The sequence below is a fragment of the Nicotiana tabacum genome, chromosome 12, assembly GCF_000715075.1.
Source record: "Nicotiana tabacum cultivar K326 chromosome 12, ASM71507v2, whole genome shotgun sequence".
In the NCBI taxonomy this organism is placed as follows: Eukaryota; Viridiplantae; Streptophyta; class Magnoliopsida; order Solanales; family Solanaceae; genus Nicotiana; species Nicotiana tabacum.
The window spans coordinates 96,435,057-96,507,145 of record NC_134091.1 but is presented as its reverse complement, the minus strand read 5'-3'; the positions used below and the strand labels follow the sequence as shown (position 1 = coordinate 96,507,145).

The window sequence follows — 72,089 nt, the reverse complement described above, 5'->3', positions numbered from 1 at the left end:
AGTAATGACTCAAAGATAAGGGATTTCATGAATTGCAGAGGATTAGAATACCCCCAATAAGATGAATCACGTTGAGATGCTATGAAATGCGGTTATTGAAGTATAGTATCGTCCCTAGGTGGATCAGGCAAATAACTTCAGATGTTCCCCGATGAGACATGACAATGTATTACGTAAGAGGTTTCAAGTTATCAGTGGTAGATTATAGATCAATATTATGGTGAATCAACAATAGATGGATAAAAGTCCCAAAATATGAGATGAGATTAGACTATCATTCTTAAGATGAACAATAATGAGAAAACATTAAAGGACTTAGATTTATACATATAGGATAAATATAAGCTGCGACAGAGTAACTTGGAGTTGGGTAGAAGACCTTTATAATAATAAATCGAAGTAATTGTTATGGTATAATATGACCTACCTAGATGCAGTAAAGATAACCAAGGCTATGAAACAAAATGTGCCAATAGTCATAAGTTTGACAAAGTACCAAGCGAAGAACTTCAGTACACTTATAGTCGCCTAGAGTTCTGTATATTTTCACAAAGTGAGAGAAAAGAGGAGAAAAGAGTCGCATATGTGAACGTACAAGGACATAATCGTACATGTTGCATGATAGAAGGTAGGAACAATTACGAGAATGAAAGAATTTCGACCCAAGGTTGTGGTGTGAGAAAGAGTCTTAAAAGGGAGGAGTGCCATAGCCTTTGGATTTATTCGCAGAACAATTGCCTAGATGTAAAGGACAGTATAAAAGTATTTGTAAGAGTTGTAGGTTTTAAGCCTGATAAGCACATCAGTCAACATTAGGACGAATGTTCAAAAGGGGGGAATGATGTTACACCCCATATTTTTTGTACGTAAAAGTAAGTCGTAATTCAGTTGATATATGCTTGGAAAATAGATCATGTTTGAAAGTATATAAAGTAAGTTAATCATGTTACCTTGGAGGTAACAAATATTTAAGATCATGAACTGCAAACACCAAAAGGATTGGAAGGTTTAGAAGCTAAACAAATCGAAGAAAATAAGTTTCGGCGAAAGTCGACAAGTTGGGAATGTTATAACCCATACTTTTGGGGTTATACTAGGGTACTTAACATGATAAGGAGGTGATGTTATGAGGTATTTTATTCATATTATAGTCGGGTTTTAAGTTTTGAAGTCAAATGAGTTATGAAACAAAAGTCGACAAAAGTTGTCACAAGTTACGTTCATAACTTTATTAAAACTTAGGTGTAATGTTACTGAGCTTTTCACTCAATGTAATTGGATTTATGGTGTGATCCATCCATTAAATGGAAGATCTATGAGTATAGTTTTCACTTCATTAAACCATTCATCAATACGACATCAGAGTGGAGAGATATTTGCATTTTTGCGAGACTGCGCAAGAAGCGTCCTTTGGGACCCACAAGGTCAGTTGAGGATTATCTTGATATATAAAGTTGCAGCCTTCGTATCTAAAGCTCATTTCGACCCAAATCAGACCTAAAAAGTCTCTCTAGACATCCTAAATACATCCTTAGTGTTTTGAAGCAATTCCACCATCAGCAACTCAAAATCAAGACCCGAACACATCAACGCGATCCTTACAACATAGGTAAGACTTTGTCGTCCTCCTTTCTCCTTATAACTCATGTTTTGGAAAGATATTCGTGGCTAAGGAAGCTTTTAAACTCTTTATTTTAGTTATACAAGAATAGTTAAGGGTGTCGATCAAACTGAACGAGGTTTGGAAGCAAGAACACACGAGGTATGTAGGGTTTTCATTTCGTTTTTGGCATGATTTGGTTTAGCTATGTTCTAGCCTTTCTTCTTGATCTTTTAGGAGTTGTTCAAGGGAAATATCAGAATGTATTGTATCCTTGTATATTATTCAATTCCATATGTGAATAAAGGAAGAAAATAGTTTTGGTTGGAACTTCAAAACACAACAAAAACAAAAGGGAAAATCGCCAATTTGGCCTATGCCATTCCGACTTCCGTTTGTTCCGTTCCTTTGATATTTTTATGTATAACTAACCCCCATATGATTCTAAAGATTAATTTAATATAAAATAAGCTTAATTATCATGTGTTAAGTTTAGATTATTCCTAAATCATATTTAGACTTTCATGTTACAAGTTAGCCACTATGAGTTGACATTATATTTACAATTCCGTTTTGTCGATCGTTTGACACTATTGTGGATAACTGGATCTCCTTTAGTTTTATGTTATTATCTTGGCTGGGTATCCATCCCGTTGTATATTGTGGTGCTTGCTGTTTTTTTTGAGGATCATCCAGCTTTAGAGGAAACTCTGCCGATATTATCAAAAATTCGAAGAGTTGGACAAATCTTGAGCTACTTGGTTCTAAATTGATTATAAAGGGATCCTAATGAGTTAATTAACCTTAGTATCTCATGTACATACTCATTTTATCCCTAAAATGGGGATAGGCTCTTCCATCCAACTTATGGACGACAAGCGTCAGATTACGTTTGTGGTTCCGTTTATGGTTTCCTTCATGATCTCTTGAGTCCATATGATGTTGCCATATATGTTATACCTCATACATGCTTACATTGATTATACTGGGGGATATATCCCATAATACCAGTGAGGCCTATTGAATTATATGATGGGGGAGATAGCCCATAACACCAGCGAGGCCTATTGATAGGTCTAATGTTACTGAGCTTTTATCTCAATGTACTTGGAATTACGGTGTGATCCACCCATCAAACGGAAGATCGACGAGTCTAGTTTTTAATTCATTAAACTGTTCATCTATACAATATTAGAGTGGAGAGATATTTGCATTTTCGTGAGACTACGTAAGCAGCTCCCTTTGGGACCCACAAGGTCAGTTGAGGATTATCTTGATATACAATGTTGTAGCCTTCGTCTCTAAGGCTCATTTAAACCCAAATCGTACCTAAAAAATCTCTCTATATATCCTAAATAGATCCTTAGGGTTTTGAAGCAATTCCTCCATCTGCAACTCAAAATCAAGACGCGAACACATCAATGCGATCCTTACCACATAGGTAAGACTTTGTCGTCCTCTTTTCTCCTTATAACTCATGTTTTGGAAAGATCTTTGTGGCTAAGGAAGCTTGTCACCTCTGTATTTTAGTTATACAATAATAATTAAGGGTGTGGATCAAAGGGAACGATGTTTGGAAGTAAGAACACGGGAGGTATGTAGGGTTTTCGTTTCATTTTCGGCATGATTTAGTTTAGCTATGTTCTAGCCTTTCTTCTTGATCTTTTAAGGACTTTTCAAGGAAAATAACAGCATGTATTGTACAATTTTATATTTTTCAATTTCATATGTGAATTATGGAAGACAATAGTGTAGGTTGGAACTTCAAAACACAATAAAAACAAAAAGGAAAATCGCCAATTTGGCCTATGCCATCCGAACTTCCGTTTGTTCCGTTCCTTTGATGTTTTTATGTATACCTAACCCACATATGATCCAAATAGATTAATTTAAGATTTAATTAGCTTAATTATCATGTGTTTATGCTTATATTATTCTTAAAGTATATTTAGACTTTCATGTCACAAGTTGCCACTATGAGTCAACATTACATTCACAATTTCGTGTTGTCGATCGTTTGACACTATTGTGTATAACTAGATCTCTATTAGTTTGATGTTATCATATTGGCCAGGTATCCATTCCCATTGTATATTGTGGTGCTTGCTATTAATTTTGGGGGATCATCAAGTTTTAGGGGAAACTCTGCCAAATTGTTTTGAAATTCGAAGAGTTGGACAAATCTTGAGTTCCTTATTTAAAAATTGATTATATAGGGATCCTAATGAGTTAATTAACTTTAGAATTTCATGTACATATTCAGTTTCTCCCTAAAATGCGGATAGGCTCTTCCCCCCAACTTATGGACGACAAGCGTCAGATTACGTTTGTGATTTCGTTTATGGTTTCCTTCATGATCTCTTGAGTCCATATGATATTGCCGCATGTGTTATACCTCATACATGCTTACATTGATTATGCTGGGGGATATAGCCCAAAATACCAGTGAGGCCTATTGATTATATGATGGGGGAAATTGCCCATAACACCAGCGAGGCCTATTGATTATATGCTGGGGGAGATAGCCCATAACACCAGCTGGGCCTGTTGATTATATATTTATCTGCTGGGGGGATATAGCCCATAACACCAGTCAAACATATTATGTACACGTATATAACTACAGTTTACACTGCATGACTATACACGAGGCTAGTTCAATTTTACAGTTACCTGATTTGGGAGGTATAGCCCATAACACCAGACATGTACCAGTTCAGATAGTTGTTCAGTTTCAGCACAATTTCACCTTAAACTTCGGTTCAGTTCTAGATCAGTTGCTAGTTCAGACTCTTGTTTAGCTTTCAACTTATATTCAGATTACCATCTTACAGTCATACTTTAGTATGTTTTACATATGCTTTCCACCCTACATACCTTTTACATATCGTACTCACTCCCTTTCAGGGCGCTGCATTTCATGTCACGCGGGTACAGTTAGATCAGTGTTTGAGCCACATCAGTAGGACATCCACCAGCTATTGGAGTCACTCCGCTTAATCCTGCAGTTACTTATTTTTTGGTATGTGTACAGTCAGCTAGTTTGGGTATGACGGGGCCGTGTTCCGTCCAGTACTTTTTCAATTCACCACTCCTAGAGGACTGCAGATATGCATCTATGTAGTTAGTATGTTTTTATATGTCAGCTTGTGTAAGCCTTGTCACCTTTCCAGATTGTACAGTTCTTATCAGATATGCCTATACTTGTTCAGTTTATCCGATTATATTTATAATTAGTAAATTATCATCAAGTTTAGTGATGATCGGTACTTAGTGTCGATTATCCATCGCAGCCATAGGCTGGGTCGTGACATTAGGCTTCCGTCTAGGAAATGGAAACTCAGTGAAGCTGGTGACTTCCTCAATGGTCGGCATCAGCTTGTAGTCAACAAACTTGAAAACCGCCTTGGCCGGGCCCTAGAACTCTATCAATAACCTGGTGAGTACCCTATCAACTCGAATGTTCATTAGTGCAGTCAATGCTCCTATATGTATCTTGATTTTATCTCCGTGCTCTCATCGGATATTCCTCCTCCATTGTTTTAGCTTGTGTTACGACCCCTATTTCCCTCCTTAGGATGTCGTGATGGCACCTAGTCTTTAAGACTAGGTAAGCCTAACATTTAATAAGAATTTAACAGAAATGATGAAATAGAGATACTAAAGTAAAATAGTTAAACTCATATAAACCTCCAAAATAGGATCTCAACAACATATTTCCAAAAACCAGTGGAACTAAGTTATAAGATCTATAGGATAATCTAGAATGTCTATTACAACAGTATCCAAATAAGAGAACAAAAAAATGGAAATATAATGGAAGGTGACTCCGAAGCCTGCGGACGCTGAGCAGTATACCTTGAAGTCTCCTGAAGACAGCACGTGAAGACGTACCTAGATCTGCACAAAAAGATGTGTAGAAGTGTAGTATGAATACACCACAACGGTACCCAATAAGTATCAATCCTAACCTCGGTAGAGTAGTGACGAGGCCAGGTCAAGACACCTACTAGGACATAATAAATAGAAAAAAATATAATAACGAGAAGTAATGGAAAGCGAGGAAATAAATGACAATAAGGCAGTATAATAACGTTAACTAATTACAGAATCGTAGGCAGAAAGACAACAATAAGGAAGCAACCAAGGAGAATCTCAAATAATCAAATAGAACAAAATTGGTAAGACAAGGAAGAAATAAAGCAACAAGAACTGTTCAACCAATAACTCGTTTCAATATGGAATGCACAATAAGAATCACACCCGAGGTACCATCTCGTATTCACTTTTCACAATTTAAATTACAATATTTCCTTATATCACCGCGGGAGCCTTATATTTAATTTTCAAAATCATGTTTTCCGAAATAGATACCCGCATTTTAGCCCACCTTAACACACAACGTGGCTTCAAGTAGTTCCCCTACTAGCAACGCGCGTATCAAGCCCACCTTATCTCACCTCATGCATATCAACCCCTAGCCTTATACCACCGCATGCGTATCAATATCACAACATAATCACAACTCGCACCACAAGTGCCCATATGCCACAACTTGCCAAAAAAATTAACAATACAAATGTTTCCACAACAAACGGCCTATGGCTCAACCACAATATGCACAAGAATCTCAACAATCACAAAATGAAAGTGAGTTGCTAAACAAAAAGCATATCTCAACAATTAACAACTTTACCTCAATGTGATAACGACTTTCTCAACTTCAACACCAATAACTCAACAATAAGATATTTCACTAAATAACAACTTCAATTACAAACAATTCAACAAATTAAAGATGTAACAAACAATAAGGAATGAAATAACTTCAACTAAGGCATATAAGAGCAAATTAGCAAGTAAGAGGTGAAACATGTTTTAACAACGTCAAGTAAGGCATGTAAGAGTCTAAATAGCCTAAATCAGTCAAACACCAAATATAGCCCGTGTACCCACTCGTCATCTTACATACACGGCTTTCACATAACAAAATTAGCACAAACAAACCAATTCCTAAGGGGAGTCCCCCCCCTCCCCCCCACAAAGTTAGGCAAGATACTTATCTCAACTAGGCCAACTGAACCCTGGGAAATAGATTTTCCCCTGAATTTCACCTCACGCGGCTCATATCTAACCAAAATTGATTTAATATCATTAAACAATGCAAGATAAAACAATTATGATATCAGAGCAATTGCGACATCAGAGCACCAGCACACCAGATTTTCTGTGATAAGTTCAAAACACTCTGAAACACGTCTGAAACTCATCCGAGCCCTCGGGGCTCCAAACCAAACATCCACATAAGTCTTAAAATATCATACAAACTCGCTAGCATGATCAAAACATAAAAATAACATCTATAACTACGAATCGGATACCAAAACGCATAAATTTCAAAGTAAAGTTCAACAACCTCTAGAATTACAACTAAGCGTCCGAATCCTATCAAATCAACTCCAAATGACACCAAATTTTGCAGACAAGTTAAAAATAGCATAGTGGACCTATTCAAGTCCCAAAATCCAATTCCAAGCCCGATAGCCAAAAGTCAACCTACGGTCAAACTTTTAAATCCCAAATTACTAATTTTTGACAAAACAACACAAATCAACCTACGGACTTCCAAATTCGATTCCGGGCATACGTCCAAGTTCTAATTTACAATACAAAGCTATCGAAGCCATCAAAATACCAATCCGATATCTTTTTCACAAAAGTCAAATATTCTCATAAATAACTTAGGCTTCTAAGCCAAGGATCAAATGGTCTAAATTATCCTGAAGTCTTCCTGGAATGAAATCAATCAATCCCGCAAGTCATAAAGAATACGTTACACATGTGTGATGCATCAAAAGGGGAAACAGGTCCCAAATATACAAAATAACTGGTCGGATCATTACAGCTTGTGAGGTGCTCCCATGACCATGCTAATTTCCAGGTCATTGCGGTTGATTTCCATCTAAAAGGGTGAATGGTTTAGTAAGTATTTTGCTCCAAATCCTTGGTGTCTTATCTGGATTGATTTGTTGTTCCATGGAAGACATGTCGTTAGGTGTATGACCCATTGACATTATGATGGCTTTCCTAATTATGAGTCAATACCAAGGACCGAACCACCTAAGGTTTATGCAGTATGACTTGTGATTCCTAAGAATAGAGTGTTTCTTAAATTTAGAGTTGGACTGAATAACTGCGAGACGATATGTCAGTTGTCCTGACAAGGTCATTCTTTGAAACTAGAAAGTTTTGAAAAGAAGGTTCAGAGGGGTAAAAAGACAACCCTCGCGTTACATTGTGTGTGATTGTGTACAACCAAGACTCGATAGGAAAAATGTGATGACAATGTATAAGGTAGTAATACGTTATTGAGGAGACATAGTGATAATATTAAGAATAAACAGATAAACACATATTAGCAGGTTATAAAGTCATGTAAAGTGTAAGCAAGTAAGATAAAATGAGTAAACACATATTTGCAGGTTAAATACACAATTAAAGTAGAATATAAACAAACATCCCCAAATTCAAGTCTAGCCTAAGTCTGCTAAGGTCAGAACCAAAGTATACATCCCCAGCGGAGTCGCCATGTTGTTGCATCCTAATTTGCTTAAGTCAAAATAAAATACAACTAGTAGGTCTTCTGAATTTGATAAAAATAGTCGCCACCTAATATTTAAGGTATACTAGGGTACCTATAAGTTTGTAAAAATATTATCCTAGTGGTCTGCTAACCAGTGAAATTGGTGTAAGGGTTTTAGTTATTCTAAGGAGAAGGTATTAGACATCTCTTAAAATCTACCTGAGGTATATCCTGAAACTTAGGCTAGGTTCGGGGAAAAAGTATCTATATCGTAGTTGATTTTGGTTGAAGTTGTTCAATGAGGCTCTGTGAAAGTTTTGAATATTGTTTGAAAACTCATCTTTGAGAAAAGGTTGTGTATCTCCTTTAGAGGGGTAATACTTATTTGTGAGTCTTTATAAATTGTAGAATGAGAGATTGCTTCAAAATACGCTATTTATTGAAAGCATATATACCTTGTTTGTTTTAGAAAAAAACTGCTCTAGTAGAAGGCCTTGCGTTTTCAAAAGCATTGGTATTATTCTTTGCAAACCCACTGTATATGATTACCTTTTATTTTTGAAACAGTTCGTGTCTTCTACGTGATCCATTTGAAGATTTTTCAAAGAGGATTTATTTTCATCCTTTGGATCTGCGAAAGCCTAAGATCACTGAAAACTCATTAGTGGCAAAATATAAATAGAGAAAAGTTGTTTGTTTATTAAATGATTAGTCTTAAAATATTGAGGTTCAAAACTTCAAAGTAGTTGAAACAGGTGAACCTTATGATCAAAGATACCTTTTATCTATAAGTCTTGTTTTACCTAATTTTTCTAAATAATCAAGATGCCAAAAGAATATCCAATAATAAGGTTCGTTCTTCAAAGATATATACATAGAAACAACAAATAATAACAGCAATAATTTTAAGTAAAAGAAAAGAAGGCTGGACTCTTGATATCGGGTTGGCAAGTAGCCAGGCCCAGCAGAATTCAAATCAGCAGCGGACTCAATAGGTAGCAAGGAAGGGACCCAATTTCTTGAACTCGGGCCTGAGTTTCCAAATGAACTCAGTAGGCCCAATCGATCATGCATAAAAGAAAGTGAAAATAAATAGTATACGTCAACATAAAGATGAAGTAATATAAAATTATAATAAATAATAAATATCTAAAGAGCACGATAAAGTTAATTTTCATTTGTTTTAAACCTTTGAAGATTGTTAAGATCAATGATTAAGGGCTTAGGGTGAACCATGTTTATTTATGAAGTCCCCCTATGGACCCCTGACACTTCAGAGTTCATACAGGTCTCATGGACCTCGAGCAGTGCTTGTGTCAGAGAGGGCTGCCTCAAACACAAAGCCAGGCTCACACCCAAATACTTTGGAACATTGACCATTAATCTTCCTCAAAAGTTTGAGCACAAGCTAATGTTAACTCAACAGCTCAACCAACCTAGAACATGAAAGGGGCAAGTACAAAAGGTTCATCATAAAACCTTTCAAAGGTTCATCCACACAGAAACACCAATTTGAAAACAAACAACCATTTTAAGAATTACGGCCATCATTAGAGTGCCAAACCATATGCAGCTAAGGACTTAACAATATTGACCTTGAAACATTCTCAATAGAACACAAAATATAAGAACATGTCACTACAAGTGGATCATTAAAGTTTTGATGGTGATAAAAGGCCCTGATGTTGATTCTAAGTATCACAACATGTACAGAACACTTATGAGTATCACTACTAGGATACAACCAAGCAGAAGTATGAAAGCAAAGAAAACTGATTATATGCTGCCAGTAGATAGGTTCCATTTCTTACAACTACAAGTTCAGGATGTCTTATTGAGTAGTCTAAAGCATCGGTAAGTGACAAAGATGGGCATGTGCACTTGTTCTATTAATTCCACTAAAGGTTCAATACTTCAGAACTTCCTTAAGTGGGTTTAGGCCACTAGAACAAGTCTCAAACATCATAACAGTTTCAGCATAGCTTTCCAAGCAAGTAGGCATATAGCTAAGACTTCCATATATTGAATAATTATGCTAGTAGCATTACTCAGAGTTTCCAAAGGGCATACCAATCAACTAGATTAACAGGGACACTAACATGAGTAAGAAGCCTAATTTAAGTCTTTATTTAATCCTAATAGGCATGATATCTAATCATGTCAAAGTACAATCCATCAGACCTTCAGATGACCATAACCAAACCATATTCATATTTATAAGTGAGGATTATCCAAACAATGCTATCGGATAGTCATGAGATAGCAAGTAAAGACACCCATTTTATGGCTGATCTAGGTAAGACAAGCAGAATACAATAAATAGGCAGGTTCAGCGATAAGTCTGCCAACAAGTTTATCACATGATTCCATTTATTTTATTATCACGATAGACTCACATGAATCATTCTATCTTAAATATTTAGTACAACATAGCATCATGAACAAGACTGCCAACTAACCCATTCTGGCAAACAGATCAACATGAGAATATGAGCAGTGCTGAACATCATTCATTGAGCTAAAACAATACAATACAATTTCATAGGCATAAAGATCAAGATAGCTTATGGCATCAAGTATAAAATCTTAACAGGACATCAGGAGAAGTTCAAGAACATAGTTCAGTCAACATGATAATATATATATGGCTATTATTCAACTAACAAGGATGGAACACACATATAATTATTAACATAGAATTTAGTTCATGAAAGCTCAACATGATTGCTTATAAGGACTACAATAGTGTAAAATCATTTCTACTAGCTAAGTCATGAGAAATAGAGTTCAACAACAACATAGAGATAACATAACTATCAGGAAATATTATTAACTCAAAATTGAGCATAACACAAAAAGCAGAACATAGCAAGAATAGTCACAATGTTACTGATGTATACCATGAACAAAAGGTGATTAACAGGAAAAACATCAAATAAAGAGTTACATAATTAGTTGAAAGATAAAAAAGGGAGGTCGTGATGCACTGACCTTCTTCGGAGCAGTAAACCAAGTAAGGATAATTTGTAGCCTTTTAAGAACTCAATCTCACAATCAACTCACTGTGGTCAAACTCTAGCAAAAGTGAAAGAAAAGAAAAAAAAATTAGAGAAGAGATTCAAAGTATATAAACAGATAGATTTACTTTGGTTTTTAAGGTATTTCATCTTGTTAGGTAAGAGCATTAGAGCATTAGGGTTCATCTGAATTCGAAAGGATAGTGAAAGATGACGATTGAGTTACGGATAAGAGCAAAAAAAAAAAGGAAAGATGGGAAGAGAGGGGGAAAATCTGAAAGAAGTTTACCTTGGTATGAAATGGTGAAGAAAATTGGCTGTTAGAGCCAAATAGACCATCAGTCAAAACCGATGTCCAGAGGTCACTGTGTTTGATCTCTGGATCAAGAATCATCATAATATAGTCAAGATTCTCATGAATCTATAGTTGCATGTAGTTATTTGAACGAGTAGAAGGTGAAATGATTATATTAGTTCTTTTTTCTTTGGTCTAGGATTTTAGGGTTTGGGATTCAAATTGATTGACAAAAAAGGAAATCTCAGTGGCATTCGTGGTTGGAAGAGAGACAACATAAATATTTCAGTACGATGGGGTTTGATGGAGATGAGAGAAAAGAGAGAGGAAGGGGAAGAAAGGGTGGCCGGTCAAGGATATAATGATTAGGGTTTGACGTCTTTGGCTAGTTAAAATGCATGATCAAATGGGAGCCGTTGGATCATTGCGGTCAATGGATTCGTAGTTTTAGAGATAAAATAGGGGGAAAATATTTAATGCAGACAAAATGGGAGCCGTTGGATCACTTGGATCCAACCGTTGAGATAAAATACTGGGAATTTCAAAAATAAAGGAGAAATTGAAATTAACTATGGACCGTTGATGATTTGGATCAACATTCCAGATGCGTTGTGTTTCTTCTGTGACTGTTTGGGATGTGTGATGTGGCATTTTGAGATTGGTTGAGGGCGAGTGACATGGATAGCCAAATAGAATGAAGAATGGTACTGCCGAACCAGGTTGTAGGTATTCGGCAAATGTTATGGGCCAGATTCTTTGGATAGCAGGCTAAAAACATATTTAAAACGTGGCCAATTGAGTTAAACTAATCATTTGCAATTGTAGCCCATTTTACGTTTTGACCCCTTTTAAAATTAAATTAATTAGACTTAATTAATCCTAATAAATATAATAAAATATAATAAAATATAATTAACAAATGTATTATTAGTTACTGCAAGTAGTTAGTTTTAAATAATAAAAATTATAGCACTCATCTATTAAATTATGAAAATTAATTGTTTGGTTAACTAAAGTAATGGAGGTAATATAATTATAAATTTTAAGACTAAATTATTAAAAGAATCATAATACTTATTTATAAAATCATGAAGATTAGTTTAATTAATTAATGTACTAGAAGTAGTATAATATATAAATATTTAAGACTAAATTACTATTGATTATTGAATTGATTTTACTAACCATTATTATACTTATTATATCATTTATATTTTGAGAAAATAGGTATTATTAATTTTAAAAATACTCTGCTACATTTATTGCTGATTAATAAGTGTAAAAAAATTAATTTAAAAGTGGAGGGTCAAATTGGTCGTCAAAAACTATTATTCACGCACTGAAGATTTTGAGGCACTATCTATACATCGTCCAATGTGAGGTCTATATCGACCATCAGAGTCTCCAGCACTTGTTCAAGCAGAAGGGCCTTAATTGCGCCAGTGGAGATGGTTAGAGTTATTGAAAGACTATAATATTACCATATTATTCATCTAGGGAAGGCCAATGTAGTGGCCGATGCATTGAGTAGGAAGGCTGAGAGCATGGGCAGTTTGGCATATTTACCGGTAGTGGAGAGGCCACTAGCCATGGATGTTCAGGCCTTGGTGAATCAGTTCGTGAAGTTGGATGTTTCGGAGACTGGGCATGTTCTTGCTTGCGTTGTGGGACAATAATCATTGTTAGAGCATATCAAGGCTCGCCAGTTTGATGATCCTCACTTCTTGGTGATGAAAGACATGGTGCAGGAGAATAGTGCTAAGGATGTTGTGATTGGAGATGATGGGGTTATGCGGCTTCAAGGACGGATTTGTGTCCCAAATATTGACGGGTTTAGGGAGATGATCCTTAAGGAGGCTCATAGTTCCCATTATTCATTCACCCAAGTGTCAGGAAGATGTACCGTGACTTGAAATAACACTATTGGTGGCGGAAGATGAAGAAAGATATAGTCAGTCATGTCTCTCGATGTTTGAATTGTCAACATGTGAAGTACGAGCATCAGAAATCGGGTGGCTTGACTCAGAGATTGGAGATACCAGAGTGGAAGTGAGAGCGCATCACTATGGATGTAACGACCCGGCCGGTTATTTTTCTTTTTAGATCCACGTCCCTCTAATTAAGACTCCCCGTATATACTTTTATTGTTTTATGACTTGCAGGGATAGTTGGATTGGGTTTGGAAGGGTTCGGGTTGGAATCGGAACACTTAGTTCCTTAATAGTGGCCTATGATGGCCAAGTTTGACTTGTAATAATATTTTGAGTAAATGGCCTCGGAACCTAGATTAGATGCTTCCAATAGGTTCATATGATTATTTTTTACTTGGGCGTGTGTTCGAATCGATTTTTGGGAGATCCGACAGCGTTTCAACGCTTAATGTTGAAAGTTGGCACATTGAAGGTTTTTAAGTTCTTTAAATTTATTTTAAAGTAGACTTTAGTGTTATTGAGGTCCGTTTGGGATTTTGAGCCTGTGAATAGGTCCATATAATGATTTATGACTTGTACGCAAAATTTGGTGTCATTCCAAATAGTCTAAGTATGATTCGATACGTTTAGAGCTAGTTCAAGAGTTTGAAATTTATAAGTTGATTCAATTTGGTTGTGGGATGCGATTCTTGATTTTTATATTGTTTTATGCATTCTGAGGTTTTGAGAAGGTCCGTATTAGGTCTATGGACTTGTTGGTGCTGTTAGATGGGGTCCTGGTAGCTCGAGTGTGTTTCGGACCTTCCAGAACTAAGTCCAAAACTACTAGGTTGCTGGTTCTGGTTTATTTCTTCGCGAACGCGGAGAATCCCTCACGTTCGCGATAAAGGAATGAGGATGGGCGAGGTTTTGTGATATGCATTCGTGATCATGATGCTCTGGGCCGCAGGTCATCGTGTTCACGTAGTTGTGCTCGCAATCGCGTAGAGGAAATTGGGTCTGGGTGTCAGTTGGCCTATTGCCCTTCGCATTCACGAAGGTGGGGCCGTATTCACGAAGCTTTAGTTAGGCAAGCCTTCGCAATCATGTGGACTTCTTTGCATTCGCGAAGTATATTTTCTGGGGGGGGGTTGAGTAGCTTGCCTTCGCGATCGTGAGGCCCTTTTCGCGATTGCGAAGAAGGGTCAACTAGGAAGAATCTTTTTTTAAATCGGGACTTAGGTTCATGTTCTCTCATTTCACTTTGGGTTAGCTGATTTTGGAGCTCTTGGATAGGGATGTTTTACCTAGCATTGTAAGGTAAGTAATTACTACATAATGTGAGTATAATACATGGATTATGGGTAGATTTTAACACGTAAATTATGAAAATTATAGGATTTTGTTGAAAAACCTAGGTTTTGATAAAAATGGGATTAGACCACGAAAATGATTATGGACTTGGGTAGAAATTATATATTTGTATTCGTGAGTTTATGTGTAACATTTATTTATAAAAATTTCTAAAATCTGGGCACATGGGCCCGGGAGTGAATTTTAGGAATCATTCAAATTGGGTTGGGCAATTACTCTAATAGTTAAATTACAAACTTTTGAGCATATATTGATTAGTTTGTACAACCTTTGGCTAGTTTCGAATTGTTCGACACCGATTTTGGCCTATTAGTGTGAATTATGGAACGGTCAAAGGGCTTGGAAATGAGATAAGTCTCTCACCTAACCTTGTACGAGAAAATTATCCCCATAGGTATTTTAAATAATTATTTGCTAATAACTGTGGGTGCTATATAGGCGAGATGTGACGAGAGTCCGTACGTAGCTAAAATTTATGCTTATGTCCGGGTAGACTTAGAGCTTTACCATGCATTACTTGTGTTATTTGCACTCAACTTGTTAGTTTAATTACTTGGATTCATAATAGGATTTTAAATGACTAAGCTTCATTACTTTGAGTTTTGGCGGAATACTTGACTGTTAGTGAAAATTATGCCTTCTTTGAGTATTATTCCTATGCAGTACTCGTTGATCAGATTTTGTAGAGTTTCCTTTATTCTTATAGATCGGGCTGAACGCCTCGGCAGTATAATAAATGCATCTACGGTTCGTGATGGTCGACCCTCGGTAGTATGCATATTATTCTAGATCGGGTCGTACGACCTTGGCATAATTCGTGCATGATATTGCTCGGAGCCCGATTATAATTGATATTTCTTCTTGATCTGAGACTTGAAAATTACATGGTGGCTCTTATGTGTTAAATACTTGGCCTGTGATAGTTGGAGACTTTAAATTGATATTATGTTTAAGAATTATAAGTTACAATTTCTTATCTCACTATTATTGTTTTATTTCATGCCTACTTATGATTTCTACACTTTAATTATTGACCTCTAGTAAGTGTCGATGTAGACCTCTTGTCCCTACTTCTTTGAGGTTAGACTAGATTTACCTAGAAAGGGTGCTCCGTTCCGATGGTCCGATGATTGTGAGGCAATCTTTCAGAAGCTCAAGACCGCATTGACTACAACACCAGTGTTTATGTTGCCCTCTAGTTCGGGGATGAATACTGTGCATTGTGACGATTCACAAGTTGGCCTGGGTTGTGTATTAATGTAGGAGGGGTGAGTTATTGTATATGCTTCACGTCAGCTAAAGCCCCACGAGAAAAATTACCTCGTGCATGATTTGGATTTGGGCACGATAATTCATGCACTCAAAATCTAGAGGCATTATCTTTATGGGGTGTCCTGCGAGGTTTACACCGATCATCGTAGCTTGTAGCATTTGTTTAAGGAAAGATATCTTAATTTGAGGCAGCGCATATGGCTTGAGTTACTGAAGGATTATGATATTACTATCCTATATCATCCGGGCAAGGCGAATGGGGTTGCAGATGCCTTGAGAAGAAAAGGCCGAGAGTATGGGTAGTTTGGCATTCATTTCACCAGAGGGGAGGCAACTGGCTTTGGACATTCAATCCTTGGCTAACAGATATGTGAGGTTGGATATTTCAGAGCCTAGTCGAGTTTTTGCATGTGTTGTGGCTTAGTCTTCGTTATTTGAGTAGATCAAGCCTTGTCAGTACGATGATCTGCACTTGCTGGTTCTTAGAGAAATGGTACTACAGGGTGGTGCCAAGGAGGTCACTATTGGTAAGGATGGTGTTCTGTGACTGTAGGGTCACCTATGTGTTCCTAATGTTGATGGCTTGAGGTAGAAGATTCTAGAGGAGGCACACAGTTCTCAGTATTCTATTCATCCAAGTGCTACAAAGATGTATCGTGACCTGAGGAAACATTATTGGTGGCGATCGATGAAGAAGGACATATTTGAGTATGTACCGAGATGCATAAATTGCCAACAGGTTAAGTATGATAATAAGAGGCCAGGTGTCCTATTTCAGCAGATGGTTATACCGGAGTGGAAATGGGAGTGCATCTCTATAGACTTTGTAGTTGGGTTGTCGCGGACGTTGAGGAAGTTTGATGCCATTTGGGTCATTATTAACAGGTTGACCAAGTCGGTATGCTTTATTCTGGTTGTGACTACGTACTCTTCCGAGAGATTGGCCAAGATTCACATTCAGGAGATTGTCTGGTTGCATGGTGTGCTTGTTTCCATCATTTCAGATAGAGGCCCTTAGTTCACTTTGCATTTCTGGAGAGCAGTATAGAGCAGGTTGGGTACCTGGGTAGAGCTCGGCACAACCTTTCATCCCCAGACCGATGGGCAGTCGGAGTGGACAGTTAAGATTCAGGAGGATATGCTTAGAGCATGTGTGATAGACTTCGGAGGGCAGTGGGATCGGTTCTTGCCTTTGGCCGAGTTTGCGTATAACAACATTTATCATTCCAGCATCAAGATGGCTCTATTTGAGGTTTTATATGGTCGGCGATGTCGTTCGCACATCGGATGGTTTGAGCTCGATGAGGCTAGGTTATATGGCACTGATTTAGTGAAGGATTCCTTGGAGAAGGTAAAGTTGATTCAGGAGCGACTTCGTACAACACGGTCTAGACAAAAGAGTTACGTGGATCAAAAGGCGCGTGATTTATCATTTATGGTTAGCGAGAAGGTTCTCTAGAAAGTCTCCCTGATGAAGGGTATCATGATGTTCGGGAATAAAGGCAAGTTGATCCCAAGGTTTATTGGCCTATTTGAGGTGTTGAGGCGAGTTAGGGAGGTTTCTTATGAGCTTGCTTTGCCTCCCAGTCTATCGGCAGTTCATACGGTTTTCCATTTGTCTATGCTCCGGATGTACCATGCCGATAGGTCGCATGTGTTAGATTACAACACAGTTCAGTTATATGAGAGATTGGGCTATGAGGAGGAGCCAATTGCCATTGTTGACAGGTAAGTTCGCCAGTTGAGGTCTAAGAAGATTTCTGCGGTAAAGTTCTAGTGGACGGGTCAACCAGTCGAGGAAGCGAATTGGGAGACCGAGAAGGACAGGCATAATAGATATCCTAACTTAATCAGCACTCCAGGTTTGATTCTAGACCCGTTCGATGATGAATATTTGTTTAAGAGGTGGAGAATGTAACAACCACACCGGTAGTGTTGCTTTCTAGATTATCGTTCCCTTAATTAAGACTCTTCGTATGTGCTTTTACTGTTTTATGACTGGCGGGGATGGTTGGGTACGGTTTGGAAGAGTTCGGGTTGGAATCAGAACACTTAGTTCCTTAATAGTGGCCTAAGATGGCCAGGTTTGACTTGAGTCAACATTTTGAGTAAATGACCTCAGAACCGAGATTTGATGGTTCCAAAATGTTTGTATGATGATTTTGGACTTGGACGTGTGTTCAGATCGATTTTAGCCTATTGCCCTTCGCGTTCGCGAAGGTGGCGCTGCGTTCGCGAAGCTTTTGTTAGGCAAGCCTTCGCTATCGCATGGCCTTCTTTGCATTCGTGAAGTACATTTTCTGGAGGGGGGCGGGGGGGCTTTACAGCTTGCCTTCGAGATCGAGAGGCCCTTTTGGCGATCGTGAAAAAGGGTCAACTGGGCAGAATCTTGTTTTAAATCGAGACTTAGGCTCATTTTCTCTCACTTCACTTTGGGTTAGCCGATTTTGGAGCTCTTGGAGAGGGACTTTTCACCTAGCATTGTAAGGTAAGTAATTACTACTTAATGTGAGTATAATACACGGATTATGGATAGATTTTAACAACTAATTATGCAAATTATAGGATTTTTTGAAAAACCTAGGTTTTGATAAAAATTAATATGGAATTGGGTAAAAATTATATATTTGTGTTCGTGAGGTTATGGGTAACATTTATTTATGAAAATTTTCAGAATTTGGGCACGTGGGCCCAGGAGTGAATTTTAGGAATCTTCCAAATTGGGTTGGGTAATTACTCTAATTGTTAAATTATAAACTTTTGGGCATATATTAATTAATTTGTACAACCTTTGGCTAGTTTCGGATTTCTCGGCACCGATTTAGGGCTATTAGTGTGAATTGTGGATCGGGAAGAGGACTTGGAAATGAGGTAAGTCTCTCACCTAACCTTGTAAGAGGGTATTATCCCCGTAGGTATTTTAAATAATTATTTTCTAATAATTGTGGAGTCTATGTACACGCAATGTAACGAGAGTCTGTTCGTAGCTAAAATTCATGCGTATGTCCCGGTAGACTTAGGACTTTACCATGTATAACTTGTATTATTTGCACCCAACTTGTTAGTTTAATTACTTGGATTCATAATCGAAATTGGATAAAGGATTTTAAAGTACTGAGCTTCATTACTTTGAGTTTTGGCAGAATACTTGACTGTTAGTAGAAATAATGCCTTCTTTGAGTATTATTCCTATGCAATAGTCGTTGATCGGACTTTGTAGAGTTTCCTTTATTCTTGTGGATTGGGGAGAATGCCTCGGCAGTATAATAGATGCATCTATGATTTGTGCCGGTTGACTCTCAGCAGTGTACACATTATTCTAGATCAGGTCGTACGACCTCGGCATAAATCGTGCGTGCTATTGCTCGGAGTCCGATTATAGTTGATATTTCTTCTTGATCTGAGACTTGAAAATTACCTGGTGGCTCTTATGTGTTAGATACTTGGCCTGTGATAGTTGGAGACTTTAAATTGATATTATGTTTAAGAATTATAAGTTATTGTTTCTTATCTCCCTATTATTATTGTATTTCATGCCTACTTATGATTTCAACACTTTATTTATTGACCTCTAGTGAGTGTCGATGTCGACCCCTCGTCACTACATCTTTGAGGTTAGACTAGATACTTACTGGATACATGTTGTTTATGTACTCACGCTACACTTCTGCACTAATTGTGCAGGATCTGGTGAAGGTGCATCTGGTGGCCAGTAAGGCGCGTACCCCCGCTACTCGGAGACTTAGTGGTGAGCTTGCTCCCTTTGCTCTGTTCTGAAGCACCCAGAGTCTCTTCTTTATTGTATTTATTTTCTGTCTATATTTCTCCAAACAATAGTATATGGGGTTTTGTATATTCTACTAGTTTGCTCGTGCACTTGTGACATCGGGTTTTTGGGGAATTCTAGTAGATATTCATGGTTTTTTATTATAAAATTCACTACTTCACTCTTATGTTTAGTTTATGGTTTATATTACTATGATCACCTACTATTTGTTTTTTATTAAATAAAATTAATGATTTTAAATATATTAAAATAAATAATTAAATGGATAGTTCACTATTGACTTGCCTAGCGACGACGTTAGGCACTATCACGGCCTATAATGGGAATTGGGTTGTGACAATGAATTTTGTGGTAGGCTTACCATGGACCTTGAGGAAATATGATGCAGTCTAGGTTATTATGGATCATTTGACTAAGTCTGCACACTTCATTCCTGTGATGGCTTCTTATTCTTCAGAGTGTTTGGCTCAAATTTACATCCGGGAGATTAACCTCCTACACGGTGTGCCTATTTCCATCATATTTGACCGGGGCACGCAGTTCACATCGCATTTTTAGAGCTGCACAGTGTGAGTTGGGCATGTGGGTCGATCTGAGTACCGCATTTCATCCTCAGATGGATGGACAATTTTAGCGCATTATTCAAATTTTGGAGGACATATTGCGAGCATGCTATATGGATTTCGGGCGTCAGTGGGACCAGTTTTTACCTCTAGCGGAGTTTGCCTATAATTACACCTATCAGTCCAGTATCTAGATGGCTCCATACGAAGCCTTATATGGGACGCAATGTTAAGGTGATTCAGGAGCGACTTCATACAGACCAGTCCAGGCAAAAGAGTTACACGAACTGGAAGGTTCGAGATATGGCTTACATGGTAGGTGAGAAGGTTCTTCTCCGAGTGTCGCCTATGAAGGGCGTAATGCGGTTTGGGAAGAATGGAAAGTTGAGCTCGAGATTTATTGGCCCGTTTGAGATTTTGGAGAGAGTTGGGAGGTTACTTATAGGTTTGCATTGCCTCCTAACCTGGCAGGGGTACATAGGGTATTCCATATTTCTATGCTTTGGAAGTACCATGAGGATAGGTCACACGTTTTATACTTCAGCATGGTAGAGTTTGATGAGAATTTGACCAATAAGGAAGAGTCGGTGGCTATTCTAGAGCGGCATGTTTGTAAGTTGAGTTCTAAGATTTTCCATCTGTGAAAGTACAATGGAGAGGTCAGCCAATTAAGGAGGCTATGTAGGAGTTCGAGTCCAATATGAGGAGTAGATGCCCGCACCTTTTTACCAGTCCAAGTACATTTCTATGTCAATTCGAGGATGAACGTTTCTTATAGAGGTGGAGAATGTGACGACCCGATAGGTCGTTTTGAGTAATAACTCATTTTTCTGTATTCTGAGACCTTTCGTTGCTTTATTTGATGATTTATGACTTTCCTGCGTAGTCCATGTCGATTTTCGGATAGGTTATATGTGAAAATTCAAAGAAAATGTAGTTTATGACTTAAAATGAGTTATGAATTGACCACGGTCAACATTTTTGGTAAACGAACTCGGATTGGCATTTTAACGATTTTGGTAGCTTCGTATGATATTTTTGGACTTGTACGCATGTTTGGCTGGGGTTCCGAGTGACCCGAGGGAATTTCAACGCATTATGTGAAAGATTGGAAATTTTGGTTTTAAACTTGAAATCCTTGAGTTTTGATGATCGATTCTTCATATTTGATATTTTTTTGATGGTTTGAGTGAGCGAGCGAGATATATGATATTATTACACCAGTGAGCATGTTAGGATTGGAACCCGAGGGGCTCGGGTGAGTTTTGGATGTGTTCCGGTCAATGAACCTCATTTGCGAGGACACGTTTGGCTTTGCGGAGGTTGGACCTTTGCATTTGCTAGCCTCTTGGTCGCATTTGCGACCCCTGCGTGTTTAGGACAGCTTCGCAATTGCGAAACTAGGATCGCATTTGCGCACATAAGGGTTGTCGCAAATGCCCTTTTGTCACATTTATGACTTTTGAGGGACTGTGGCACTGTTCGCATTTTCTGGCATCGCAATTGCAAACAAGAGTTCGCTATTGCGATACCTATAGCAAGGTAAAAGTGAAAAAGATCGGGACTTAGCTTATTTTACACTATTTTTCAACTCTATACTCTCTAGAGGCAATTTTTAAAGAGGATTTTCTTCCCAAATTCATTGGTAAGCAACTTTAAATAATTTTCAATCAATTTTAATTGGTTTTACATGAATTTAATCATTAAATCTATCAATTTCAAGGTAGAAAATAGGGATATTGGGTAGAAGTTTTGAATTTTGTAGAATTGAGATTTAGATCTCGAATTGAGGTCATTTTGAAACAAGTCACATAACCGGGATCGGGGTGAATGAGTAATCGGGATTTGGTCCGAATCTCATATTTTGACCAAGCGGGACCGGGGTTGACTTTTGTTGACTTTTTCAATTTAGTTAAAGATTGAACCTTTTTCTTTCGTGGGCAGTTTCTAAAGCTTATTTTAGCTTGTTTGATTGATAATTGGCTAGATTCGATTGGTTTGGAGACTTGTTTCAAAGGAAAATCTGTGGTTGATTGTTGATTTGATTCCGAAAAGAGGTAAGTATCGTGGTTAACTTTGACTTGAGGTAATTAGGACTTATTTGGTCTATTTGCTACGTGAATTATGTGTGGGCATGTCGCATATGCATGATGTATAGTGTGTATGCGCTGTCATAGGTTCAAGCATGCGGGGTGTGCCATTTATCATCATGTTATTATTTATTTACGGAGTATATGCAAGGTATAGAGTGTATATGCGCTGTCATAGGTTAGGCTCGACACTTACGGAGTACATCGGATCGGTTATACTCATACTATACTTCTGTACTTCTTGTGTAGATCCCGGAGTTGGTCCTAGCGGCGCATAGAAGAGATTTCTCGGACCAGATCTAACCCGGAGACTTGAGGTAGAGCTGCACGGCGTTCGCAGTCCTTGAAGTTCCCTTCTTATCCTGTTTTACTATTTATCTTATTTCGGATATGTCACAACCCAATATTCACTAAAGGCCATGATGGCACCCAACGTCGTCGTTAGGCAAGCCAATGGTGATGTATCCAATTAATTACTCATTTTATTACTTTTGAAATCATGAATGTTATTCAATAAAGAAATTAAGTATGGAAGCCATGGTTATGTAAAGCATAAATTGTCACAACCCCAAATTCCCATCTTAGCATGTCGTGTTGGCACCTAGTCCCTATGACTAGGTAAGCCTAACACATGATGAGTTATTAACATAATTGAACTATTTAATCATTGAATCATAAAGCAGTAAATAACACGCATAGCTGCAAACGACCAATAGTTATACATTTTCCAACACCGGTAGTACGGAGTCATAAACTCTACTGAAATACACTAGAATTTCTAAATAAAATACTGCTTTGAATTACAATTTAACAGTAGCATAATAAAGTAAGATGGTGACTTCAAGGCCTACGAATGTCAAGCAGGTGTACCTTGATGTCTCCCGTCGCACAGACGCAACTCTCAACATCACGATTAGAAATACCTGGATCTGCACAAAAATGTGCAGAAGCGTAGCATGAGTACACCAACAGTATCCAGTAAGTATCAAGCTTAACCGCGATAGAATAGTGATGAGGTCAGGTTAAGATACCTACTCGACATAGAAGCCTATTCAAGATATACATAAAGCTAACAATGGAAAGAACATCAATGTTAGGCTAACGGCAGAAAGATTATTAATTTACAACCAACAATGAAATAATAAAAACACAAATGGAAGCAAGTAGTAAACAGGTAATAAGGAAGAAACATAATCAGTACACCGATGAGATATGAATAAACTCAAATAAGGAAAAACAAATGACAACTCAAATAATCAAATTGTTTCTAACGCATGGACTTACAAGAAAAATTTTCCCGAGGCACCACACCTCGTAAATCACAAATAATGAATCGCAATTTCTATATCTTACACGTATGGCACCTCATGCCCACAATAACAATCACTTTTGCATGGAAACGCCCACGTGCTACCATGTACATATCAACCGTGACAAATATCAATTAAAAATGATCAAGAGATGTATTTAAAAACCATAAAATATAATAAAAATCTTGAATAGAATAAGGCGTCAAATGAAATAATGAGTTTACTTTAGAAATCGAATAAAGTAAAGTAAGATACAATTTATACAAAATAGAGTATCGGATGGGTTTAATTTAGAAATCATTAAAAATGGAGTAAAAATATCATATTTTAACAAAACAAAATATTAATTAAATTAACGAATTAAATATAGAATTTGTTAAAGAAAAACATGATAACAATTTTAAGTAAGGTAAACATCAAACATGGTGATGAGATAATTTGATACCCAAATACAGTGAAAGTGGATAATCATTTACAATAAGAAGGCACCGAGTGAGATAACGAGTTTTATCTTAAGAGGCACATACAAATAAGCATGTTAATAATTCTTTTATTTAAACCATTATGTTACCAACAATTCAACAGAATATGATATAGTGGAACAATTCAACAGAATATGATATAGTGACTCCACGTAATTAAATTCACATTGACAATCAATTTACCAAGTTATAACGGAGGCACATATTGGCATGGTAAAGCAATACAACAAATCGCGTAGAATACATGACTCGCACAAGAAATGCGGATGAATGATTGAAGGAAGAACAATGACCGTTCAAATCAACAAGTTGTACTAACTTGAAATGTACGGTAAGAATCACAACCGAGGTACAGCCTCGAAATCACGTTTCACAAGTCATAATCACAATCTTTCCTTATATCACCGCGTGAGCCTTGCATTTAGTTTTGAAAATGATTTTTCCAAAATAGCTACAAGCATTTTAGCCTACCTTATCTCATCGTGTGACTTCAAGTAATTATCTTACTAGAAACACGCGTATCAAGTCCACCTTATCTCACCACAGGCGTATCAACCCCTGTTCTTATACCACCGCATGCGTATCAATATCACAACACAATAACAAATCGCACCATAAGTGCCCATATACCACAACTTGCCAAAATTAATAATACAAATGTTTCTACAACAAATAGACCATGGCTCAACCCCAATGTGTACGAGAATCTCAATAATGACATAATGAATGAGAAATACTCAACAAGGGAAAATATATCAAAAATTAACAACATCAACCTCAATGTGATAATAGCTTTCACAACTTTAACGTCAATAACCCAACAAGAAAATAATTCCCACGGAATAACAACTTCAATTAAGAGTAATGCAACAATAAAGAGGTAACAAGACAATAAGGGAGGTGACAACTTCAACTAAAGCATATGAGAGAAAATATAACAAGTAAGAGATATGACAAGTGCTAACAACATAGAATAAAGCATGTAAGAGTAGATTAATACATGTAAGAGTATATTAACAATTCAAGATATAACATGATTCGACAATCTAATAAAAGACATGTAAAGAGTCTAAATAACCTAAACCAGTCAAATACTATATGTAGCCCGTATACACACTCGTCACCTCGCGTACGCGTCTTCCACATAACAAAAATAGCACAATCAGCCCAATTCCAAAGCGGTAGCCCCTCCCCCCCCCACAAAGTTAGGCAAGATACTTACCTCAACTAAGCCAAATCAACCCTTAAAATTAGCTTTTACCCTAAAATTCACCTCCACGCGGCTCAAATTGAATCAACCAAAAATGACTTAATAATATCAAACAATGCAAGAGAAATCAATTACAATAGATAAAGTTATCGCAACTGCGACATTAGATATCGCAATTGCGAATCTACCAAATTTTGCCTAACCTCGCAAATGCGAACCAGGTGTCTCATTTGAGATATCTGAGCCTCCCATGTCATGTTCACAATTGCGATGTTGGTACTCGCAATTGCGATAACTACAACACCATCAACCTATTTTCAGTTCAAACCATTCCGAGACGCATCTGAAACTCACCTGAGCCCTCGGTGCTCCACACCAAACATCAACCCAAGTCTAAAAACTTAACACGAACTCGCTTGCGTGATCAAACCATCAAAATAACATCCGAAACTATGATTCGGACCTCCAAATCACATGAAATTTACATGAAACTAGAGAACATCTAAAAACGCAACCGTGCATCCGATTCCTATCAAATCAATTCAGAATGACGCCAAACTTTGCAGACAAGTTCAAAATAAAAAAACATACATATTCCAAGTCCCAAAACCAAAATCCAAATCCGATAGCCATGAATTCAACCTACGGTCAAACTTATCAAAATTATAAACCTTTAAATTGCCAACTTCCGTCATAACAAGTCAAATCAACCTAGGGAGCTCCGCTGGGCATACACCCAATTCCAAAATCACGTTATGAACCTATCTGAGTCATCCAAACACCGATCCATGATCACATATGCAAAGACATACTTGGCCAACTCGTCCAATCTTTAAGCTTCTGAAATGAGAATCACTCTTCCAAATCAATCCCGCACCGCTTAAAAATCAAACCAACAATACACGCAAATCATAATACACTATATGAAGCTATTCGAGACCTTAAACCACCGAATTGCATTACCGTTCGGGTCATTATAGAATTAAAACTTGAAAGTTAAATGGTTGTAATATTAGTCAAAAACAATAAGCATCTACTAGAACTTCTTAAAACCCGATGTCACAAGTGCACGAGCAACCTAGTAGAATATACATACCACTACAACTACTATTTGAAACGAAAAAGACAGAAATATAAAAGGCAACAGGAAGGAGACTCCGGGTGCTGTAGATCGGAGCATGGAGGAGCAGCTCACCACTAAGTATCTGTGTAATGTGGATGCACGCCTGAGCATACACCAGATGTACCTACATAGTACCTGCACAATTTGTGCAGAAGTGTAGCATGAGTACATATATCAACATGTACCTAGTAAGTATCTAGTCTAACCTCGAAGAAGTAGTGATGAGGGGATGACATCGACACTTACTAGTGGTCAGTAAATAAAGTGCAAGAATTATAAATAGGCATGAAATACAACAGTAACAATGGAATAAGAATCAATAAATAAATGATTCTTTAACAAAATATAAATTTAAAATCTTCAAATACCTCATGCCAACTTCAACAAATAAGAGACTTCAAGTAATTGTCAATTTTGTAGTCATGAAGGAAATATCAAGTATAACCGGTCTTCTAGCGATATTACAAACGAGTTATGCCGAGGTCGTACGGCCCGATCCATGGATGCATCTCATTATATATATATATATATATATATATATATATATATATATATATATATATATATATATATATATATATATATATATATATGTGTGTGTGTGTGTGTGTGTGTGTGTGTGTGTGTGTGTGTGTGTGTGTGTGTGTGTGTGTGTGTGTGTGTGTGTGTGTGTGTGTGTGTGTGTGTGTGTGTGTGTGTGTGTGTGTGAGTGTGTGACATACATTTACAACACCATGATAGGCACATAATATAGCACAATTTTCTATCAACAGTCGAATATTCCGCCAAAACTCAAGTAACGAAGCTCGGTCTAACATAATTCCTAATCGAATTTCAACTATAAATTAAAGTAGTTAAACTAATAAGTTGGGTTCAATAATACAAATATTGTATAATAAAGTCCTAAGTCTATCCGGACATAAATATGATTTTTAGCTACATGCGGACTCTCATCACTTAGTGCATACATAGCACCCATAATTATTAACAAATAATAATTTAAACACCTACGGGGTTAATTCCCTCTTACAAGGTTAGGCAAGAGACTTACCTCGCTTCCAAATTCACTACTCGACTCCTCAACCACATTAATTGCCTCAAATTGATGCCGAGCAATCCGAAACTAGCCAATGGTCGTACAAACCAATCAATATTTGCTCAAGAATTCAAAATTTAACTATTAGAATAATTACCCAACACAATTTGGAAAATTCCTAAAAGTAACCCTGGGGGCCCACATGTCCGGATTCCAAAACTATTTGTAGATAGATGTTACTCATGACTTTATGAACTCAAATATATAATTTATACCCAATTCTAACATCAATTTTGTTGTCAAATCACATTTTTACTAAAACCCTAGGCTTTTCGAACAAAGTCCCATAATTTCTATAATTTCTAGGTTAAAATCTACCCATAATCGATGTATTAAACTCACATTATGTAGAAATTACTTACCTTAAGATGCTAGGTGAACCTCTCCAAAAAGCTCCAAATCGGCCAAAGAAAGTGTAAGAATGAGAAAATTAAGCTTAATCTCGATATTTTAAAAGTTTCTGCCCAGTGTCCCAGTCTTCGCGATCGCGAAAAGGCCCCCACTATCGCGAAGGAAAAATTTCCAAGGCCTAGAAAAATGTTATTCACGAATGCGACAATAGCGTCGGGAACGCGAAGGCTTACCCAGCCAAAGTTTCGCGAACACGAAGGGCAATGACCAGCTGACCCCTCCCCTAGCCCCAATCCCTTCTACGCAAATGCGGGACTACCATCGCGAACGTGGAGGCCACTGGTCCCGGGCCTTCACAAATGCGAAGCACAAGTCACCCAACCCCCAGTCCTTCATCGCGAACGCAGGGAAACCTCCGCGTTTGCGAAGAAGGAAACTAGAACCAGATATTTTTGCTTTTTTGGACTTAACTCCGGGTTGTCCGACACACACCCGAGAAACCCGAGACTCTATCCAAATACACCAAAAATTTCATAAACATGATACGGACCTGCTTGAAGCCATGGAACATGTAAAGCAACATCAAAACTAGGAATCGCACCTTAAAACCAAATTAATCAACTTATGAATTTTAAACTTCTTCAACTAGCTCCAAACGCGGCGAATCATACTTAGACAACTCGGAATGACGCCAAATTTTACGCCCAAGTCACAAATTCCATACAAAACTGTTTCTAGGCTCAGAATCCTAAACAGACATCAAAAACACTAAAGTCTATTTCAAACCAAATATATGAAACTCTAAAACCTTCAAAGGGAAAATTTTCAACATTAGGCGCCAAAAATGTTCCCGGATCACTGAAACTCGATCTGAACACACGCCCAAGTCCAAAATATCATACGACCCTATTGAAACCATCAAATCCCTGTTCTGAGGTCGTTTACTCAAAATGTTGACTAAAGTCAAACTTGGCCACCTTACGCCACTATTATGGAACTAAGCGTTCTGAATTTAATCAGAACCCCTCCAAAACCAAACCACCCATCCCCGTAAGTCATAAAAAAAAAAAAGCAAATTGGGAAGTCTTAAATAGGGGAACGGGGATCTAGAAAGAAAAACTACCAGTCGGGTCGTTATATTCTCCACCTCTTAAATAAATGTTCGTCCTCGAATGGATCTAGAATCATACCTAGAGTGCTGAATAAGTGTGAATATCTGCTCCACATGTCTTCCTCGGTCTTCCAAGTCACCTCTTCGACTAGTGGACTCCTCCATTAGACCTTTACCGCAGAAATTTTCTTAGACCTCAACTAGCAGACATGCCTGTAAACAATGGCAAGTGGATTCTCATTATAACCAACGCTCTCATATAGCTGAATTGTACTATAATCTAACACATGTGACCTGTCAGCATGGTACTTCCAGACCATAGACATGTGGAACACTGGATGAACTCTCGATAGACTGGGAGGCAAATCAGGGATGTAAGTAACCTCCCTAAATCGCTCCTGCACCTCAAATGGACCAATAAACCTCGGACTCAACTTGCCCTTCTTTCCGAACCTCATGATACCCTTCATCGGCGAGACTTTCAAGAGAGTTTTTTCGCCCACCATAAATAACAAATCACGCGCGTTCTGATCCGCGTAACTCTTCTGTCTAGACTGAGCCGTGCAAAGTTTCTCCTAAATCAACTTTACCTTATCCAAGGAATCCTTTACCAAATCAGTATTGTATAACCTATCGCCGGGCTCAAACCAACCGATAGGAAAATGACACCACCGACCATACAAGGCCTCAAATGGGGCCAACTCGATGCTGGACAAATAACTATTGTTATAAGCATACTCAGCCAATGGTAAGAATCGATCCCATTGTCCTACAAAGTCAATCACACATGCTCTAAGCATATCCTACAGAATTGGAACTGTCCGTTCTGATTGCCCGTCGGTCTGAGGATGAAAGGCTGTGCTGAGCTCTACCCGAGTACCCAACCCACTATATACTGCTCTCTAGAAATGTGAAGTGAACTAAGGGCCTCTATCTAAAATGATGGAGATAGGCACACCATGAAATAGAAAAATCTCCTAAATATAAATCTTGGACAACCTCTCCAAAGAGTATGTAGTCGCTACCGGAATAAAGTGTGCCGATTTGGTCAACCTGTCGACAATGACCCAAACAACATCAAATTTCCCCAACGCCCGCGTCAACCTAACTAAGAAGTTCACTGATGCACTCCCACTTCCACTCTAATATAACCATCTACTGAAGTAAGCCACCTGGTCTTTGGTGCTCACACTTAACCTGCTGACAATTTAGACATCTAGCCAAATACGCAACTATGTCCTTCTTCATCTGCCGCCACCAGTAATGCTACCTTAGGTCATGATACATCCCCGTAGCACCTGGATGATTAAAATACTACAGATTGTGTGCCTCCTCTAGAATCGTATCCCTCAGGCCATCAACATTAGGAGCACATAGGCGACCCTGAAGTCGCAGAACACCATCATCACCGATAGTAACCTCTTTTGCACCACCCAGTTGCACCGTCTCTTTAAGAACCAGCAAGTGCAGATTATCTTCCTGACGATCCATGATCTGCGCAAATAAAGAATACTGAGCCACAACACATGCAAGATCTCGACCAGGCTCTGAAATATCCAACCTCACAAATCTGTTAGCTAAGGACTGAATGTCCCAAGCCAAAGGCCTCTCCTATGTTGAACTGAATGCTAAAATACCCATAATCTCAGCCTTTGTGCTCAAGGCATCCGCGGCCACATTCTCCTTAATCGGATGATAGAGGATAGTAATATCAGAATCTTTCAGTAACTCAAGCCACTTTTGCTGCCTCAGATTAAGGTCCCTCTGCTTAAACAAATGCTTCAAACTACAGTGTTCGATAAAGATAATGCCTCCAAATCTTGAGAGCATGAACTATCACGGACAACTCCAAATCATGTACAGGGTAATTCTTCTCATAGGGCTTCAGCTGACATGAAGCATATGCAATAACTTGCACCTCCTGCATCAATAGAAAACCCAAGCCAACGCATGAAGCATCGCAATACATAATATACATCCCTGAACTAGAGGGAAATACTAACACCGGTGCTGTAATTAATGTGGTGTTGAGCTTCTGGAAGCTCGCCTCGCAATTATCGGACCATCTGAACGGAGCACCCTTCCGGGTCAATTTAGTCAAAGGAGCTATAATAGACGAGAAGCCCAACACAAACTGACGCTAATAACCTGCTAACCTTAAGAAGCTCATGATCTCGATCGTTGTGGTAGGACGAAGCCAACTCTAAACTGCCTTTATATTCCTAGGATCTACCTTAATACCCTCACCTAATACAACATGCCCCAAGAAATCCACAGAATCTAACTAGAACTCGTACTTGGAGAACTTAGCATATAGCTTTTGTTCCCGCAAGGTCTGAAGCACAACCCTCAAATGTTTCTCGTGCTCCTCCATACTATGCGAGTGGATCAATATGTCATCAGCAAAGACATTGACGAATGAGTCAAGATATGGCCTGAACACCCGATTCATCAAATCCATAAATGCCATCGGGGTGTTAGTCTGAAGGCTTTTGTCTTGTTCGAGTGAGGGTGTGAATAAGTATAAAAGGAAATAATTCTAAAGAACATCACTAGAAACTCATAGTGCCCACATCTAGTCTGGAAAGCCGTCTTCGGAACATCCGAAGACAGAATCCTATGCTGATGATACCCAGACCTCAGGTCAATCTTAGAGAACACTCTAGTACCCTGTAACTGATCAAACAAATCATCAATGCGCGACAATAAGTACTTATTCTTGATAGTGGCTTTGTTCAACTTGCGGTAGTCAATGCACATCAGCATACTCCCATCATTCTTCTTCACAAATAATATCGGTGCACCCCAAGGTGACACACTGGGTCTGATGAACCCCTTCTCGAGCAACTCCTCAAGTTGTTCCTTCAACTCCCTCAACTCCTTCGGACCCATGTGGTATAGTAAAATAGAGATAGGCTGGGTGCCTGGTGCCTGGTGCCAAATCAATAATGAAATCGATATCAGATTGGGTGGCATGCCTGCTAGATCAGAAGGAAATACATCGGAGAACTGCTGCACCATGGGCACTGAATCAATAGTTGGAGCCACCACAACAGTATCCCGAACATAAGCCAGATAGGCGAAACAACCCTTCTCAGCCATATGTCGAGCCTTCAAGAAAGAGATAACCTGACCAAATGTACTGGTAAATTAGCCCCTCCACTCCAATCTAGGCAACTCTGGTATCGCCAAGGTCATGGTCTTGGCATGGAAATCAAGAATAGCATAGTATGGAGACAACGATTCCATGCTCAGGATGACCTCAAATTCAGCCATATCAAGCAATAGAACATCTGCTCTGGTCTCATAACCGTAGAAAGTAACAACATAGGATCGGTAAACCCAATCCGCAAATACAGAATCACCCACTGGTGTGGACACATATACAGGAGCAACCAAGGACTCACGAGACATATCCAGATAAGGAGAAAATAGAGAAGATACATATGAATATGTAGACCCTAGATCGAATAGTACTGAACCATTCGTACTACACAAAAAAATAATACTTGCGATCGCGGCGTCTGAGGCTACTACATCTAGTCTGGCTGGAAAGTCATAGTACTTAGTCGGAGCGCCACCTGGATGGCCTCCACCTCTAGGGTAACCCCCACCCACTTGCCCTCCGTCTCTGGCCGGTCGGACATACGGTGCGGTAGCTGGTGCGCAGATCATGGGCTGATGGCCCTGCTATACTGCCTTGCCCATAAACTTGGGGCAAAACCACCTCATATGACCGAGCTCCCGCACCCGTAGAAACCTCTCGGTGTGGAAGACTACTGACCCTGAGTGTGACCCTAGTGACCTGAATACCCACTAGAGGAACCCTGCATGGCCGGTAGATGGTAGGTACTCTCTGGAATGGCGCTAAAGTAGGGCCGCATTGGGGCACTTTGAGCAGGTGGTGGTGCTAAATACTTATGCCTGCTAGACTAGCCACTCATGAACTGACCTCCGCCCCTAGACGGGGAGCCACTGAATTTTCTAGAATGCTGAGGCCTCTTCTCCCCAGTCGTATACAATTGGCTCTGGATGCGGATACCCTCGATCCTCCGAGCTATCTACATAACCTGCTCGTAAGAAGTCCCCATCTCAACCTCTCGGACCATAGTAACCTGGATACTGTAAAGCAAGCCTGCAATAAACCTCTGCACGCTCTCTGAATATATGGGGAGTATCATAAGTGCATGGCCAGACAACTCATAATTGGTCACATACATTTGATCCTATTGAAGTCGCTCGAACGGAACCCGTAACTCTTCCCTCTAAGAGGGTGGAATATACCTCTCTAAAAAGAGACTTGTAAATTGGCCCCAAGTCAAGGGAAGTGATCCTGCTAGCCTGCTATAGACATAAGACTGCCACCATCTATGGGCCCAGCCCTCTAATTGAAATCCACCCCGATGAACTCCAATATTCCCATGCTATGCACCATGTCCTTGCAACAATCAATGAAGTCCTGTACGTCCTTATGTTACTCACCGCCAAAGACAAGAGGATGCAGCCTAGTCCAAATGTCAAGCTGCTTCTGCTGCTCAACGATTGCGGCTAGTCTGGGCTCTAGTTTAACCATTGCAACAGGCTGGGGCCCGCCCGCAGGTAATTTACCTGGGGTCTGATAAACGACAGCAGCGTGCCATGGAGCCTGAGCAGTAGGAGTCTGTGCTCCCCTTCCCTCCTGAGATGTGGCCGGATCTACCGGAAATAGCATAGCCGGAGTCATAGTATCCATGAACCCCAGCATACAGTCCTTGACCTCCTGAAATCCTAGTGCAATCATAAAATCTATCAGGGTCGGCTCAGCTGCAGGCTCCTCATCCTGTTCCTCAATAGCAGGATCCTCCACTGGATCCACTAGTTGTACAATGGGAGCAACTGTAGGACGTCCTCATCTTCTAACAGGAGATGCAGCCCTCCCTTGGCCTCTTCCTCTTCCTCTAACAGCAGGGGCAGTATCCCCTCTACCGCTGGGTACTGCCATACCGCGTGTTCTCACCATCTGTGAGATAATAAGAGAAAGATACTTAGCACAACATCAACTACACGATAGAAGATGAAGATATAGAAGTTTCCTAACACCTTATATCCTCTCGAAGATAAGTACGGACGTCTCCGCGCCGATCCACTAGACTCTATTAGGCATGCTCATGACTTGTGAGACTTATGTGAACCTAGTGCTCTGATACAAAGCTGTCACGGCCCAATTCTCACTAAAGGCCGTGATAGCATCCAATATCACTGTTAAGCAAGCCAACAATGATGTTTCCAATTAATTTCTCATTTTATTACTTTTGAAATCATTAATTACATTCAATAAAGAAACTAAGTATGAAAGCCATGGTGATGTAAAGCATAAATAAAACATATAAGTAAAATGTGGTAATAGTAGTCAAAAACCATAAGCATCTACTAGAACTTCCCAAAACCGGTGTCACAAGTGCACGAGAAATCAAGTAGAATTTACAAACCACTACAACTACGGCCTAAAATGAAATAGACAGAAATATAAAAGGCAAAAGGAAAGAGACTCCGGTTGCTGCAGATCGGAGCATACGGGAGTAGCTCAACACTAAGTCTCGTTATAATGTGGATGCGCACATGTACGGACATCAGAAGTACCTGCCTCAGTACCTACACAATTTGTACAAAAGCATAGCATAAGTACATAAATCAACGTGTACCCAGTAAGTATCTAGTCTAACCTCGAAGAAGTAGTGACGAGGATTTGACATCGACACTTACTAGTGGCCAATAAATAAAGTGCAAGAATTATAAATAGGCATGAAATACAAAAGTAACAATGGAATAAGAAGCAATAAGTAAGTGATTCTTTAACAAAATATCAATTGAAAATCTTCAAATACCACATGAAAATCTTCAAATACCACATGCCAACTTCAACAAATAAGAGCCTTCAAGTAATGGTCAATTTTCAAGTCATGAAGGAAATATCAAGTATAATCGAACTCCTAGCGATATTGCGCACGAGTTAAGTTGAGGTTGTACGGCCCGATCCATAAGAATCTTGTAGATACACTATCGAGGTCGCACGACCCAATCCATTGATGCATCTCATTATATATATATTGCCAAGGCATTCGGCCCGATCCACAGGAATGTGGAAACTCTTCGGACTACAGGACATACATTTACAACACCATGATAGGCACATAAAAGAGCACAATTTTCTATCAACAATTGAATATTCCGCCAAAACTCGCGTAACGAAGCTCGGTCTAACATAATTCCTTCAATTATACGTTCAAGTAATTAAACTAACAAGTTAGGTTCAAATAATACAAGTATTGCATGATAAAGTCCTAAGTCTACCCTGACGTAAACATAATTTTTAGCTATGTACGGACTCTCGTCACTTCGTACGTACGTAGCACCCACAATTATTAACAAATAATAATTTAAATACATACAGGATTAACTCGGCTCCTCAACCACACTAATTGCATCAAATCGATGCCGAGCAATCCAAAATATGCCAAAAGTCGTAAAAACTAATCAATAGTTGCTCAAGAGTTCATAATTTAACTATTATAGTAATTACCCAACCCAATTTGAAAAATTCCTAAAAGTCACCCCTAGCCCACGTGCCCGGATTTTGAAAATTTTCGTAGATAAATGTTACCCTTAACCTTCTGAACTCAAATATATAATTTATACCCAATTCTAACATCAATTTCGTGGTCAAATCACATTTGTACTAAAACCCTAGGTTTTTCTAACAAAGTCCCATAATTTCTACAATTTCTAGGTTAAAATCTACTCACAATCGATGTATTAAACTCACATTATGTAGAAATTATTTACCTCAAAATGGTAGGTGAAAATTCCTCTCCAAAAAGCTCCAAAATTGGCCAAACAAAGTGTAAGATTGGGAAAATGAACTTAATCCCGACATTTTAAAAGTTTCTCCCTAGTGACCCCTTCTTCGTGATCGCGAAAAGGCCCTCACGATCGCGAAGGCAATATTGCGAAGTCCTAGAAGAATGTTCTTCGCCAATACGATAGTAGTGTCGGGAACGTGAAGGCTTGCCCAGCCAAAGCTTCGCGAACGTGGTCCTGCCTTCGCAAACGCGAAGGGCAATGACCAGCTGACCCCTCCCCCCAGGCCCAGTTCCTTTTATGCGAACGTGGGACTACCATCGCGAACGCGGAGGCCACTAGTCCCACACTTTCGTAAACGCGATCCAATATTTGCAAACGCGAAGCACAAATGACCCAACCCCTAATCCTTCATCGCAAACGCGGGACAACTTCCTCGTTCGCGAAGAAGTAAACCAGAACTAGAATTTTCTGCATTTTTGTACTTAACTCTGGGTGGTCTGAAACATACCCAAGCCACCTGAGACTCCGTCCAAAATGCAACAAAAAGTTCAAAAATATGATACGGACATGCTCGAAGCCTCGAAACACTTAAAGAAACATAGAAACATGGAATCACACCCTAAAATCAAATTAATCAACTTATGCACTTCAAACTTCTTCAACTAGCCTCGAACGCGACGAATCACACATAGACAACTCGGTATAATGCCAAATTTTACACACAAGTCACAAATGATCATACAAACCTATTCCTAGGCTCGGAATCCCAAATGGACATCGATAACATGAAAGTCTACTTCAAACCAGATTTAAGAAACTCTAAAACTTTCAAGGCGCCAATCTTCAACATTAAATGCTAAAACACTCCCGGATCACCCGAAACTCGACCCGAGCACATGTCCAAGTCTAAAATCGTCATACGTACCTATTGTAACTATCAAATCCCGATTTTGAGGTCGTTTACTCAAAATATTGACTCAAGTCAAACTTGGGCACCTTAGGCCACTATAGAAAACTAAGTGTTATGAATTCAACCTTAACCCTTCCAAAACTAAACTAACCCTTCCCACAAGTCATAAAATAGTAAAATCACATACTGAAAGTCTTGTAACGACCGATCAGGTCGTTACAAGACAGTTGTATTTCATTTCAGACTATATTTATAGCATTCTAGTTGCTCATGTACTTGTGACTTCAGAATTCTGGGATTAGTATAGAAAGCGTTACTTATTAACTTATTATATGAATTCAGAGTGTCTTTAATTCTTAATATCTTTCTTTTATATTGTAAAACGGGTTAATTCTTTAGCTAATGTTGTCTTGCCTAACAAGCGGATGTTAGGCGCCATCATGGCCCCACGGTTGAGATTACGCATCGTGACAACCTACTCATGAAATAAAAAAAAACTATAATAGAGATTAAGCTAATAAATACAATTAAAGACTAATAAAGTAAGAAAAATAAATACTATGATGAATATCCTCCAAATCTTTGCTAAACTAGGTTAAAAGTTGTTGTTACCTCAAGGAATAAATGATGACCTTAATAATGGTTAAGATTTTATTTATAGTGGTTAGAAAGTCTTGACAAAAATTCTTTTGTAGTGCTAAATCGTGGAGCCGAAAGTATTTTGTCTCGGCGTTTTTGCTTCTCTTCAGTTCAAATCTTTCTTTAGGCGATTTTCGTCGACCGAAATCATAGAGCCGAAAATATTTCCTGGACTTATGCAGATTCTAAGCTCTTTCAGGTATCTAAAATTGTGGAGCCGAAAGTATTTCGTGTCCACGATTTTCTTCTGTATTGTAGGCTTCAACACTTGACAAAAATTCTTCATTTTTGGGCCTCAGATATGGCTACATGATATAAAATCGTGGGCATGATTTCTCCTCTTTCTTAAGTTTTCAATTCTTCAATCTTTTGCTTTAGATTCCATTTCTTTTCATTTTTATCAAATACTTTATAATCAACTGTTTTCTTTTAGGCTCAAACACCTTAAACCAATCAAATTAAGTTAGTTTAGGCTATTAAATCATACTTAAAGATATGAAAGTTTGCCAACTTATTCGAAATCACCGATCATTGGTTAAGATCGTATAATTGAGATGTATTACATGTTAAAAGAAATTTTAGAATTCTGAAAAACTTATTAAGCACATTTGGTGATATTATCTAAGTGTGTAAGTACTTGTCTTTTAGTCTATCAAGATGGTCAAGTTCATTGCAAGTTTTTTAGTTATACTAGGTGAATGATCTTTATATTTATTAGGTGACAAAATCTTATCCAAATATGAATCTAAAATTATCCATGGGCACCTATATAAATAGCCCATTTGTAATGTTGTTTTGTAAGAGTGGAGTTTCAATATAGTGAGTTAAATGTCTATCTCTTTCTTCTCTCATCTTTGTGCCTTATGATATTATAAAGAATCCACTTTATATTCCAACAAGTGGTTATTGGTGCGAACCTAGAAAGTGTAAAAGGAAAATTTCTGTTAAAGGTATTTTTCCGGGTTCGAAGACCTATCGAGAGGCCGGCTATTTATAAAGAGAAGAGTGATCCTCCGCGTTTAAACAGAAGAGCGTAACCCGTCGAGAAGGTGTGAGTCTTGAAAGATTTCACAAGATAGGAAAAGAAGACGAGAGAAGTCTTCCAAAGGTTTTGTATTAGCAATAGCCAATATCAAAAGTATTGGAGAATGAGTTGTCAATTGTTGAAATTGCTTATTAGATATAAGATGTGCACAAAGAGTGATGTTATTATTTTCCTTCAAACAGAAGGATGGAATAATTGATCACGTTATGACTGAAGGTGGTAATGAGAGTTGCATAATTTTTTATTCAAATCAAACGAGAGGAAGAATTCTACTTTAATTTGGTGAAAAAAGAACTGGAAAAAGAGAATAGATGATCATTGTTATAAGATCTCTCTAGGTTAAAGATTTTCGAGATTGAAGGCTGGATTAAGGATACGGAAATGAAAAGGAGAATTTTAAAATTAAGGTGGAGTACTGTTAAAAAATAATTTTTAAAATTTTTGAAAATAAATATTAAGCATATTTGGTACTATTATCTAAGTTTGTAAGCACTTGTCTTTTAGTCTATGAAGATGGTCAAGTTCATTGCTAGTCTTTTAATTATTCTAGGTGCATGATCTTTGTATTTTCTAGGTGATAAATCTTATCTAAATATGATTCTAGAATTATCCAAGGGCACTTATAAATAGCCTTTTTGTAATATTTTTTGTAAGAGCAGAGTTTTAATATAGTGAGTTAAAGTCTACTCCCTCTTCCATCCTCTTTGTGTATTATGATATGATGAAGTGCCAACCCTATATTCCAACATTGCATTCTTGGAGGAACTTTGAACTCCTAGACCTAAATCTGCTTTTACTTGTTTCTAACAATGTTCTTTCTTCTCCGTCATTGTGAAAATACTTGTTAGTAGAACAACTGAGAGAGACATCTTTCCACAGTATTTTGATATCTTTTGCCGAATATATTTAAGTTATTTAGGAACATTAACTTTATTGAACACTCACTCTTTGATTTCATCAGACTTTCTTCATTATCAAACGAAAGAAGTAGATGAAAACCTAACATACTTGGCATAACTGGAAACTTCACGAGCAGGGTACACTACTAGAAATTTGGTCAAAACCGACTGATGTCGATCGGAAATTCACTACTAGAAATTCGGTAAAACCGACCAACGTTGGTTGGTAATGGCAAAAAATCGACCAAAATACGACCATTTACGTGTGGACGGTATTTTTGTGGTCGGAAAGGAATACCGACCAAAGTTGGTCGGAAATTACCGACCAAAGTTGGTCGGAAATTACCGACCAACTTTGGTCGGAAATTAAATTCAAAAAAAAAACATTGCAAAAAAAACCGACCAAAGTTAGTCGGTTTTTTCCGACCAAAGTTGGTCGGTATTTTAATTATGTAAAAAAAAAATTCACCATCTGGGAATCGAACCGGGGTCTGTACTGTGGCAGAATACTATTCTACCACTAGACCATTTGTACATTTTGTTTTAAGACTGTCTTTTATTTGATTTATACTCTTTAATCGTATTTTCGCACGAAAATAACCGACCAAAGTTGGTCGGTTTTATTAAAAAGTAAAATTACCGACCAAAGTTGGTCGGTTTTTTTAAATGACTCGCCGAATTAACCGACCAATTTTGGTCGGTTTTTTTAATATTAATTTTTATTTATATTAATTGAAAAACCAACCAAAGTTGGTCGGTTTCTTGAAACATAAATTTCGCGGGACTCAAAAATAGTTTCCCGCATTTTTGCGCCAAAGAAAACCGATCAAAGTTGGTCGGTTTTGTAAAAAAAAATAAAATAAAATAAAAAAAAATAAAAAAAAAATTGATAAACCGACCAACTTTGGTCGGTTTTTTGGTCGGTTTTTTTACCGACCAAAGTTGGTCGGTCGACATTGGTCGGTTTTTGCCGAATTTCTAGTAGTGATTGGCAAAGATCGACCGAAAAATAACTGATTGGTAGCGGTCGGGAATTCTAGGTCGGTAGAGCCAACAGATTGACTTCGATCGATCACAACCGATCAATTTTGGTCGGTCAATTACATTTCACACTCGATCCAAAAGAAAAAGGATGACCTTTTTTAAATTATATTATTAAAAAATACATTAGTTGAAAATCGAGCTAGGCACTATAGGGAGGCAGAATATTATTTTACCACTAGCCATTGGTACTTTTTTTATTTAAGACTTTCTTTTAGTTTATTTATACTCTTTAATCGTATTTTTGCGCGAAAATAACCGATCGATTTCGGTCGTTTTTAAAAAAAGTAAAATTATGATTTTGTTAAAAAATAAAATTATCTATTGAAATTGGTCGGTTTATTAAAATGACCGACCGAAATATCCGATATGTTTTGGTCGGTATTTTTAAATTTTAATTTTAATTTCTTTTAAATAAAACACCGGTTGAAGTTAGTCGGTTTCTTGAACAATAAATTTCTTGAGAAACAAAAATAATTTCCTAGATTTTTGCGTCAAAAAAAAATGATCGAACTTGTCGATTTCATAAAAAAATTAAAAAAGAAAATATTTTTAAAAACCGACCGGCTTAAATCGACTTTTTCAGTCAGCTTTTGGACCAACTAAAGTTGGTCTGTCGGCTGCAGTCTGTCTTGATCCAATTTCTAATAGTGCATAGTAAAAATTATTCTGCTTCCAGCGTCATAATCGAGGAGCACAAATTTTAATCATCCTATGACTATTTGTCCAAATATCATCTGGAAGGATAAGGTATCGCTTGAAAAAGAAGTTTTCTCTGTCAAGCTACTAGTACAGGCAACTTTTACGAATAGTAGCCTCACGAAAGCATCACGTAGAATGGCTGGTTTTCTCTGTCAAGCTACTAGTACAGGCAACTTTTACGAATAGTAGCCTCACGAAAGCATCACGTAGAATGGCTGGTTATGAGTCTTCACGCGTATATACTTGGACACAATTATATCTAAACTAGTGAATTTGTCCGCGTTACGCGAGGTCGTTAATAAAAATTAAAATATAATTAAATAATTTCATAATTTTATAACTAAAAAATTAGACGTTACTCTTCGAAGGTTTTATCTTCTTTCTATTCCCCAACTGCAATAATTATTGTATAATTTTATGTGCTTATTTAAGTTCTAAAACAAAGAAGATATGTGAAATAAAAAAATAAAAATAAAATACATTACAAATAAATTTGCACCTTTTTCATTCGGTGTTAACAATGACATATAAAAATTTATGGCATGTAGACTATTTATTTGAAACATTATAATTTAAAATCCGTAAATGCAGTAACACATTATTTGTACACATACAAATATATCCGTAGTCATTCTTTACATGAATGATATGGTAAACCTCTTCTATATAGTTGGGTTCTCCAATATACTTGCTAATTTTTCAAATACTCAATCCATATTTGTGAGGTTTTTGTATACGTCACTTCTCTGGAAATTTCATGTTGTTTAGTTGCATATAAGCTTTTTTAATTACTAACCACATAAAACACCTCAATTTAACAGGTGCCTTAGAGTTCCAGATTTGTTTCCATGTCCATGAGTAGGTAGTTAGCATCTCTAGGATATAGAGTAGTATCATCTTACTGTGTAGATGACATTTCCCTTCCTTTTCTATATCATTTAATATTCTCTGTTACTGTAACCTTGGAATGAGAGGATGATTTAAAATTCTAAAATTCTATCCAATTCCCAGTCATTTAAATTCCTTTTGAATGTGATACTCCAAGAATTACCTTTCCTGTTGTATGCGACTGTGAGATAAATATCCTTTACAAGGTAATAAAGAGTACTGGAAAATTATTCCCTGAGAGGTGAATGCCCCAGCCAATTGTCCTACCAGCCAATGAGTTGAGAGAATATATGGCCATAAAGCTCTAATTTCTCAAAAATCATGGTAAAATGAGTATATCACAGTATCAATCTATGTACTAAACGTCAAACCAATAAAATTCATTTGTTGTTATCTCATAAGGGAAATTGTTTTCCTTATACTTCAAATTAAATTTGGATGAATTAATAGCATCTAACATAGTTCAAGCTTGCAAATAACCCAGTATAGAGATTTACTTATAAAAAAAACTCATTAATCTCGGCACTAAATGTCAAATCTAGAAAATAAAGTTCCTTCTTTTTAATAAGTTACAAGAAAATCAGCAGCAAAATCCCAACCAACTTTACATGAGCGGTGACCCAACCCAAAAAGAGAAAAAGAGAAAAAGTACCTCGAGAGAGCCAGCCTTTCCGACATGAATGCGCTATATGAATCACCTTTTCCATTGCGTTGCTTTGCCTTCCTGTTGTAGTTCAGCAGAAAAAGACAACTTGGAGCCCGATGGAAAGAGTAGATCCACAAAAACTTCATATTGCAGATATCATTATGCATATTACATCAGGCAGAAAAAAAGTTCAAACCAAATAATAGAACATAATTTTGATCTAAATAGAACATACAAGGGCAACACTACTGATGCTTACAACATAAGAAAATCATTAGAATTTTATCATATCATCAAACTGGATCAAAAGGAAGGGCAAGACGTATTCAATGTTTAACAGTGAAGTACCACATTATTGTCTTAAATTTGTACCCAAAATTAAATTTTAAAACAGTCCAACGACGATGTTGATGCCAATAATCAGTCCCTTTGATGCTCACTTCGGTGATCATCTTGGCCACCGGTGATCATCTTGGTCAGAAAGCGAGCCTTCGTTGGTACCTAATACAAACGGCAAACAATAGAAGCAAGGTTGGACTTCTTGTTTCAGATTGCAAATAGAGTATCAAAATTAAGACATAAAGCTCCATCCAAGTTTAACATACAAGGTAATGACCAAATTCTTAAGAAAAATATGTGTGACATCTTTATTCTTCACGAATAAATCTAATTTAAAAGAAAAATAGCAAACAGACCCACAGTTTACGGGAAAAAGGCTAAATCACCCATTTTTGTTTAGCTAATACTTCCAGAAAGTTACACGAAGCTTCCACATCACCGTCTCTTGGCCCTGCTTTATATTATTATATAGATTACACTGATCACAGCATAGATAACAAAGATTAAGGAAAGGAAAGTACAGGCCGGCTCTAAGGTTATCACAAGTAAGGCTTATGCCTTAGCGCCCAAATTTGGGAGGCCCCTAATAAATATAATAGGTTTATAGGTATTTAAAAAATTAATATTTTGTACTTTTAGTACAAAAATAGAGTTTTTCGATTATAGTTGCCTAAAAAAAAAAAAGTTTTTCAAAATTATAATTCATAAAATCTTACCTAACTTCAACAACGTCTTAATAAAGATTAAATATGTTGACTATACTATCAACTGAAACGGAATTATTAGAGAAAATAGATTATAAAAAAAATTATTAATAACTTTGCATCTCAAAATGCTAGAAAAATAGATTTCAAATAAAAATATGTATCATAACAGTAACGACCCAACCGATCGTTTTGAGTACTAGCTTTCTTTTTTGAGTATATGGTCCGTGTTGATTCAAAAAAATTAAATGTGAATTTTTAAAGAAATGTGATTTTTGACTTTAAAATTTAATAAAGTTGATCCTGGTCAACGTTCTCGGTAAATAATATCGGATCGGTATTTTGATAATTCCAGTAGGTTCGTATGATGATTTTAGATTTGTACGTATGCTTGGTTCGAATCCTGGATGACCCGAGACCATTTTGGCACATTATGCGAAAAGTTAAAAAAATGAGTTTTAAACATGAAAATCTTGAGTTTTAATGATCGATTCTTGATATTTGATATTATTTTCATGATTTGAGCAAGCAAGCGAGTTTGTATGATGTTATTACACTTGTGTGAATGTTCAAATTGGAGCCCGAGGGGTTGAGGTGAGTTTCGAATAGGTTGCAAACTGATTTGGCATGACTGTTGGGTTGCTAGTGTTGTTGATCTGCGGATATCGCATTTCCAAGATTCTGATCGCAAATGCGAGCCTCACAGTTGCGAAATTATGCTCACATTTGCGATGATGGAGGGGTTGTGGAGCTTCTCATTTGCGAAGCTAGGTTCACTTTTGCGATGGAGGTGGATTTTGCAATCGCGATGGGCTGGTCGCATTTGCGACCCTCGCGAACTTGGGTCAACTTCACTTTTGCAAAGCCAATTCTGCATTTGTGATTCCCCTTATTCGCATTTGCAATTATAATGTTGCATTTGCAACAACAGAAGAGATGAGGCACTGATCGCATTTGCGATTAGTGGTCTGCATTTGCGGACGTTGCAATTGAAAACAAGGCTTCGCAATTGCAATACCTTTAGCTGGGAAAACAAGACTCCATCAAGGCAATTTTTGAAGGCAATTCTTCCTAAATTCATTGGTAGGCGACAACTTGTTTTCAATCAGTTTCAATTATTTTTTCGTGAATTTTATCATCAAATCTTTGAATTTCAAAGTAATAATTAGGGATTTTGGGATGAATTTAGGAATTTGGTAAAATTGAGATTTAAACCTCGAATTAAGATCAGATTTCGAAACAAATTACATATCCGGACTCGGAGGTGAATGGGTAATCGAGATATGGTATTTCGACCACGGGGGCCCGAAATTGACTTTTTGCTAACTTTTTCAATTTAGTTAAAGATTGAACCTTTTTCATTGTGGGTATTTTCTAAAGCTTGTTTTGAATTGTTTGAACGATATTTGGCTAGATTCGATTGGTTTGGAGGCTTGTTCTAAAGGAAAAGCCGTGGTTGATTGTTGATTGTATTCGAGAATGAGATAAGTATCATGCCTAGCTTTATTGAGAAAATCTTTCCTACCAAATTACATTATTTGATACATGCGGGGGTGATGCATATACGAGGTGATAAGCATATATGCATGTGCCAGGGTTTCTGTGCTCTGGAGGAAAAACTATATGCTTCTTTGTGTCTTATTGAACTTGGTGATCCCTTATCTTATGCTTCATTTAATTCTATGACTAGAAAATTCAATTATGTGTGTTCGAAATCATGTTAGAACATATGACATCTTGAAAGTATTTAATGTGCTATTTTTTTGAGACTTTTTACATACTTAATTAGATTGTAGCATCATGAATATTCATCTATACCTGTTATTGTCATGTTACTTCAGCGTTTATATTTGTAATAAGTGATGATGGTTAGACCTTAGGAATATATTTGGCACGATGGGTATTTCTGTACGGTTGATATGATGTTGGCGCGATGAGTACTATCATGTGGTGTGAAATAGGATTGGCCAGTTGGTTGTTACCGTGTGATAAGAATGGGAGTAGAATTTTTGTTATGATTACTCCTTCGTTAAACACCTACATGCCCTCTACTTTGGTTTCTATTAATTGTTTCATTTTTATATGTTACTTTCACGTTTGTGTTCCTTTTATCGTTACTTTTCTATTTCATATTTGAGCCGATACTGTTATATCTATGTTTCTACCTTGTTTGTTAGTGTTACTCCTACACTTTTACTTGATTTACTTCTGCTGCATGTTCTCTTCGGATTCATGCCTTTACTTGTTATTAGCACATACATATTACATGCCTCTATTTGTTATGTGATTTACTTAGTAGATTTCTTGACCTGTTACATGCCTTCACTTACTATATACCTTCACTTACTAAATACCTTTACTTACTATATGCCTTACTTGCTATATGTCTCCGCTTGTTACAACATGATTTCACTTATTAAATGCTTCCATTTGATACTTGTTTTTACTTGCCAAACATTTTTACTTGTTTCATGCCCTGCGCTTCTTTGCTTAGCCGGATTGGGTGACTTTTAGATTGGTTATGTGTTTATGCTTTGTGGAATCCTTGTGATTATATATGAGAGACTAGCTCTTGGATATCGGGCTGCCCATCATACTTTGGTTAAGTTTGTATTTCCTAGTTGGATACTGTGTGTTCGTATTCTGGTGTTATGTTGTGAACTTTCCCGTACTTGATTGTTGTTGTAGTTCCATATGATCTTATATATATATGTGGATCGGATTGCACACCATAACCGTGTTAATATTGATATATGGATCGGGTTGCACACTGTAATAGTGTTAATATTGATATGTAGATCAGGTTGCATACCATAACTGTATTAATAAACATATATATATGGATCGTGTTGCACGCTACAACAATGTTTATATTGATATGGAATGGGTTGCACGCTGCAACAGAAAGGATGAATCATCGATATTTTTGGTTGTTATTTTTTTCCATTGTGTTGTGCTGTAAGACTGTGATTTGATGATATTCTGGGGCCCTCTGTTGTTTACTTTCTCGCTCTGTTTATTTTGTGGCCATTAGTTTTTTCTAACTCGTTATTGCTTCTCTTCTTATCATTTGTGCAGCTATATATAATAAGTGAGTATCATTAACTTAAAACCTCGTCACTACTTCACCGATGTTAGTCAAGATACTTACTGAGTACATGGGATCGGTGGTACTCATGCTACACTTCTGCACCTTGCGTGCAGATCTTAGAGTTGCGTAGCTATGGAAGACGATGCTTTACATTGAAGACGTACCCGCATTACAGATTCAAGCTACCACTTTTTCATGGTAGTTTAGGATTTCAATTCTGTTTATGTAAACTTCTTCATATCGGTTTTGTAAATCTAAATCATAGTGCTTCTTGACTTGTACTATCAACCCTTAGAAAGTTGTATAGAATTCAGTTATTTTCATTCTTGTTGTTATTGATATTTCACTTGAGTTACCTTATTCTATGTTAGGCTTAGCTTACCTAGCATTGGGGTTAGGTGCCATCATAACTAGGTAGATTTTGGATCGTGACAAGTTGGTGTCAGAGCACTAGGTTCATAGGTTCTACGAGTCATGAGCAAATGCCTAGTGGAATCTTTGTAGATCGGAATGATGATATCCATACCTATTTTCGATAGGCTACAGGGCATCTCGGGAACTTCCTATATTTCTTTCCTTATTGTGCAACTTTGCTTCAACTTGAAACTTATACATTCGACTTCCTTCCATTCACACATATGTGATGTTGCACGCGCAATATCAGATGTGCACTGACAGCTTGTGATGCTACGGAGGGGATCCGAAGGGCTATGAATACTTTATCATTGTCTCGATGTGTGGTACGTGATATGCTCAAATTATACCTTAATAAATAGTGTATAGCGGTCGATGTCAAATATAATAACCCAACTAGGTTGGGGTCGAATCCCACAGGAAATAGGTGTGAAAAGGTTACTTGAGTAGTGTGAAACTTGACTTAATTTGTAATTCTATTCCTTTAGCTAAAAAGAATGTTGTAATTGAGTGAAATGAAGACAAGTATAATATTGTGAGGTTGTAATTAATTTGTTTAAGAAAATCAAGGTTGTGTCCCCATTGATGGAATGTAATGCTATCGGTGTTAATATGATATATTTCTAATGGAAGGTCCTTTGATATGCAAATGGTTTCTAAGTGACTACCCAATATTTCCCAATAGTTGGGTAATATCCACTCATTAAGATTTTACCAAATGTAAAAGAGTTGCGATTGAAAATAACCAATTTATACCAAATAGAACCCACTTATTCCTAGGCGATTCCATTAAACAAGGGTTAAAGCCTTGAGATTTTGGTATTCAATTCTACCAAACCCTAGCCCACTTTTCCAAGTGAAGATAGAGTGAAATGGAATTAGTTAATGTTTGCAACCACTAACATCACATTAAGCATAAGAACTGAATAAATATCAACCAACCATTATATATATATTCAATGGTAAACACCCATTAACATTACATCAATCTAGGGTCCACAACCTTAGTAATTAAAACTAGCTACTCATACTGAAATCTAAGAACAAAGCGATAAATAGATTTATAAAGCTTACAAAGATACAAGATTCTTTCTTCAAAAGTCTCCAAAGCGATGTTGCATTCAATGCTCTAAAATTAGTCTCTTTTTCTGACTCCGCTGCCCCACAAAATTCCTAATAAATTTATTTATAGTGGGCTAAAAGTCGGAGCCAAAATTTGAGAAAAATAACCCTGCAGAGCATTTATGCGACCGCATACTGGTCGCAGATCACATATACGGTCCGCATATTATTCGAAATCATCGCATAATCTCATGTCTCCAAACCCAGTTCTTGACCGCATTTCAATTATGCGGTCCGCATATACATTATGCGACCGCATATTCCTCCGCATAAGTGCTTCTCAGCTTTCTTGATTTCAGTTATGTGATCACTATGCGGTTCGCATAATCGTTATGCGACCGCATAATGGGTCGCATTTTCTCCTCTTCAGTTAACCAAAAATCTGCTTCAGTTTGCGATGGTTATGTGGTCCGCATATGCTTTATGCGACCGCATACTTGCATCATTTCTGCCCTTTTGTGGCTTTTTGACTTCTTTTCTATGTTTTTGGGTCCTCAAGCCTCATGCACTTCAAAACACCAAAACTTCATAAGAATTAACTAAAACTACATTGAAAGATGAGCTAGAGTCTATATAATTGGTATCAAATGTGCCGAAATTCTACGGCACATCAACACCCCCAACTTAAACTCTTGCTTGTCCTCAAGCAACTAGAATAAAAATTATCCTATTCTAAACTCTTACCGACAATTCACGAATAGTAGTGACCGTAGATGGTATTGACTGTCAGTTAACAAGCATGTAACTTCATTTATTGACCTTTCATGGAAGACAAATATTGCTTAACAATGCGACCAATTAACTTGTAAACTTTGAGCCTCAACCAAACTGACAAAATGTTACTCATAGCTAAGTGCACTCGTATTCTACTTCAAGAACCTAACTTCTGTTAAATCTTGTAGTTCATGCGTGTTCATAACAAAGAAAATCCCCAACTCTCACATATTTACAGGGGATGCAATCAAACACTCTTTCACTCGGAACGAAAGCTACATGTTATAAGTATCAGTCCATATGCTAACCCTTATTTTAACTTGTTCCTATCTCAGGAATGATTGGCTGAAGATCACCTGGGACTTTTCACAGGTTGTAATGTAAGTTTCGGGACGGGTTGGATGAATATTTGGGAATGTAGTGGCTATACCCTCCTTGAACTCTACATATACTTTGCTTCTTTACTACATAGCATTGATCGACCTCGAGTTACCGACAACAAATCACCTCAAAGTGTTTATTCAATTTCTACAAGAGTCCACGTTTCTCTTTTCTTTTTATTTTTATTTTTTTTATATAAAAGCATTTCTTTTTGGAGCTTGAGTTTCTTCGTATATATACAACTTTGAGGAACCATATTTGTTTCTTCTACATACAGTGTCAATCTTTCCAATCTCCACTTTGTACCGGCACCCCCAACTTAGGCTTTTAGCCTCATTCTTACTCGTTCAAGGAGTTTTAGGTTCAAAAGAAGGAATTATTTCACAATGGGGTAGAGGTTTGTAATGTGGTAACCAAAGAAAAGGTTAAAGGCTCAACGGGGGTAACTAGGGTAATTTATGTACCGGGGAGGTCAATTTTTGGTCAAACTTAGCTAGCAGTCACAAAGATAGCCTATGATCATCTCAGCATCCAACCATTAGCCTGAGATTTGCACAAAGAAACCAACCGGGCAAGTTCTAGACATCACAAGTTAAGCATGCGCATTATTTACACAAATCCTCACTCACTCACGACGCATGAACTGTTCGATTCAACATAGTTTCAGCCCTCAAGTGAATGCAAGGCAACTCACAGCTTTTATCACATGATAAGTAAGATTCTGAGTAAACATAAAGTCAAAGAGCGAGCCTCAAGTTCACTAGAATGACTAACCGTACAAAGTCAAAGAAGGAAGGGTACAATTTATTCACCAAAAATTTTCTTACATGCTTGAAACTAGAGGGATTTATGAAAAAGGGATTTCATACAAATATTTACACAAAATATCTACCCCACCCCCAACTGTAAGAGCATGCATTGTCCCCAATCCATAAAAAATGAAAAGCAAAGTTTAGGGGCTTCCTGGGGCGCACTAGGCACTCGGAGGGTCTGGAGCATGCTGGGCAACTGTGGGATCAACTCCAGACTCTGTAGCACTAGCAAGCAGAACCTCAGAATGTGTGGTAGTGGTCTCTGAGGCTGGAGCAGGAAGCTTCTGCTGTGTGGATGAAGCAGGAGTTTGGGAGCTACTGGACTCTCCCAGTGATGCCTGTGGGGTAGCTGGATGTGCCCTGGTGACCATGTCAGCAAGTGAATGTGCAATTGCTTTCTGCACGTCTGCTTCCTTTGCAACCTGAGCCTTTGTAGAAGCATCCTCTGTAGAAGAAGCCACTTGCTTACCCTTATAGTCCCGCTGACCCTCAGTTTCCTCTGCCAATGCTTCCTCATCAGTTTCCTCATCTTCAGTCGCTCCGTCATCAGATTCTCCTTCCGACTCTCCGGAATCCTCCTCTGAAGGAGTGTCAATGTGGACAATGGTAGTTGGAGTCTTTGAAGTCTCCGCACCTTGTGCCTCCGGGTCTGTCATGAGGTTGGAGAAGTCCAAATTTAGGCCCGAAATGGAGGTGCCTATACCCTGCTCACCGCCCTCCGGAAGGAGAGAAGTCAAATCGAACTCTAAGTTCTGCAGCTTGTGAAGCTATGTTTTCAGCTTAGTAACATCTTTCCTAAGCTGTGGCATATCTCCAACCTCGCCTCGCTCGACCTTTTCAAGTCGCACTTCAAAGCGCGTAAGGCGATCTTCATATGATTTATGTTGTTGTTGAAGCGCACTCATTGATGCTTGGATGGGACCCAATGCTTGCTTGATGAGTTTTGGTAGTTTCTTTGTCAGCAGGTCTACCTTGGCGCTAGCATGCTGGGCTAGTAGACCCAGCTTTGCGATAGCTCACAAGGAAAAAGTTGGTTGTGCACTGCTTGGCTGAGGCTGAGGAGTGGCTGAGGAATCAGCGGGAGCAGCAGGTGTAACAGGAGTGTCAGGCATTGATGGGAGAGCAGGTGCAGGTGCTGGTGAGTCTGATGCATTAGGGAATGAAGTCTTGAGCTGGATGTTCGTCTCCTTGTCTACTGCATCACTTAGCCGAGTGATGTCAATGCACTGAAGAGCCTTCTCTATACGATCATGCTTAGGGATAGGTGGGACGCTTATAGCTTTGCAAAGAGTCGTGATCAAACATGGGAAAGAAAGAGAGGTTTGCTTTGGGTATGCCCTGATTCCCAGCTCCTTGAAGATAATGTGTCCCACATCAATCTTGATGTCCGACATGATGCATGCAATTTGAGGGCCTTTTCAATGTTGATGTCTGTCTCATTCCTAGTCGGCATCAGACGAGAGCAAACAAAGCTGAGCTAATATCGGGCCTCCTGGGTGAAATCCCGTTTGTAAATCTTGTGGCGCGGGTCAATCCAGGAAGGGGTTCCCTTTGCTATGATAGATGCTATCCAAGCACACTCGTTATCTTTGTTGGTTACTTTTGCATCATATTCAGCTAAGCCTGACAACCAGTCCTCAAAGAATAGATCATTGATTGTGCCTGCGTCACATAGAACCTGAACTTCTCGAACTAGAACGGAGTCCAAAAATATCCTATTCCGCTTTTGCTAAGCATTTCTTGAGGCAGCATAAGAAGCATAGAACTCCCTAACAAGTGTTTCATTGTAATCATCTAGCGCATCCATGAAGAATCCCCATTTCCTCTTCTGAATGTTTTCAATTATGTGAGGGTAGTTCTCTTTCAGACCATTCAGGCTTAACTTCTTCTCCTCGAGAATGTTTCTCTTTTTTATCCCCTCTTTGTATAGGTTCCATGAGCCTGGGACCCCAAACCTCGAATCTTCCCCGCTCTTCCGTCTTGCTTTAGCTTGTAGGTCAACTGATGGCAGGATGTCCGTCTATGCCCCCTCCTCTTCAGATTGGGAGGAGTGCTCAGAAGTATTGCGGGTGGTTTCTGGCCATTGACATTTACACTGTTGTGCTTGTTGGTTTGGAGCAGCTCTTTTCTTTCCACGAGCAGGTGGTAATCGCATTGCAATAGATTTCCTTGGTTCCATTCCTGCAATAAAACAGTGTGTGAGTGGTGGGCATAGCATAAAAAGTATGTGGAGGAAAAATAACATAGATAAACAATTTATGTGATGGGTTATGCAGTCGTATACCCACTATGCGGACCGCAAACTTATTGCAGAATTTCACACCCCAAACTTAAGGGAATATGCGATCGCAAAAACCACCGCAAAGGGATCGCAGAATTGCACACACAAAAGGCAGTTTAACTGATTGTATTTGCGGTAGCTATGCGGTCCGCAAAACACATTTGCGACCGCATAAGCGGTCGCATAAGTTCAATTCACTAGGCCTTCTAGGGTCTTGTTTGTGATGACTTTGCGGATCGCAACCCAATTATGCGGGCCGCAAAGATCATCTTCTTCGGCCAACAATGGTCAAGCCTCCCACCTACACAATTCCCTACACTCGCAGGCAAAAATTTAACCACCAATCTCCCACACAGGTACCCACCGCACATGTTTGAGAAAAAAACGAGATATGGAGTTCAAATGATGGAGATTATGCAATGAATCCACAAGAAAAAGAAGATAAAAAAAGTGAAAGAGTCACATACCAGATATCGGAGTAAGACGAATGTGAAATCTGAGTTATGAGCGAGGTAAATTCCTTAATTCCGATCCTTGATATGTGATCTGTGTGCGTGATTAAAATGTTTTTGTCTTTTCTTTCGTTTCTTTTGTTTTTGTGTTTTTGATTTTGTGAGAGTTGTTAAGTGTTTGTGTATGAGTGGGATTGACAGTATGCGAAGGGTTAAGGATTTATACCTGGACATTTTGCGATGGGCAAGTAGTCGCATAACACATTATGCGGTCGCATATGTGTTATGCGATGATTTTAGAGCTGAGTTATTTTAGCTCCATTTTGCGATGCATTCTGCGGTCGCATAACTGCTATGCGAACCGCAGAACTTGAACTCTTACTGCAATTTTCAGACCCAAATTCCCCAAATTCTCTGATCGTGTCTGCGACCACTATGCGGTTCGCAAAGTCATTATGCGACCGCATAGTTGTCGAAAACACCTGATCCACCATTTGTTTTTTCTTTAGTCCTTGCACTCTGTTTCATGGTAAATTGGGCTACCTGCACTCTAATACACACGTCAACCTGTTCAATCACTGACAACTAAAAAAAAAAATTACCAGACATGGGTTGCCTCCCAAGAAGCACTTGATTTAACGTCGCGGCACGACGATGTTGGTCCCTTTTGGGCTACTCAGTGGTGGGGGTTGGACTATCCTTGAGAGCAATTTTGTTACACCCTATATTTTCGTATGTAAAAATGCGTCGTAAGTAAACTAATGTAGGACAAAAAAATGAGATAATATTTAAAAGTATTTAAAGTAAGTTAATCATGTTACCTCTGAGGTTACAAATATTGAAGATCATGAACAACAAGTACAAAGAGGGTTGGACAGTTCAGAAGCTAAAGCAATTAAATAAAACAATGTTTCATCAAAAGTCGACAAGTTGGGAATGTTATAACATGTACCTTTGGGGTGAGACTAGGGTTATTAACATGATAAAGAGATTATGTTATGATTTATATTAGTCGTATTACATCCGTGTGTTATGTTTTTAAGTCAAGCGAGTTGTGGAACAAAAGTCGATGAAAGTCATCACAAGTTACATTCATAAGTTTTACTGAAACTTTGGGTCAAATGTAACTGCAATTTTCTCCCAATATACTTAGAGTTATGGTGTGTTCCACCCATCAAATTAAAGATCTATGAGTCTATTTTCCAACTCATTAAACCATTTGTCAATACGACATCGGAGTAGAGAGATATGTGCATTTTTGCAATACTGCGCAAGCTGCTAGGTGACAAGTAGGTGTGTCACCTACTTGCTTAAATGAAAGCCCAAAAATGGGCCATTTCGGGTCGTCCAAAGAGGCCTTTTAAGGGCCTATTTTCTTCATATATTAGACTTAAAATAGAGCATAATAACCAGACATAAGCTCTGCAAAGAATCCTCCCAAAATTTCCCACAAACCCTAATTGATTTTCTCTCCCTTTCAAGTTCCAATTGGAGGTAAAACTTAGAGTTTGAAGAACCAAGATAGGAGCTGAGTTATCCAACAAATAAGGTGAGTTTACTGCTCTCTTTCATCCATTTTTTCTTCTGTAAATTCATGGTAAGTCGTTCTATACTTGTAAGAACTCACGGGATGGTGATCGGAAGCCGTGAGTTCGAGTTATTCACTTGTAGCGGACTGTTTTGTGGACTGTTTTGTGTTGCTGTTGGGCTGCGTGTTTTATTACTATTTTGTGGAGTTTTGGAGGAGGAAGGGGGTTTATAAACACCATATAAATGTAGGGTGGTTGGCTGGTCGTTCGTCATAACATTTTCGGGTCGTTTGACACTACTACGGTGGTCGTTTTGTGTACGAAGAGATTGGGGTGTGTTGGGCTGTTTTGTAGTATTTGATGGTGTATATAGGGCTGGAAAATGATGTATATATGTTGTTATTGTTCTGTCCTTGTATTGTTGGTGTTATCTTAAAGTTGGAGGAAGGGCATATTATAGGGGAGATGCTGCCCGTTTTAATACAAAATAGGTTTGTCGTTCGTTGTGCGATAGTTGTACCTTTCGTAACTTAACGATAGTATTATTATCATTCTTGTAGATTAAGGTGCGAAGAGGTGAGTTCAACTTGGTGATTGAAAAGATTGTGATAAGGTATGTTAAGGCTAAGCCTTCCTTCATTTTGGCATGATCTCGTAGCTACATGTGTTAGTAATCAGACAAAAAGAGAAGTTCATATTCATGAATTTATTCACACTATTCTAGTCTCATAAGTTACAATATTATTCCTTATCGAGATTCTATATTCAATATAGTATTGTCTTCTTCCAGTCAAGAGAGCAGCAAGCCTATATATGCAGTATTACAGTATTTTCATTACCATCGAGCTATAATCGATGGGCAGGCCCCTATTGGGCAACCTCTGATCAGATGGAAAGTTATATACCGAGCCTACTGTGGCCGAGCGCCTATGAGCGAGCCCAGCATGGTCGAGATACATAGCCTAGTATGGCCGAGCGCCTATAAGCGAGCCTACTATGGCAGAGCAGTTATATATACCGAGCCTTATAAGGCCGTACAATTATTTTACTTACTATATTGAAGGAGTTGAGTCAGTATCAGCAGGTAAGTATATCTCCAGATCATCTTTGACTCCCAGTTAATTTCAGTTATCATATTATCAGTTCAGTTTCAGATTTCAGTTATTTTATTGCCTTACATACTCGGTACATTATTTCGTACTGACGTCCCTTTTTTGGGGCGCTGCATTTCATGCGTGCAGGTTCAGACAGACAGACGGGTAGACCTCCTCAGTAGGTGTTTTCCGAGTTCCGCCTGATCGGTAAGCTCCACGTCTTTCGGAGTTGCCAGGACTAGAGTTTTGTGTACATCTTATGTATATCTGTATATATGTTATGGGTAGGTCGGGGCCCTGTTCCGATCACAGTACATCTATCAGTAGAGGCTTGTAGGCATATCCTGTTGGTTAGTGCATTATGTTGGGTTTGTATAAATTGGTGGTTTGTCAGCTGTAGTAGCTATGACGGCCTTGTCGGCCTAGCTTTATATTGATATTTAGTTAGTGCTAATTTCCATTCAGTTTTATATTTTGCTTCGCAAATTGTCTTGCAAGGTGGCCCCATGGCCAAAGTATGACATTATGTGTTCAGAGTCCCTTAGTCGCAATTTGGTACGCCAGGTTAGGTGAGGCACGGGGTGCTTGTCTCGCTCCTAGGTTCGGGGCGTGACAAACTTGGTATCAGAGCAGTTCTGTCCTAGGGAGTCTACAAGCCGTGTCTAGTAGGGTCTTGTTTATAGATGTGTTGTGCACCACATTATATAAGCAAGGAACTACAGGGCATTTAGGAGTTGGTTACACTTCTTTGAAATCTAAATCGTGCTATAGAACTGAGTTATAGGAAATTTGAATTAAACTTATGTGTTGGTGTTTGCATGCACAGATGACGGTGACTAGGAACACTACGGCTAGCCAGAGGAGAGATACAGTAGTAGGTGAGGGGACCAACAGGGTACCCCCAGTAGATGGGGCCCAGTCTGAGGCTCAAGGGGAGACCCCTACTCAGCCATTACCGGCTCCTCCACCAACTACGGAGATTCCTAGGGAAACCGCACATCCAGTTCCCCCTCCACTTCCATCAGATCAGGACTTAAGGAGTGCGGTGCATTTGTTGACACAGTTGGTAGCTACCCAGCAACATGCTAGGGCATCAGCTAGTGCAGGAACTTCTGAGGGGTCTGGGAGTTCAAGGGTCCGAGAGTTTATTGCTTTGAGTCCCCCAGAGTTCACGGGGACAGATCAGAGGGAGGACCCGCAGGATTTCATAGATCAGCTTCACAGGATCTTTCGTGTTATGCATGCCACGGAGAAAGAGGCAGTTGAGCTAGCAGCTTTTCGACTCCGAGATATAGCCATCCTTTGGTATGAGGGATGGGAGAGGTCCAGGGGACGTGATACACCTCCAGCTATTTGGGAGAATTTTTCAGATGCTTTCCTTGACCAGTACTTACCGCGGGAGATCCGACAGGCTCGAGTCGATCAGTTTCTAGCCCTCAAGCAGGGTAATATGAGTGTTCGAGAGTATAGTCTCCGTTTTGACTCATTGGCCAGATATGCACCATCCATAGTTTCTACTATGCGGGACAGGATTCACAGGTTTATAGCAGGGTTAGCCCCAGAGTTAACCGAGGCATGTGCCACCGCTGCATTGCAGGATAGTATGGATATCTCCCGGATTCAGGCATTCGCCCAGAATATAGAAAGGGGTAGGCGTCGGCAGCAGGGTACAGAGAGGGCTGAGCAAGGGCAACGTAAGAGGATGAGATTTCCCAGGTCTCAGGAGCAATCTCAGGGTAGTTATAGGACCCAGTACTTCGGACGGCCACCTAGGCCTCCGCCACCTCAGTTACAGGGTTACGGGTATGATCGCTATACTCAGTCAGGACCAGGTGAGAGCTCACGGGCGTCGGGTTTGCAGCGACAACGAGGTTCTGCGCAGACATGGTCATTTCCTCCGCGGTGTGACATCTGTGGTAGAGGACACTTGGGTCAATGCCGAGCAGGTTCTGATGCTTGTTATACATGTGGGCGTCCAGGGCATATGATGCGAGATTGCCCAAATAGAGATTCTGGGGGAATGGCACAACCAGCGAGTTCAGCAACAGGATCGTCTATGTCCGTGCATCCTTCAAGGCGTGAGTCTCAGTCTTCGGTTGGTAGAGGTCGAGGCAGAGGTAGAGGTTCCAGTTCAAGTGGTAATCAGAACCGTATCTATGCTTTAGCGGGTCGACAGGACCAGGAGTCTTCACCAGACGTTGTGACAGGTATATTAACCATTTGCTCTCACGATGCTTATGCTTTGATAGACCCAGGATCTACTTTATCATATATTACCCCATTTGTCGCGAGGAAGTTTGGTATAGTGCCTGAAATACTAAGTGATCCTTTTGCGGTATCTACACCGGTCGGAGAATCGATTATTGCTAGACAGGTTTACCGAGGTTGTACGGTGACAATTTGTAGTCGTCAGACCTCAGCTGACCTAGTTGAGCTAGAGATGATGGACTTTGATGCTATCATGGGCATGGACTGGTTGGCAGCTTGCTATGCCACAGTTGATTGCCGAGCAAAGGTAGCCAAATTTCATTTTCCGGGTGAGCCAGTCCTTGAATGGGTAGGTAATACACCAACACCCAGAGGTAGGTTTATTTCCTATCTGAAGGCGAGGAAAATGATCGCAAAAGGGTGCATTTATCATATTGTGCGAGTTAAGATGCAGATGCTGAGATACCTACACTTCAGTCTATTCCCATAGTCAAAGAGTATGCAGATGTGTTTCCAGATGAGCTTCCAGGTATTCCTCCAGAGCGAGAGATTGATTTTAGCATCGATTTGCTTCCAGGAACTCAACCAATATCCGTCCCTCCGTATAGAATGGCACCTGCCGAATTGAAGGAGTTGAAGGAGCAGTTAAAAGATTTGCTGGAGAAAGGTTACATTAGGCCCAGTACCTCACCTTGGGGTGCACCGGTACTATTTGTGCGGAAGAAAGACGGCTCGCTGAGGATGTGTATCGATTATAGGCAGTTGAACAAGGTAACTATTAAGAATAAGTATCCACTTCCAAGGATCGATGACTTGTTTGATCAGTTACAGGGAGCTAGATGCTTTTCCAAGATTGATTTGAGGTCGGGGTACCACCAGGTCAGAGTTCGGGAAAAAGATATTCCGAAGACAGCCTTCAGGACCCGATATGGCCACTTCGAGTTCCTTGTCATGTCCTTCGGGTTGACTAATGCACCCGCTGTATTTATGGACTTGATGAATAGCCTATTCCGGCCATTTTTAGATCTGTTCGTGATAGTATTTATTGATGATATTCTGGTTTATTCCCGTTCAGAGGATGAGCATGCGGACCACCTGCGAGCGGTACTCCAAACCCTCCGTGATCGTAAGTTGTATGCTAAGTTTTCTAAATGTGAGTTCTGGTTGAAGTCTGTAGCATTCTTGGGGCATATTGTATCAGATGAAGGGATAAAGGTGGACACTCAGAAGATTGAGGCCGTGAAATCTTGGCCTAGACCTACCACTCCGACAGAGGTTCGTAGCTTTCTAGGCTTAGCAGGATACTATCGGAGGTTCGTAGAGGGTTTTTCTTCCCTTTCGGCACCATTGACGAAGTTGACACAGAAGTTTCAATGGACAGAGGCTTGTGAGCGGAGTTTCCAAGAGCTTAAGAACAAGTTGACCTCAGCTCCAGTTCTAACACTTCCAGAGGGTCTAGAGGGTTATGCCGTGTATTGTGATGCATCAGGTGTCGGGTTAGGATGTGTCCTGATGCAACATGGGAAGGTAATTGCATATGCTTCAAGGCAGTTGAGGAAGCACGAGAGGAATTATCCGACCCTCGACCTCGAGTTAGCTGCGGTTGTCCATGCACTTAAGATATGGCGGCATTATTTATATGGTGTTCATGTTGATATATTTACTGATCATAAAAGCCTACAATATATTTTCAAGCAGAAAGAGTTGAATTTGCGACAGAGGCGATGGCTTGAGTTATTGAAAGATTACGATGTTAACATTCTCTACCATCCAGGGAAAGCTAATGTTGTAGCAGATGCCTTAAGTCGCCGATCTATGGGTAGCTTAGCACATGTAGAGCCCGAGAAAAGACAATTAGCTAGAGATATTCATCAATTGGCTTCGTTGGGGGTTCGGTTAGTAGATTCTGAGGATGGTGGAGTTGTAATCCAAAACACTGCAAAACCATCCCTCATAGCTGAAGTCAAGGAAAGGCAGTACGAGGACCCAGAGTTGGTCGAGTTGAGAGAGCGAGTTCCGCAGCAGAAGAAGCCATTGTTAGAGCTCAAGGGAGATGGGGTTCTCAGATACAAGGGTCGTTTGTGTGTTCCAGATGTAGCAGGGCTACGAGACAGGATTATGTCAGAGGCACATTATTCATGGTATTCCATCCACCCTGGATCGACGAAGATGTATCATGACATTAAGGATATGTACTGGTGGAATGATATGAAGAAGAACATTGCTGAGTTTGTCGCCCAATGTACTAGTTGCCAGCAAGTGAAGGTAGAACACCAGAAGCCCGGAGGGCTAATGCAGACTATAGAGATCCCGACATGGAAATGGGAGGCGATAAACATGGACTTTATCATGGGTTTACCTCGTTCTAATTGTAAGTTCGATTCCATATGGGTGATAGTCGATAGGCTCACGAAATCAGCTCACTTCCTACCGGTCAGATCTACATATACAGCAGAAGATTATGCAAAGTTATATATTAAGGAGATAGTGCGGCTACACGGAGTACCAGTTTCTATTATATCTGACCGTGGGGCTCAGTTTACAGCACATTTTTGGAGGTCATTTCAGAGAGGTCTAGGGACTCAGGTGAATCTCAGCACAGCTTTTCATCCACAGACTGATGGACAAGCCGAGCGCACAATTCAGACGCTCGAGGATATGTTACGAGTATGTGTGTTGGATTTTAAAAGAAGTTGGGATGAACATCTACCTCTTATCGAGTTTGCATATAATAACAGTTACCACTCCAGTATCCAGATGGCTCCGTACGAGGCTTTGTATGGGCGTAAGTGCAGATCTCCTATAGGGTGGTTTGATGTTGGAGAATCTGGGTTACATGGGCCAGACCTGGTTCAGCAGGCCATAGAGAAAGTAAAGGTTATCTGGGAGCGACTGTTGATAGCTCAGAGTCGTCAGAAGTCATATTTTGACGTGCGGCGACGAGACTTAGAGTTCAGGATTAATGACTGGGTATTCTTAAAGGTATCACCTATGAAGGGCGTGATGAGGTTTGGCAAGAAAGGAAAGCTTAGCCCACGGTATATTGGGCCTTATAGGATCATTCGGAGAGTGGGCCAACTAGCTTATGAGTTAGAGTTGCCCTCAGAATTGGAGTCTGTCCATCCGGTTTTTCACGTATCTATGCTACGGAAGTGCATTGGCGATCCTACCCGAGTGGTGCCCACGGATGATGTACAGATTACAGAGGACTTGTCATACGAGGAAATTCCAGTTGCCATCCTAGACCGACAAATCCGCAATCTACGAAATAAGGAGGTAGCTTCCGTAAAGGTTTTATGGAGGAGCAAGAATGTAGAAGAGATGACGTGGGAATCGGAGGAAGAAATGAAGTCTAAATACCCCCACCTATTTCAAAATGAAGATATGGTTCGAGATGGGACGCTACAACATAGCTCTATGTAGGCTAGCAGGTCATCAGGTAAGCTTTTATTTTTCACTTTCAATATTTATGATTTACGGTCGGTGAGGCAAATTGCTACTATTTATAAAGATTGGCCATGTGTGGCATGCATAGTATGTTTCTGGCTACGTGCAGGTTGGTTTTAACCTAGTGTACGAAGGATACTCTGGAAAAAGTTTCCAAAGTCTCCAAGAGTAAACATTCGAGGACGAATGTTCCCAAGGGGGAGTGATGTTACACCCTATATTTTCGTATGTAAAAATGCGTCGTAAGTAAACTAATGTAGGACAAAAAAATGAGATAATATTTAAAAGTATTTAAAGTAAGTTAATCATGTTACCTCTGAGGTTACAAATATTGAAGATCATGAACAACAAGTACAAAGAGGGTTGGACAGTTCAGAAGCTAAAGCAATTAAATAAAACAATGTTTCATCAAAAGTCGACAAGTTGGGAATGTTATAACATGTACCTTTGGGGTGAGACTAGGGTGATTAACATGATAAAGAGATTATGTTATGATTTATATTAGTCGTATTACATCCGTGTGTTATGTTTTTAAGTCAAGCGAGTTGTGGAACAAAAGTCGATGAAAGTCATCACAAGTTACATTCATAAGTTTTACTGAAACTTTGGGTCAAATGTAACTGCAATTTTCTCCCAATATACTTAGAGTTATGGTGTGTTCCACCCATCAAATTAAAGATCTATGAGTCTATTTTCCAACTCATTAAACCATTTGTCAATACGACATCGGAGTAGAGAGATATGTGCATTTTTGCGATACTGCGCAAGCTGCTAGGTGACAAGTAGGTGTGTCACCTACTTGCTTAAATGAAAGCCCAAAAATGGGCCATTTCGGGTCGTCCAAAGAGGCCTTTTAAGGGCCTATTTTCTTCATATATTAGACTTAAAATAGAGCATAATAACCAGACATAAGCTCTGCAAAGAATCCTCCCAAAAATTTCCCACAAACCCTAATTGATTTTCTCTCCCTTTCAAGTTCCAATTGGAGGTAAAACTTAGAGTTTGAAGAACCAAGATAGGAGCTGAGTTATCCAACAAATAAGGTGAGTTTACTGCTCTATTTCATCCATTTTTTCTTCTGTAAATTCATGGTAAGTCGTTCTATACTTGTAAGAACTCACGGGATGGTGATCGGAAGCCGTGAGTTCGAGTTATTCACTTGTAGCGGACTGTTTTGTGGACTGTTTTGTGTTGCTGTTGGGCTGCGTGTTTTATTACTATTTTGTGGAGTTTTGGAGGAGGAAGGGGGTTTATAAACACCATATAAATGTAGGGTGGTTGGCTGGTCGTTCGTCATAACATTTTCGGGTCGTTTGACACTACTACGGTGGTCGTTTTGTGTACGAAGAGATTGGGGTGTGTTGGGCTATTTTGTAGTATTTGATGGTGTATATAGGGCTGGAAAATGATGTATATATGTTGTTATTGTTCTGTCCTTGTATTGTTGGTGTTATCTTGAAGTTGGAGGAAGGGCATATTATAGGGGAGATGCTGCCCGTTTTAATACAAAATAGGTTTGTCGTTCGTTGTGCGATAGTTGTACCTTTCGTAACTTAACGATAGTATTATTATCATTCTTGTAGATTAAGGTGCGAAGAGGTGAGTTCAACTTGGTGATTGAAAAGATTGTGATAAGGTATGTTAAGGCTAAGCCTTCCTTCATTTTGGCATGATCTCGTAGCTACATGTGTTAGTAATCAGACAAAAAGAGAAGTTCATATTCATGAATTTATTCACACTATTCTAGTCTCATAAGTTACAATATTATTCCTTATCGAGATTCTATATTCAATATAGTATTGTCTTCTTCCAGTCAAGAGAGCAGCAAGCCTATATATGCAGTATTACAGTATTTTCATTACCATCGAGCTATAATCGATGGGCAGGCCCCTATTGGGCAACCTCTGATCAGATGGAAAGTTATATACCGAGCCTACTGTGGCCGAGCGCCTATGAGCGAGCCCAGCATGGTCGAGATACATAGCCTAGTATGGCTGAGCGCCTATAAGCGAGCCTACTATGGCAGAGCAGTTATATATACCGAGCCTTATAAGGCCGTACAATTATTTTACTTACTATATTGAAGGAGTTGAGTCAGTATCAGCAGGTAAGTATATCTCCAGATCATCTTTGACTCCCAGTTAATTTCAGTTATCATATTATCAGTTCAGTTTCAAATTTCAGTTATTTTATTGCCTTACATACTCGGTACATTATTTCGTACTGACGTCCCTTTTTTGGGGGCGCTGCATTTCATGCGTGCAGGTTCAGACAGACAGATGGGTAGACCTCCTCAGTAGGTGTTTTCCGAGTTCCGCCTGATCGGTAAGCTCCACGTCTTTCGGAGTTGCCAGGACTAGAGTTTTGTGTACATCTTATGTATATCTGTATATATGTTATGGGTAGGTCGGGGCCCTGTTCCGATCACAGTACATCTATCAGTAGAGGCTTGTAGGCATATCCTGTTGGTTAGTGCATTATGTTGGGTTTGTATAAATTGGTGGTTTGTCAGCTGTAGTAGCTATGACGGCCTTGTCGGCCTAGCTTTATATTGATATTTAGTTAGTGCTAATTTCCATTCAGTTTTATATTTTGCTTCGCAAATTGTCTTGCAAGGTGGCCCCATGGCCAAAGTATGACATTATGTGTTCAGAGTCCCTTAGTCGCAATTTGGTACGCCAGGTTAGGTGAGGCACGGGGTGCTTGTCTCGCTCCTAGGTTCGGGGCGTGACAAATTTGCTCTACCAAGTGCTTGTCTCCTGTTGTGCCCAGGTAATGCTTAACCCGTTGGCCATTTACTTTGAAAGTTAGAAGTCCGTCCTCCGACTCTAATTCAATAGCACTGTAAGGGGACACATTCACAATTTTGAATGGGCTAGACCATTTGGATCTGAGTTTGCCCAGAAATAACTTGAGTCTCGAGTTGAAGAGCAAGACCAAGTCACCAGATTTGAATTCCCGCTTCAAGATCTTCTTGTCATGAACAAACATCATTCGTTCCTTATACATGGCTGCACTCTCATAGGCATGGTGACGGAATTCTTCCATTTCGTTGACTTGTGTCATTCTTAGATTGGCAGCTTCAGCCCAGCCAAGATTCAACCTTTTCAGAGCCCACATGGCTTTGTGTTCAAGCTCCACGGGCAAATGACACGCCTTACCAAAGACTAACCGGTACGGTGAGGTGCCAATGAAAGTCTTAAATGCGGGGCGATATGCCCATAACGCATCATCTAGCTTCCTTGACCAGTCGGTCCTGTTTGCGTTGACAGCTTTTTCTAGGATGTTTTTAATCTCCCTGTTGGAAACTTCAACTTGACCACTCGACTGAAGATGATAAAGTGTGGCCACCTTGTACTTTACGCCATACTTTTCGAGCAGCCTGGTGAAAGCCTTGTTGCAGAAATGAGAACCACCATCACTAAGGATGGCATGGAGAATACCAAACCGCGTGAAAATGTTCTTCCTTAAGAATGCGGTCACACTCCTTGCCTCATTGTTGGGCTAGGAGATTGCCTCAACCCACTTAAAGACATATTCCACTCCCACCAAGATATATTTCATGCCATAAGAACTCACAAAGGGACCCATGAAATCAATCCCCCACACATCAAAGATCTCGACCTCCATTACAAAATTCATAGGCATCTCATGTCTTTTAGAGATTGATCCTTTCCTTTGACATTGCTCACAAGCCTTGACTATTTGATTCACGTCATGGTAGATAGATGGCCAATAATAGCCACATTCAAGCACTTTCGCGGTCATCTGATTTCCTTCATGATGACCCCCAACCGGGGAGTCATGGCATGCTTTGAGAATTGGAATTACTTCATCTTCCGGAACACATCGCCAAATGATGTTGTCGGCACAAATACGAAACAAGAAGGTATCCTCCCAATAGTATTGCCTACACTCCAGCAAGAACTTTTTCTTTTGATATGTTTCTAATCCATCGGGGACAAGGTCGCTAACCATATAGTTAGCAATATCGGCATACCAAGGAGATAATGTGTCAGACAATGACAATATGTGCTCATCTGGAAAAGCATCATTGATGTCAAAGTTCTCTTTTGGCCTCCTTGCTTGTTCAAGCCTAGATAAGTGATCCGCAAATTGGTTTTCTGTCCCTTTTCGATCCTTGACTTCAAAGTCAAACTCTTGCAACAAAAGGACCCATCGAATCAATCTTGGCTTGGCATCCTTCTTCGCCATAAGATAGCGAAGAGCTACATGATTAGTGTAGACTATCACCTTGGATCCTAACAAATAGGCCCGAAATTTTTCAAAAGCATAGACAATGGCAAGAAATTCTTGCTCGATCACAATATAATTCATTTGAGCACCATTGAGAGTCTTGCTTGCATAGTAGACAGGATGAAGGATTTTGTTATGCTGTTAACCAAGCACCGCCCCAATGGCTACACCACTGGCATCACACATGAGTTCAAATGGAAGAGACCAATCTGGTGTGACAATAATATGTGCCGTGGTGAGCTTTTCTTCCAATTACTCAAATGCTTTGAGACACTTTTCATCAAATACGAACGTAGCATCTTTTTCAAGGAGCTTGCACACGGGGTTTTCAATTTTTGAGAAGTCCTTGATAAAACGCCTATAGAAGCCGGCGTATCCCAAAAGAATTCGGACACCCTTTACTGAAATGGGTGGAGAAAGCTTAGAAATTATTTCAATCTTTGCTCGGTCAACCTCTATGCCTTGTTTGGAAATTTTGTGGCACAAAACAATGCCCTCATCCACCATGAAGTGGCACTTTTCCCAATTTAGTACAAGGTTTGTTTCTTCATATCTTTTGAGCACTTATGTAAGGTTGTCAAGACAATTCTCAAAGGAATCACCCACTACAGAGAAGTCATCCATAAACACTTCTAGGAAATCTTCCACCATGTCCGAGAAAATTGACATCATGCACCGTTGGAAGGTAGCCGGAGCGTTGCATAGCCCAAATGGCATCCGGCTAAAAGCAAAAGTCCCATATGGGCATGGGAATGTTGTCTTATCCTGATCTTCCAATGCAATGTTGATTTGGTTATATCCGGAGTATCCAACCAAAAAGCAATAAAATAACCTTCCCACTAGCCGATAAAGCATTTGATCAATAAAAGGCATAGGGAAATGGTCTTTGCAAGTGGCACTGTTGAGCTTCCGATAGTCCATGCAAACTCTCCATCCGGTCACAGTCCTTGTTGGGATGAGCTCATTTTTCTCATTTTGGATAACGGTCATGCCTCTTTTATTTGGCACACATTGCACCGGGCTCACCCAAGAACTATCGGCAATGGGGTAGACTACCCCGGCGTCTAACTGCTTGATGATTTCCTTCTTCACCACCTCCTGCATGGACGGGTTTAATCTTCTTTGGTGCTCCACACTAGGTTTTCTTCCTTGCTCCAATTGTATTTTGTGCTCACAGATTCCGACGAGAATCCCTCGGATGTCCGCTATTGTCCATCCAATGGCTTGTTGATGTTCCCTTAGGACATTCAATAAATGATCTACCTGCACATCATTCAACAAGGAAGAAACGATTACCGGTAAAGTATCATTAGAGCCAAGAAATTTATACCTTAAGTGTGGTGGAAGTGGCTTGAGTTCAAGTTGTAGCGGCTCAATAATTGAAGGGTTTGCTGGGGGAGTGGCTCTATTCTCTAAGTCAAGAGAAAGCTTCTTTGGTGCGTTAGTGTAAGACCCACGTCCTTCTAATGCATTCATCGATTCCATGTACCCCTCCATGTTTTCACCATCAAAATTTACCAATATTGCCGCCAAAGCCTCACCTAGGCATTCTTCTTCCATCTTCATTTCACTTGCGTCCTCTACCTCATCAACAACATAAATGACTGAGATGCCTTCATATGTATATGGCAACTTTATACTCTTACTTGCTTGGAAGGTGACCTCTTCATCATTAACTCAGAACTTGATTTCATTTCATTGTGAATCCATAAGTGCTCTTCTGGTAGCAAGGAATGGCCTCCCCAAGATGATAGGGATTTCTTTGTCAACGGCACAGTCAAGGATCACAAAATCGGTAGGAAGGAGGAACTTTCCCACTTTCACTAGGACATCATCAATAATTCCCACTGGTCTTTTGATTGAACGATCGGCCATTTGCAACCTCATGCTTGCAGGTCTCGGCATGCTTAACCCCGCTTGCTTGTAAATGGCAAGAGGCATCAAGTTAATGGTAGCCCCATTGTCACAAAGAGCCCTTGCAAAATCTCGCAAGCCAATAGTGCATGGAATGGTGAATGCTCCCGGGTCTTCTTTCTTTTCAACGGTGGTTGTTGCAATAATGGAGCTAACCCGGTGAGTCACATTCACCACTTCATTCTTGGTGGTTCTTTTCTTGGTTATCAAGTCCTTTAAGTATTTAGCAAACCCGGCATCTCTTGAACACAAATGGTATGTTCACCGACTATTGCTTGAGAATGTCATAAAATTTCTCGAATTTGCTATCATCTACCCTCCTAGCAAGTCTTTGAGGGAACGGAGGGGAAGGTCTAGGAATTTGTGCTAGAGCTTTTGGTGCCTCTTTCACATTTTCCTTAACCTTTTCATGATTTTCTTCTTGGACTTTTACTCCTTTTGGGAGCTTTTCAACTTCAATAACAATCGCCACTTCAACTTGTGCTTCAGCCTCTTGCTCAAGATCATCTACTCCAACAATTTGTTCATTTTCTCCTTGAAGTACCTTCCCGCTTCGTGTGGTGATTGCCATGCAATGAGAAGTTGGACCACTCACATTACCTTTAGGGTTTTCAATAATGTCACTTGGGAGTGTGCCCTTCGGCTTTGGATTATGCTCTCGTGACAAGTCTCTCATTTGCATTTCTAGATTTTGTATGGATGCGGTGTGTGACCCCACAAGTTCGGCCATGTTTTTCATTGTAGTGTCACCTCTTTATTGATTTTGCAATATTCTTTCAAGCATGCTCTCCAACTTGGACTCACTTGAAGAACCTTCCTTATAATGCGAGGAGGTAGAGTATTTCCCCTTTTGTGGAACATAGGGGTTTGAACTATGGTTTGCATAGTTGTTGTTGTTGTTGCTCCAATTACCTTGACTTGATCCACTTTGATCATTGCACCATTATTGATGGCCTTGCCCTTGCGGGTTAGGCCTCCATTGATTTTGTTGGCGATAACCACCTTGAGAATTATGGACATAGTTTGCCTCCTCGCAATCTTCGTTTGACAAGGGTTGCACATCTTCCACAACATTGACCTTTTTAGTTTGGTTTTCAGTGAACATCTTTGTTAACACATTCATGTTTGTGGCAAGACCGACAATTACTTGATCTCTCTCTTGGTTATCCTTTATCATGTTGGTCAAAGAGGGAGTACCGTATGCAATTCCACCAGTGGTATCTTCCGAGTGCCAAGCTTGATTGTGTTCTGCCATCTTGTTGAGAATTTGTGTGATCCTTGTGAATGTTTTGTCCATAAATGATCCATCCGTCACATTCATTGCTATGGATTGGTTCAACGGATCCAAACCCATGTAAAACTTTTCTAACAAGATTTTGTCCGGAAAACCATGATTAGGCAACCTCACTAGGTATAGCTTGAACCGATCCCATGCCTTATGTAGGTGTTCTCCCGGTAGTTGCTTGAAGAAGAAATTTTTATCCCTGAGTTCGGATTTCTTTCTTTGTGGGAACCATTTGGCTAGGAAAGCACGAACTAGTTCAGGCCAAGAGTGAATGGAGTGAGGTGGTAGATTTTGGATCCATTTCCTTGCCTCTCCATCTAGTGAGTACTTGAATACCCTCAATCTTAGGGCATCATCTGACACGTTGTTCTGTTTGTGCATCGCACACACACCCAAGAAGTTTCTAAGATGTTGTGTTGGATCATCATCGGTAGAATTCCTAAAAAACCCCTCTGCTTTAAGCATTAGGATCAAACCATGTTCCACCTTGAAGGTAGCGGCCTCAACTCGCGGAGGGACAATGGCATTTGTGTCCTCGATGTACTCATCTATATCCGCAAAAGGATTCTCTTCTTTATCATACTCTGCCATGTTTATCTAGCACACCAAGCAAAGCAAGCAAAGTGTGATGGAATAAAAACGTGAAGTAAAGCACACACCAAATAGTAATTTCAAAACCGTATTCCCCAGCAACGGCACCAAAATTTGATACGCTCAAATTACACCTTAATAAATAGTGTAAAGCGATCGATGTCAGATATAATAACCCAACTAGGTTGGGGTCGAATCCCACAGGGAATAGGTGTGAAAAGGTTACTTGAGTAGTGTGAAACTTGACTTAATTTGTAATTCTATTCCGTTAGCTAAAAAGAATGTTGTAATTGAGTGAAATGAAGACAAGTATAATATTGTGAGGTTGTAATTAATTTGTTTAAGAAAATCAAGGTTGTGTCCCCATTGATGGAATGTAATGCTATCGGTGTTAATATGATATATTTCTAATGGAAGGTCCTTTGATATGCAAATGGTTTCTAAGCGACTACCCAATATTTCCCAATAGTTGGGTAATATCCACTCATTAAGATTTTACCAAATGTAAAAGAGTTGCGATTGAAAATAACCAATTTATACCAAATAGAACCCACTTATTCCTAGGCGATTCCATTAAACAAGGGTTAAAGCCTTGAGATTTTGGTATTCAATTCTACCAAACCCTAGCCCACTTTTCCAAGTGAAGATAGAGTGAAATGGAATTAGTTAATGTTTGCAACCACTAACATCACATGAAGCATAAGAACTGAATAAATATCAACCAACCATTATATATATATTCAATGGTAAACACCCATTAACATTACATCAATCTAGGGTCCACAACCTTAATAATTAAAACTAGTTACTCATACTGAAATCTAAGAACATAGCGATAAATAGAGTTATAAAGCTTACAAATATACAAGATTCTTTCTTCAAAAGTCTCCAAAGCAATGGTGCATTCAATGCTCTAACATTAGTCTCTTTTTCAGACTCCACTGCCCCACAAAAACCCTAATAAATCTATTTATAGTGGGCTAAAAGTCGGAGACAAAATTGGACAAAAATAACCCTGCAGAGCATTTATGCGACCGCATACTGGTCGCAAATCACGTATGCGGTCCGCATATTATTCGAAATCATCGCATAATCTCATGTCTCCAAAACCATTTCTTGACCGCATTTCAATTATGTGGTCCACATATACATTATGTGACCGCATATTCCTCTGTATAAGTGCTTCTCAGCTTTCTTGATTTCAGTTATGCGATCACTATGCGGTCCGCATAATCGTTATGCGACCGCATAATGGATCGCATTTTCTCCTCTTCAGTAAACCAAAAATCTGCTTCAGTCTGCAATGGTTATGCGGTCCGCATAGGCTTTATACGACCGCATACTTGCATCATTTCTACTCTTTTATGGCTTTTTGACTTCTTTTTCATATTTTTGGGTCCGCAAGCCTCATGCACTGCAAAACACCAAAACTTCATAAGAATTAAATAAAAATGCATTGAAAGATGATCTAAAGTCTATGTAACTGCTATCAAATGTGCCGAAATTCTACGGTACATCTGTACGATTTGAGATATGTATGTGTTAGTGGATCTTTCAATTGTTCATTTGAGTAATGAAGTTGATTCATATATCTTGTTGCCGAGTGTAGACTCGGAAGGACTAATTGGTTGCCTACCTATTGTGACCATGGTAGAGTCATGGGAAGACGTCGATTTGAGGTTAACGTGTGGGTTATCTCATGTGAAAAGATTTGACGTTATGTGACCGTATGAGGCTTCTATTCAGCGGAATGCATATACTACCATTTTGGAGGGCTTGAGAAAGTTTGCACGAATGTCACAAGGATGAGTATGCACTTGGAAGAGCCTTTGGGGTATTTTATAACTGGTGTTATATGAGTTTTGTGAAGTATTTAGTTGATTAGCAGTGCGTGATCGAGGTAGTTATAAAGGAAGGGTATTATGGGTAACAAATGAAGTGTTCTACGGCTTCGAGCTAAGTGGGGAGTCTGCTATTGATAATTCGATCGCATGGCCATGTGTTATATTAGTTTCAGGACTAAGGGGCATTTGTAGATTAGTTATGACTTTGAAAGGATGACTTCGAGCAAAGGATTTGTTGGATGTATGATGTACTATACTATATGGGTATATAGAGGTCTTGGGATAATTCAGGTTTGATGTTCATTGTGGATGTAGTGTGCAAGGAAAGGGTTCTTTTGGATATTCATGTGCTGGTGAAGCACATGTTTTTCAGTGCATATTGGTTGTGCATCAAAGATTGGAGTGGAGTGGATGGATATTGAGAAGGTTATGATGAGTTCAAGATTCATATGTGGTATTAAGGATTTTTGGATTTGTGTATGGCTAGGACTTGAGATCGGTAGAGATGGTGTCTAGAGTTGCAGTAATTCTATATCAATATTGACTCTACATGGCAGTATTAGAGAGATGCAAGAAACGGCTTCGTATTCGCAAAAGGTCCCTTCAGAGCAAGCATTTCGGATTGAGTTACTTTTGGGTTTGCCAGTCTGCGTGACTCGGTTGAGTTAGAGGAAAATCAGTTCAAATGACTTGGTTATGGCCACGACTCAGGGTTGATGTCTTCTACGAGTATAAAAGGTGTGTTGCATGTGGTGATGTCCTCCCGGATTAAGTTAAATGGAAGGTTCTCGGTTGATGAGGTGTTCATCTTGCTTGTGATTAAGAG

General features: G+C 39.1%; 1 protein-coding gene and 1 long non-coding RNA gene across 2 annotated transcripts; both read right to left on the bottom strand.

Moving 5' to 3' along the window:
• Positions 1–5,261: 5,261 nt before the first annotated feature.
• On the bottom strand, positions 5,262–11,825 carry LOC107799498 (uncharacterized). The gene is made up of 3 exons (XR_001651140.2): positions 11,490–11,825; positions 11,175–11,258; positions 5,262–5,500 (listed from the first exon to the last, which is right to left on the bottom strand). It is a non-coding gene; the product is annotated as an uncharacterized LOC107799498 (long non-coding RNA).
• Positions 11,826–52,090: 40,265 nt separating this feature from the next.
• On the bottom strand, positions 52,091–66,136 carry LOC142167284 (uncharacterized). The gene is made up of 7 exons (XM_075227448.1): positions 65,918–66,136; positions 65,627–65,767; positions 65,348–65,512; positions 64,118–64,876; positions 53,577–53,661; positions 52,456–52,542; positions 52,091–52,362 (listed from the first exon to the last, which is right to left on the bottom strand). The coding sequence occupies exons 1-7, from the start codon at positions 66,134–66,136 to the stop codon at positions 52,091–52,093; spliced, it is 1,728 nt and encodes a 575-aa protein (XP_075083549.1).
• Positions 66,137–72,089: the final 5,953 nt, after the last annotated feature.

Bases quoted from the DNA above. Each gene is read 5' to 3' on its own strand.
- LOC142167284 (XM_075227448.1), bottom strand. From the start codon at position 66,136: ATGGTGGATGAGGGCATTGTTTTGTGCCACAAAATTTCCAAACAAGGC. The intron at 53,662-64,117 runs GTAGAGCAAATT...GTGATTGAACAG, and splicing joins CAACAGGAGACAAGCACTTG to GTTGACGTGTGTATTAGAGT. The intron at 52,363-52,455 runs GTAAATGTCAAT...TCCTGCCATCAG, and splicing joins AAACCAACAAGCACAACAGT to TTGACCTACAAGCTAAAGCA.